Here is a 66,942-nt window from a genome sequence, read left to right as displayed (position 1 = left end):
AACTTGGGGCTTTCAGTCACCCAGCATTATCACCCAGGTAAGCCTTGCGTTTCCCAGCTTGCCTTTCGAGGAAACAAGGCTGGACTTCCCCTATACTGCTTCCAGGTCAGCGGGCTGCTTGGACACGTGCAACAAGCTGATTGGCCAGGAGCCCTTCCTACTGATGACCCTGCATGACTCACTGCGGAGGTTATAAAAGGCCAGGTCTCCGCTCGATAATCTTTTTTGCGAATGAGTCAGACACGCTGCACACGCCCTTGTTCTGTAACAATTCAATTATGTTCAGTATCAAACATTGGGTCCTGGAATTAGCGGTGGAAATTGTAGCTACCTATGTCCTGGATCAAGTAAGAATTTCTGTTCCCGAATTGTTCATGACATTACCGGAGAACCCATGGGACTTCACGGATTGGTTTAAAAAAGCGTTCCAGTTTCTGTTGAGGAAGACCGTTTTTTATGTCCTGCGCAATCTTGCTTCCATTATACACAAACGGATTGTTGGAGAAGTCGTCATACGTATGCCATATGGTTTTCGACACAAGAGGACGTTTTCTAAACCCACCGCAGCGGTTGTGGTTTAGCTACTCTTACGTCTAAGCGATCTGTGTGCTCTGGGGAGTACTTAGCACCAGGAGGAGAAGAAAGTACTTTCCTAGCTTCTCTACGGCCAGAGGAGGCTTGTGTGTGTGCTCAGCTCTCCCTGAGGCTGGCCCCGTTGTACCAAACTCACCAAGAAGACTGGCTCACAACGAAACGGAAACACTGAATTTGAATCACTAATGTTAAGCAGTCCTAACATGGCGCCCGGAGTCCGCGCCCACCTCTGGACGTCCCATGAACTTCCAGCCTGTGCCTACCACCAACGGCTCCATTCTGCCCCGGTTCTCTGAAGGAAGCTCATTCTGCTGAACTTCCCCCAGCGACTACCATCTATATACAGTACAGCGGACTATTTATGCTGCGCCAGTCATCATTCTGTCCCAAGAACTTACAGGAGCCTGTGGTTTTACCTTCATCCCCTTTCGCCTCCCCCGCCACCACCCCCCCCCCAGAGCCCATTTCCAGTTCCTCTTGAATCTGTGTCTCCCAGATTTCAAAAAAGTTCTGTTTTGCTTTGCAGCCTCAATTTCTTGTCTTGGAACAGATAAACTTAATTTCAACAAATGGAGTGTCTTGGAGTCTTACTGCCCCACTCGAGGCTGACTTCTTTCTCCTGTGTGGTTCAGGGTCTGTGGCCAGGATCCGAGGAGGAGTAGGAAAAAAAACCATGGCCATGAGAATGAGAGCTCCATGCCATGGGTGGGGTGGGGTGGGGTGGGGTGGGGGAGGGAGGGTGGGGGAGGGGGGGGTGGGCTGTGAGGAACGGGTCCATAGACTGGGTGAGATTTGCTGCGTGGTGGATTGGGGTAAGGGACTGGTTTCTGAGGCTGATGCACTGGGGCTCAGTCTTGGTGGGGAGGAGGGGAGAGTTGAAGATGTCTCCTCTCCCCAGGAGAAGTTCACAGTGAGAGAAGTGCCAACCATGAACTGGTTAAAGGAGCTGTGGGCATGTATCCCAAATGTGGCTCAAGTAGAGGCAGCTGCGTCAAGGACTGAGCTGAGGAAGGAATAGGGCTCCGAAAACTCATTTTCCAGGGGGGCCAACGCTGGGATGTGGGGGGTGCTGAAACTCCGAAGGCTCACAAGAATGCCACCCTTGGGTCAGGAGAGACCCTGTGGAGGGAGAGAGGGAATGAGAGGAACAACCCTCCCCGGGGAACCCTGGAGGTCCTGGGGCTGACCTGGAAATGTGGAGCCTGCCTGCATCAGGCTTCCTGCTCAGCATGGAGTCTACTTCTCCCTCTCCCTCTGCCCCTTCCACCACTTGTGCCTGCCCCCTCTCTCACACACATATAAACACGTAAAATCTTAAAAAAAAAAAAAAAAAAAAAGAAGAAGAAGAAGAAGTTCATACCCACAAACTGATGTACACATTCCATGTAATCCACCTTAAAATCCTAATGGCATTTTGGGCAGGAGGTAGAAAAAATTCATCCTTCCAATCATACGGTATCTCCACACAGACCCCAAGGAGCCAGAGCAATCTAGAAACGGACAAAGTAGGAGGCTTGCACATCCCAATTTCGAAACCTATTACTGAGCCACAGGAAACAATAGAGTGAGGTCCCGGCACAGACACAGAGACACAAACATAGAAGGAACAGAACAGAGAGCCCTCAGGTAAAACTTTCCACACGTGGCCAAATGATCTTCTGCAGGGTGCCGCTCCCACTTGAATGAGAAAGGACAGTCCCTTTAATGAAAAGGCTTGGGAAGACAGGGTATCCACATACAAAGAAGGAAACCGGACCCTTCCCTTGTACCGCACACAAAGATCAATTGAAAATAGAGAATGCCTCTCCACAGAAGACCTAAGATCATGAAGCTGAGAGAGGGAAACAGGAGAAAAACTGCACGACCTTGGATTTGGCAATGAGGTCTAGGACATGACACCAAAAAACACAGGCAGCAAAAGCCAACTAGAAAAACAGGGCCATTTCAAGCTTACAAACTTACAAGCTTACAAACATTTCAATCAACGGAGTGAAAAGGGGGCCTACAGAATGGGAAAAGGATTCGCAATTCCTATGTCTCTTAGAGGATTCATATGCAGAAGATGTAAAAAACTCTAAAAGTCACAACAACAAGAAAAACAAACTAGACAATTAGACAATGGACAGAAGTCTTGAAAAGACGTTTCTCCAAAGATAGACAAAGGCCACCAAGCTTCTGAGAACATGCTCAGCACCAGTACTCATTACAGAAAACAAATCAAATGACAAAGACATATCATGGGATACCTGTGAGGATGGCCGCTAGCAACAACAGTAGCCCAAAGATCCCAAAACCAAACACCATAGGACAGCTTGTGTTGGCGAGGATCTGGAGGAACTGGAACCCTGGCACGGTCTTGGTGAAAATGTGAAATGGCCCATCTGCCCCGGAACACAGTGCAGAGTTTCCTCCCAATGAGGAAACAGACTTACCCCGTGACGCAGCCATCGCACTCCTGACTTGACATCCATAAGAACTGGAAGCAACGTTACGAAGGGCTACTCGCACATCCCCGTTCACTGCAGGGCTCTTCTCCAGAGTCAAGAGGTAGAAGCACCCACATGTCCACACACGGAGGAATGCAGAAAGAACGCCTGGCATCTACATACAATGGGACGCTATTCCATCTTAGAAAGGAAGGCCATTCTGGACTTTCTGCGAAGTGAAATGAGCAAATCACAGACAACGATCCTGTGATCCCACTTATGCGTGGTATCTAAAGTAGTCAAATCTACAGAAACAGAAAGAACTGTGGGGCCAGTGGGGGCGAGGAGGAGGAAACACGGAGCTGTGGGTACCGCATCTTCAGTCACCAAATGAATACGTTACAATGCATTGTACGACAAGGAGAATATCTACGCTGCTGAACTATACACTGGCTAATGGTTTAAAAGTAGTAAAAGTAATGTACTTGTGTTTTAGTATAATTTTTAACAGATTTCTTGAAGGGAGAAATTGGGGTGAAGAATCTTGGGGCCTTTGACACCTTCCCGCCTTCAAAGAGGAAGCTCTGGGTGTGAGAAATACAGTGTGTTGGTCAGTGAGTTTCGTTTCCTGTTCCCAGTCAGCCCATTTTACTCCCGATGGTTTCATGTTGGGTCTGAGCCCCTCAAGAGCCCACAGTGGGGAGGAGGCTTGAACTCCTATGATAATCAGGAGATGAGGGGCCAAAGTGGGAGGGGAAGGGGCAGGCAGGGATGGAAACATGGATAGAGGAGGGAGCAGTGTGGAAGGGGGCAGAAGAAAGGATTCAGAGAGCTGAAGAGTCCAAGATGTCACATTCAAAAATAAAAAGAAGGAAAGAAAAGGAAAAAAGGGGTTCCTGGCGAGCTCAGTCCATAGAACATGAGACTGTTGTGTCTGTGCATGGGTTCAATCCCCACACAGACCTTTCTTTACAAGAAAAAAGGGGGGGTTTCCTGGTTGGCTCAGTTGGTTAAGGGTCCAACTCTTGATCTCAGCTTAGGTCTTGATCTCTGGGTTGTGTGCTTGAGCCCCGTATTCTGCTCCACACTGGGCATGGAGCCTACTTTAAAATTTTTTTAATTAAAAATAAAATACAGGGACGCCTGGGTGGCTCAGTTGGTTAAGCCGCTGCCTTCAGCTCAGGTCATGATCCCAGGGTCCTGGGATCGAGCCCCGAATCGGGCTCATTGCTCAGTTGGGAGCCTGCTTCTCTCTCTGCCTCTGCCTGCCGCTCTGCTTGCTTGTGTTCTCTCTCTCTCTCTCTCTCTTACAAATAAATAAATAAATAAAATCTTAAAAAAAAAAAAGAAAGAAAGAAAGAATGAACTTTAAAAAAAAATACAAATTAACAGAGGATGGTGAGGAGAGAGAAACCTTAGGTGAACAGGTTGGGAAGCTCCTGAGTCAGCTTCTATGTAGCCTTTGAAGTTCCGTTGTGTTCAAGAAAATATTTGCCTTTTCTGAAGACACTAAATGGAATTAGCACCCTAAAGGTGAAGTGTCTAGCAGGCAGCAAAGAGGAGAGAAGAGGAGAGTCACTCATGGTGTTGACAGATGGTTAGAGCAAAGAGGACACTTTGCAAAAGAAAACGTGTCTCTTGATGACGTTCCTCACACTCATGAGCTCCAGGATAGGCATCAAGGGAACCCCTCTAAGTGGGTAGAGCTGCCATGTCATGGGAAAGGGACCAGAGCAACTACTTCTTGGAATATCAATCATCCTCACCCAAGAGAGCCAGATGGTGCCCTGGGGCCTGTCCTCATTCTGCACTCAGGAGTACCATTGGGCTTCATGTTAAGAGACGGGATTTCTTACCATGGTTTATTGACTCCCACACCATGGTAGCCACACTGGTGAGCCCTGGGCTTGTTGAATGGACCTTCCCTTTTTCTAGGAGCCTTTGCATCTTAGGACCACGAACCCCCAGCCTCCCTGCCTGCTGATGGCCTGAGAGAGCTTCCCTACAGGGGCTGCCCTCACGGGTACACATGGGCTGGGATGAAGGCACGTGATGAACCTGAAGACCCAGAGGAAGGATCCTGGCTCCAGAGAGACCATGGAGGGGAAAGGAATAAGCACCCAGTGGGGAGAGACATCTGTCCCGGGGCTCCCTGGAAATACACAGCCCGCCATGTTCTGGTTCTTTCACCTCATCATTCTAAACAATGTATTTAACCATCAGCATCTTTTACAGCTACAAGAAGCCCTGTTACTTTCACACAAAAGACATGGACGCAGTCCTGATGGCGCTTTTGCTCTCTTGAATCCACCGCTCCCATGTGGCTGACACTTTGACAGGTAGTTGTAATAGGAGGCTGCCGTTGAGGGTGAAAAGTCTGTACAACCGCACTACTGTGAGCACATCCACTTCATACAGATTCTGAATCTGAGTAGTTTCACATCAAACCCACTGATGACGGGAGACATAGGCCCTCAATGGCCAAGTCTGGTTTAGTGTTTGAAGTAGCACACACACTCTGAGAGCGCTTAGCAGATAAGGAAGGAAAACGGTATGGGAACAGGTCTGATGCTCTGAGAGGTGCCCCTTCTCGGAGTTTCTCCCTCATCCTCTGGAGTGGCCACCTTTTCTCCCTTTGGGGGACTCCACACACTCATCAGGCCCTCAGTCCCCACCCCACCCTCCCATTCTTGAATGGATCAATGGATCAGTGAAGCAGAATAGCCCAGAAATAAACCCACAGATCGACGGCCAAATAACTGACAGGAAAGGAGCCAAGAATATACAGTGGAGAAAGGGTCGGTCTCTCCAATAAGCATTATTAGGAAAACCAGACAACCATATGCAAGAGAATGAAACTGGACCACTATTTTGCACCATATTCACTCACTCACATGGAATTCAAGGCTGGAATGTAAGATCTGAAACCACAACACTATCAGAAGAATGCACAAGCAGTGAGTTCCTTGACATCAGACACAGTGATGATTTTTTGGATGTCACAAGAAAAGTAAAAGCAATAAAAGTAAAGAATCAACAAGTGGGACAACTTCAAACTAAAAACCTTCTGCACAGTGAAGGAAACTGTGAGCAAAATGAAAAGGCAATCTACCCAATGGGAGAAAAATTTTAAATCATCTGTCTAATAAGAGATTGATATCCAAAATATAGAAAGCAGGGCACCTGGGGGGGTTGCTTGGATGGCACAGTCAGTTGGTCATCTGACTCTTGATTTTGGCTCAGGGTCATGATCTCGGGGTCATGGGATTGAACCCCGTGTTGGGCTCTGCACTGAGCGTAGAGTCTGCTTGGGATTCTCTCTCTCCCCCTTTCCCTTGTCCCTCCCCCCCAACTCATGTGTTCTCTGTCTCTTAAAAATAAATAAACGAACAAATAAATGGCACTCCCAGTGTCCCCAGCGTAGGACCTGTGGGCTGTGGGGAGGACTTTGGATTTGGGTGTGACTGAGATGTGAGTAAACAGGAGGGTTTTGAGCAAAAGAAGAATGACCTTGGGTTTGAGAGGAACTGCTCTCTGAGGATCCGAGATCTTACAGTGAGGAGACTGTTGTACGGGCAGGTGGGGACAATGAGGCAGTGGGGAGACCACTCAGGAAACTGTCACAATACCCTCATTTGGCCGTTTGGATGAGGGTTTGCACTCTATTTATAGGTTGTAGGCAACTTGCAGGGTTTGTTGATGGAGCAGAAGCCTCCCAGATAAAGCCAAGTTTCCTGGACTGAGGCCCCGTAGGATGCACTTGACTCTCTACCTGAGAAGAGGCAGACTCAGGGAGCATCAGGTTGGGAGGTGGTAGGTATAAAGGTCTCGGCTGTGGAGATGCCCTGATGAGGTCTAGGAGAGATGCCCCAGCTTGCCTTAACTCATTCTCCTCCAATCCCCTTGGAAAGTACATGCTGACAAGCCACACACAGCAGTTTCTGGGCTCACTAACCGCAGAGTCACACATGTGGAGTGTGGATCTATGACATGCTTGTTATGCCTCCCGGGCACTCAAGGCCATGAGGCCAGTGGATCCCAACCTTGTTGCTACCAAGAGGCTGCAGAGGTCTGTGGCACAAAGCCAACACAGTGTCTTGATTTCCTAGTGTTTCCCCTCCAGGAAGTAGTGACAGTTTTCTTACCAAGCCATCTCTCCAATCCCACCTTGGTCATTCTGAAAGCTACAACTTGAGCCTGTGTCCAAGTATATAAGTAAAAAATAAAAAATTCAGTTAAAGAAGCGATATTTCTCTTAAAAAAAAAAAAAAAAAAAAAAAAGGAGGACAGGCCATCTGCCGACTGGTGATGATCCTGCGTCATGAATCAACTGAAGAGTACAAGTTTTTAATTCCAACCTTCTGATGGCAAGATAAAGACAGAGAGAGAAGTCAGCCCCCATCATATGTCCCGTGGACAAAGACTGAAGAAGTTTGGGTTTCTTGAATGAATTTTAATCAGGTGTACAAGGCTGGTCCAGAGCAGACATCTCATTTTGATTGGGATCACCCACCACCCCAGGGAGATGTGCCCTTGTGGTCACGCAGCCCGACTACGGGTCCAGTGGTGAAATGTACTCCAGTCCCGGTACTCACACTGTGAGCAAAACCCATCTGGCTCACTCCCGTCGGACATTCCCTTTCTTATATTGGTGACCACACTGGACGTTGCTGTGTGTTGTGTCTCAGATGATCCCAGGAAAGCCCCAGCTTCTCCGTCGGGGGCCACACTGGGTGGGGAGGTCTGCCGGGGGCCGCACCAGCGCCCTTGGATCGAGCCCGGATCATCTCTGCTCCACAGGCTTTGAGGCTCCTTAGTGAAGTTTCACCTTTCAGCGCTAATCTTCCCTCTTGGAAAACGGGGACTCGGACGGATCTCCCCATCCCCACGACATCGCCCAATCCCTGTCTCTGCAGGATTTTCCTGAGACCAACATTATGTGTAGACGTTATTACGTCTGTTTAATGCCGTTCGTATTTGAGCCAAATAGTTGTGATCATCCGGCCCCCGACCTTGGATTGTGGAGTCAAAAATGTGTATCCCTCCCCCCCCAAAAAAAAATGTGTATCCCCGAAGTACATCAGGGCCGAGCATATTCCCTCTATGAGCTGGGGAGAGAGAGAAGGGAAGGGGTGGAGACAGAGACCTTTGAGGACCCAAAGATGTGAAAAAAGCCAAACTGCTGGTGCTCATCGCCAGCCCTCCAGGCTACCCTGCGGTGGTGCCGCCCTCTGGTGGCTAAAGTATGCATTGCAGCCCCTAAGCGGCCTCATAACCTTTCTTTTTCCAAGAGGAGACTTAACAGTCCACTGTCACTGCTGGGGCAACCAGCTACATTAACAGCAGGATCCCATGTAAAGTGAAAATGCAGCGCTCCTTGCTCAAAAATCGTTAAGAATTTCACGATGGCAAAAGCACAGCATTGCACCTGGCCACAGGCCCTTGTAAGTGCTTTGAGTGGTTGCACAGATCGCCAGCCCAGGAAGCCAGCCCTGCCTCACAGGGCAGATGGATATGTTCGTCCTCCATGTGAATTCCACACCAGCTCAAGCCACCAAAAACCTACAGAAATGCTGAGCCTTGAGTGCCTTTAATTCCACAGCAGGAGAGTTTTCTTTCTTTTCAAGAATTTCTCCTGGTATTTTGCTCTGGCCAAATCAATGACCAAATTAGAGATGATTCTAGCATCCAAAAAAATTAGTGAAACACATGATTATATGAAGATCTATAAGTTCCCTCAGAAAAGATGGAGCAAGGGGCGCCTGGGTGGCTCAGTTGTTAAGCCTCTGCCTTCGGCTCAGGTCATGATCCCAGGGTCCTGGGATCGAGCCCCACATCGGGCTCTCTGCCCGGCGGATGGGATGTCTGCTTCTCCCTCTCCCACTCCCCTGCTTGTATTCCCTCTCTCGCTGTGTCTCTCTCTGTCAGATAAATTTTAAAAAATCTTTTAAAAAAGAGGGTGCAAAAACCATCCTCTAACCTGTCCCACACTGGAGGTGCCAAGAAGCAACTCTTCACCCTGAAAGCCTGGGTCCTGTCCTTCCAGCAGAGACCAGGGTCCAGGGATGAGGGAAGCCCCTTTGCACAGAAGGTGCCTGTGTCTGAACCCAGGAGGGATCACAGTTAGTGACTGTCCTTGTGCACCGTGGGCTCAGGCCAAGAACAGGATGGAGGATCCGGGTAGGGGGTATGGGGGCAGGGGTCTGGGGAAGTGACATGCACAGGCATTAGGTGTCCCCTCAGGGCCCTGCAGAATCAGAGAGATTAGGGAGATAATGATGAGGAGACAGATCTCCCTGTTCCTGGGGGGATTGTTTTCTCGCCCTCGAGGGGGACGGTGCATCAGTTTCTTGTGGCTGCCATAAGAAATTACCATACCCTGGGTAGCTTAATACAAGAAAACGTTTGTTCTACCACCGTTCTGGCAGCCAGAAATCCAAAATAAAGTATCGGCAGGACCACATTCCCTCCGGAGACTCTGGGAGAGATTCTGTTCCTTTCCTCTTCTGGCATTTGGTGGCGGACGGCATTCCTTGGCTTGTAGCTGAGTCACTCCAAACTCTGCCTCTGTCTTCATGTGGCCTTTTCCTCTGCGTGTCCTTTGTGTGTCTTCTTTTTCATTTCTTATAAGGACACTTTTTTTTTATTTTATTCATTTATTCGACAGGCAGAGATCACAAGTAGGCAGAGAGGCAGGGAGAGAGAGAGGAGGAAGCAGGCTCCCCGCTGAGCAGAGAGCCCGATGCGGGGCTCGATCCCAGGACCCTGGGATCATGACCCAAGCCGAAGGCAGAGGCTTTAACCCACTGAGCCACCCAGGAGCCCCATATAAGGACACTTCTTATCGAATTGAGGACTCACACAGATACCCTGGGATGATTTCATCCCAAGATTCATTGTATCATCAAAGAAACTTTTTCCAAATAAGGTCGCATTCACGGGTTCTGGGGTTTAGGACATGAACATATCTTTGTGGGGGGCAGATTCAGCATTCAATCCACTACAGCCAGCCTGACCCTCTGGTCCAGTCCCATATGGGAGTAGGGGTGCTGTTCAGAGCTGCATACATGCGGCTTCCCCTAAACTGCAATGAGTCCCCCTGAGTCTAGGCTTCCCCTGCAGTCTAAAGGGCAGGGGGTAGTTGGAGAGGCAAGAGGGAGGTCCCAGGAGAAATCTGCCACACAGACTCAGACATGGACCCCCAAAGACCACCAGCCAACCCACATAAAGTCAAACTTTTAGAAAAAGAAGGACTTTCTAAATATCACATGCAGTGTGGGACCCTTGTGTAAATCCTGACCAGAGAAAAATGACGTGAAATATTCCTGGGGTCAAGCAAGAAAAGTGAAAATCATAAACTTTGAGTCATCCAAAGTGAACACTTTTTTTTTTAAAGATTTTATTTATTTATTTGACAGAGATCACAAGTAGGCAGAGAGACAGGCCAAGAGAGAGGAGGAAGCAGGCTCCCCGCTGAGCAGAGAGCCCGATGTGGGGCTCAATCCCAGGACCCCGGGATCATGACCTGAGCCGAAGGCAGAGGCTTTAACCCACTAAGCCACCCAGACGCCCCAAAGTGAACACTTTTGTGCTTCAGAGGACTTCACATAAGTGAAAAAACCCGGCGAACAGGTGAAAAAATTTTGCCAACCACGTATCAGGTAAGGGAGTCGTATCTACAATACACAAAGAGCATACACAACTCAATTAAAAATTTTTTTCATATTAAAAATCAGCAAAGGAGGGGCACCTGGGTGGCTCAGTGGGTTAAAGCCTCTGCCTTCAGCTCAGGTCATGATCCCGGGGTCCTGGGATCAAGCCCCACATCGGGCTCTGCTCAGCGGGGAGCCTGCTTCCTCCTCTCTCTCGGCCTGTCTCTCTGCCTACTTGTGATCTCTGTCAAATAAATAAATAAAATCTTTTAAAAAATAAGAGTAAAACTGTTCATATATTTTAAACATACCCTTTCAGCAAGTCTGGGGCATATCCCTATTGCTCTATTACCAATGACCACAGACTTGTAGGGAAGTTTGAACATGGACAGGGTATTTGATGTTAGAGAATTATGATTCTGTCGGGTGTCGCCAGTGACATGAGGGGGACTCCTTGTCTTCGAAAAGAGGCAGCGGGGAGCATTCAGGACAAGGTGTGTTGACGTCTGTAATTAAGTTGTAAATGTTCCAGAAAAAAACTAACAGATGATAGATGGATAGAGACAGAGAGATGACAAATGAGACCCCAAAATCATGACAGTTTTATCTCTGCGTGGTTATGTGACTGATTTTCTTTCTGTTTGTATGTTACACATTTTTCAAAATTAAGATAAATATTTTCCCCTCTGTAAACAATGATATCAGGCAAATGTGTGTCTGTATCCTATTGAGAGAGGAAAACAGATTGAATGGGAATTCCCAATTTAAGTAAACTCTGGGGAGGGCGCCTGGGTGGTTCAGTCCATTGAGCATCCCACACTTCATCTCAGCTCAGGTCTCCAGCTCAGGGTCATTAGTTCAAGCCCTACACTGGGCTCCACGCTGGGCCAAAGGAAAAAACTCTGGGGGTATCAGATGCCAAACTCCTCACTCACGAAATGTAAGCTCTCCAAGAGCCAGAGTACCTGAGGCCCTGACTGCTGAGATCCACCCCAAGCCTGGCGGTGGCCCCTTCCCCAGGCAGTTGCCCCGGCCTCTCCGAGGGCAGCGGGCAGCCAGGGCAGGCCTGGCACAGGGCACTGGAGCCCAGGGGGAGGCCGGCTCGGGGCTGCACTGCGTGCTCCAGAGACCCACGGTCAGGTGCAGCCTCTCTCCATCAGCCCTCACCCCTGCTGATTTCATTGCCCTGAGCTGTCGGTGTGGGCGCCCGGGTGGCCCACTGTGCAAGGATCTGCCTATCCACTAGAGCTGTTGTGTTTTACGACAGAATGTCTCCTGAAGTCAGTGTGATTTCCCTCCTTGAGGGGGAAGTGAAAACATCTGTGCATTTGAAAACTGTTGGAGTTGGGGCCCCTGGGGCTGGCGTCCCTCCAGGTCTCTAGGAAGTCCTGTGCATAAGCTCACGCTGCTTCTCATATCCTGGGGACAAAGGCCAGCTACAAGGCCACCTGAGGCCGTCTGAAGGGTCTGGGCCATCAGGCCCCCTCCTGCTTTGGACGCCAACTCAGGAGGGAGGCAAATTGGAAACGTGGCTTTGGAGGATGGAGCCAGATAAGGGAAGAGATTGGAAGATTTGAAAAGATGGCCAAGATGGACAGCGAGTGCAACAAGACAGCTCAGCTACCGACAGGCAGGTCATCTCAGTAAAATCTGTACCGAAAAAGCAAAGAGGCGAGGAGGACTTTGATTCAAGGCCAATGCAACAGGTGAGGACGACCGAACTCAGCCCTCCTAAAGCACAGCTGGAGAGATTTTAGATTAGGGAGAGGGACTTAGAGGCCATCTGCTGGCTGATCAGCCTCATTTGAAAGAGCAGTGGAAAGTTCTCATAAAATCCTGGCAGAAGGTAGTTTTACGTCTCCGCCTGAAAGGTGACCCTCGGAAGTTAGGCTCCTGCTTTCCTTCAGAGCCTGGGAGGTAAGGGTGCTGTCTGCGGGAGGATTACATTTTGGAGGGATGGACTCCAGAGCCATTCCCTGGATCCTAAGACTGACATGAGGCTTTTTAAAAATTTTTTTAAAGATTTTATTTATTTGAGAGAGAGAGAGAGAGAGAGAGAGAGAGAAAGAGCATGGGGGGAGGGGCTGAGGGAGAGGGAGAAACAGACTCTCTGCTGAGCAGGGGGCTCGACTGGGGGGCTCAACTTGGGGCTCCATCCCAGAACCCCAGGATCATGACCTGGGCTGAGGGCAGTTGCTTAACGGAGGGAGCCACCCAGGAGCCCCTTTTCAGGAGGCATAGATAACATCTCAAAAGGGACAGAGAAAGAAAACTGCAATTAGAAATGGTGATTCCGGGGACCAGGGGGTGCTGGGTGGCCTCTAGCTTGTAACCTCTTGAAACTGCTTTCTGCACAGCAGGAGGGAAACTCAGCTCCGTCTCTGGTTAAGACCTGGTTTGCTTTGCTTCCCCACGGTCTCTCTGGTCTCCCCGCAGTAGAAGAACCGCACGACAGGCAAGAAAAAGCCAGTGGCCTGAGCCTCTCAGAACACTGTGCTTGCTGGCATTTTCCGTGGAGACACAGTTTCTCTCGATAGACACTTTCCTTTGCTCAAAGCTTACCCACAAGGCAGACTGTTCTTTTGTTTGAAGATTTATCTATTTGAGAGAGAGAGCAGGGTGGGGGTACGTGTGCACAGGGAGAAGGAAAAAGAACTTCCAGCAGACTCCCCACTCCCCACCGAGCGTGGAGCCCAACCTCGTGGGGCTTGATCCCACGACCCCGAGATCATGACCTGAGCCGAAATCAAGAGTTGGATACTTACCCAACTGAGCCCTTCCGGGAGCCCCCCCACCCTGGGGAAACTATTCTTGATCCTAAAGCATGGCTGGTCTCACTGGCTTGGGCCTGATTATTTACGCAGGTATGGAAGGGCTGCTTACCCCCCACATAGATTGCCCTGAAGCAGGTTTTCTTAGGGACTCCCAACAGCCTCTTCCCTTTAAAAAGCCCCTCCCCTCAAATTTCGTCTGCATCTCTGTAACTCTTTTCTCCTGGTCCCCGAAATACCCATCCAGTTGACCTTAGCTCCTTAAAGGATGGGGCCATATCTGATCCAATGGGCGTCAGTCTCAACTGGGACCTTGGAATCAGAGCCCTGATGATCTCACCGATGTTTCCAGTTATGTCCTATTAACGAAGGAGAGTCTCACTGACCCCGCCATGCCGCTCGCAGAGTGAGCGTTCTCTCCCTAGTGCCCCCCAAGTCTCCCCTCAGTGTCCCAACTCCCGTCTCTTTCCGCCCAAGAGCAACCCAGACCCTGTAGCAACGAAGCCACCCCCTCAGCCCTCATGGCGCCCGCAGCCTGGACATAGCTGCAGAGAGAGCCTGGAGTGCACCCGGCTTCTTTCTAGAGTGCCTCACGAGGGAGAGGCACGCTCTGCGGTGTCTTTCTCCTTCCCTGGATGCTGGGGTCTGACTTCCAACACCCTCCCGCACCCCCACAGTGGATCTCCCAGGGGCTGCAAACCTGGCTAAAGTTGGCAGAGGAAGGCCAGTTTGGGATGGAGCCTGAACCCCGTAATTCCCCTGCACCCCTTCCCTAGTATTAGAGGACTCCCCTGGGCAGAAAGCAGCAGGTTGTTTTTTGTTGTTGTTGTTGTTGTTGTTGTGTTTTTTTAAGATTTCATTTATTTATTTGACAGAGATCACAAGTAGGCAAAGAGGAAGGCAGAGAGAGAGGAGGAAGCAGGCTCCCTGCTGAGCTTGATCCTATGACCCTGGGACCATGACCTGAGCTGAAGGCATAGGCTTAACCCACTGAGCCACCCAGGCGCCCTTAAGGAGGAAATGCTCACAGATAGGGACTCAGCACGTCTTCCACCAACATCTCCTATCTCTGGGAACACCCTCACTCCCAACTAGAAAGTGTTTTCTGTGTGGGGGTTTTTTGTTTGGTTGGTTGGTTTTTTTAATGGACCTTGAGAGCTTGATTGGAGGTTCCAGGGGGAGAACACAGCTACTGCTGTATACCCTTGACTGTAGAACAGTCCTCCTCTTTTGGGGAAGGCCATCCTCTTGGACCGAGTGCAAAGCTTCGGGAAGGAGGCACACAGAGTGGTAAGGGAGGAAGGGGACACCTGTGTAGCCAGCCAGCTCAGCCGAATCAACCCTGGTGATCAATGGGGTGACAGATGTCGCAGCTAGATCACCTCCACATCCTTTTTTTTTTTTTTTTTTTTTAAACTAAAAAGTGTTTTGGGAGCCTTGGTGGCTCAGTCCTTAAGCCTCTGCCTTCAGCTCAGGTTGTGATCTCAGGGTCCTGGGATCAAGCTCCGCATCAGGCTCCCTGCTTGGTGGGGAGTCTGCTTCTCCCTCTCTCACCCTCCCTGCTTGTGTTCCTTCCCTCTCTGTATCTCTCTCTGTCAAATAAGTAAATAAATTTTTAAATAAAAAAGTTTTGATGACGAATGGCAAACATGTAAGCGTGTGTTTGTCTTCCCCAGGAGTAATGATTCTACGAATATCCAATTGTCTGCCCTGAAGAGATGTTTCCCCTCAGGCTGGCGCCCTCTGCCTGTTGACATCGGCCTCTTTTCTGCAAATGTAGACCCCGAGAATGGTTGCAGGTGGGGCGGGCTTCTCCTCAGCCGCCATCCTCAGATACAACACATTTGCAACACATCTGGGAACAGCTGGGAACCCCCACCACCCCTCTGCTCACACCCACATTCCATTTTCAAACCTCTCAAATAGTGCTTTGCAGAAATACAGCGGGAGATCCGTACGTAATTTTAAATTTTCTAGCAGTCCTATTTGAAAATGGAAAAAGGGGCGCCTGGCCAGCTCAGTTGGTTAAGTGTCTGACTCTTGATTTTGGCTCTGATCATGGTCTCAGGGTCCTGGGATTGAGCCCCACGTGAGACTCCCTGCTCAGCAGGGGGTCTGCTTGTCCCTCTCCCTCTGCCTCCCACCCCACCCCCCCTTGCTCTCCTTCACTCACTCCAGCTCTCAAGTGCGCGCTCTTTCTCTCTCTCTCTCTCTCTCTCTCTCTAAGAAAGGGGACTGGGGAGTTGTTTAATGGGTCCAGTTTCAGGGTTATAAGATGAAGAGTTCCAGAGATGGACGGTGGTGATGGTTGTGCACAGTGTGGATGGGTCTAATACCACTGAACTGTACACTTATAAATGGCAAAAATGGTAAATTTTATTATATATACTTTACCATGTTAAAAATTTTTCAGATACTCAGGTGAAATTCATTTTAGTAATATTTTTATTTACCCCATTATGCAGGAAATACTAGCATTCCAACAAAAGTTTTAGATTATCAAACCGTTCTATATTCTTTTTATCACACTAAGCCTTTGGAATGTGCTCTGTGGTTCCACCCAAGGCACAGGCCACCATGCTGGGTGGCCTTGGTCACCTATAGGTGACCCTCTCTGCAAAGACCCACAGGTCCCCTGCAACTCACTTGCAGTTCCTTGGCAAGTACACCTGTAGACGGCCCACACGGGCTGCGGAGCCCCAGAGCTCACCAGCCAGCCCCTCCATCTGGATGGGGACAGAGGGCTTCCCAGGGTGCATCTGCTCAGGTTGATTCCTGAGCCCCCTGGCAGGTCAGGTGGATCTAACTGCAAATGCTCTGTCCTTTGCATAAATTTGCATCTCATTCATGTGTCACTCAGAAGCTGTGGCAGGGCGGTAGGGCCTCAGATGGTCATCTCGAAGTCAGGGGGGTGGTGGTACAGGGCTGAGCCGAAGGTCCCCAGGTGTCCCTCCTCCTGCTTCCCCTCAGGCTCTTCCTCCTCCTCCTCTTCTTCCTCCTCTTCCTCGATGAGGCTCTCCTCCTCCAGGAAGGTGAACAGTTCCTCCCGCAGCACCCCCAACTCCAGCCCCAGACTGCACAGCCGGCCCAGCAGCTGGAGGTCCACTTGGCGGAGGTGCTCCTGCCCGTGGGAAGGTGGAGTCATGGGCATCCCACCCCGCAGGGGGCGGGGGTGGTACATGGCGTCAAGGTGCCCCCCACTCCCAACGCGCTCAAGTTCTGGCCAAGATTCTTTGCTTGACCAAACTTCAGCTAAGCTCCTAAACCTTCTCCTGGGCCCATCTGTGCGCTTCCTTGTAAAATCCCATTTTACCAACAATCTTCCATCCTCCATGTCTGATCACCCCTGATATCTGATCTGTTTCCTCACCCCCCTCCACGCCCCCACCCCGGCCCCATCTCTGACCAGGCCCCACCTCATGTCTCTGGCCTGCCTCCAGCAACAGCCCTGAGCGTCCGTTAAGCCAGATGCCCTGCTTAGTGATTTCCCATCTGCTGACCCCTGCCCTCTCCTTCCATAGAAATCCCCACTTGCCCCTGCTGTGCTCAGAGCTGAGCCCATCTCTCTGTGCCAGCCCCTGACCCCGCTGCAGTGGCCCTTACACCTACAGTGTCACTAGCTACGTGCCGTAGGTAAGCTTCTCTTTAACAATCCGGGCCTGCAGCACAGCGGGGTCCTCACCAGGCCCAGACCTTGACTGCCTCCAGCTTCTCCCAGATGGTCTCTATCTCTGCCTGTCTCTCCCTGACTTTGTCTCTCTGTTTCTAGTCCCTCACTGGCTCTGCATCTCTGTGCCTCTCTTACGGTGTCTCTCTCTCTGCCCTGCCTTGTCTGTCTCTGCTTCTGTCTGTCTTTCCATATCCCTTTCTGGCACTATTTCTCTGCCCCTGCCTTTGACTGTCTCTCTCTGTCTCAACCTCTTTCTATCTCTGTCTCCCCCCTGTGTATCTCTGTCCCTGCCTCTCTACTCCTTGCTCGTACTCTTGGATCTATGTCTCTGTCTCTCTCCGCTTCTCTTTTCTTGTCTCTGAATTTATGTCCTTCAGTCTCTGGCCCTTTGCAATTCTATTCGTTCCCATTCATGCACCCGCTCTCTCCCCCCCCCCCCACCTGAGCCCCATCTCTTGCCCATCTGAACCCCTTACTCACCAGCTCCTCCCAGATCCACAGCACACACTCCCTGGCACCTGCAGTGTCTTCCCCTGGGGACAGGAAGGTCTGGCCAGCTCTCCCCACCGGGGCGACCTCCCTCAGGGCCCGGGGAGGGGGGCCCAGCCCCGGGGGCACCAGGCCCGCCTGCCTCAGTTGCCCCCACAGCTCCATAGTCTCTGAGCAGTGGCAACCAGGAGCGGAAAATGGCAAGATCCAGAATGACCAGTCCCTGAGGAGCCCGTGAGCGAAGTGGGGAGCAAAGGGCGTGAGGGGGTACATGGGTCAGCATTTCAAAGTCCGTTCTCTGGTGAGAACTGACAGCCTCATGAGGATTTTCTTCCTTCTAAAGTCTAACTTCAACTCTGCTCGGAAGAGTCTAGCCACGGCCCCTCCCTTGACCCGTTCTTAGGCCTAACCCCTCTCGGGGACTGGGTGTCTGTGGATGCCTGGCCTCACCTGTCCCGCCCTCTCCTGGATCCCCCCACCCCCCCCTCAGCCTCCGTTCTTCCTTCCTCTGCACTCTAGCTGGCCCCAGCTTAAAGTTTGTTTGTTTTTTTAATTCATTTGAGAAAAAGAGCACAAGCAGGGGGAGCAGGAGAGGGAGAACCAGACTCCCCACTGAGCTAAGAGCCCGATGTGGGGCTTGACGTGGGGCTTGACGTGGGGCTTGACCCTAGGACTTGGGAGATCATGACCTGAGCTGAAGGCAGACACTTAACCATCTGAGCCACTCAGGCGCCCCACAGCTGGCCCAACTTAGACCTTGTCTTCTGCACTTGGGCCACCCAACAGCTTCCTGATTAGTGCGCCTGAGGAGCCACGATCCTCAGCTGTGGTACCTCAGGGTCCAGCTACTGGTGGCGCACAGTTGAGCAGCCATTTCTGCTGAGCCCTGACCTGCCCACAGATACCATCACTGTCAGCGCAAGGTCCTGCCACAGAAAAGACTGGGGCGTCGGCCTCCCTCCACATCCAGAAGCCACTACCGCCACAGGCCTTGGCTTATTGCCCCTTCCCTGTATCACTCCTGCACATACCATCACGTCTCCTACTGACTGACACCCTGCCTCCATCTAACAGGACCTTTGTCATGGCCCTGGGCCCATCCTGATCGCCCACAGCTATCTCCCCAGCTCCTGATTCTTCACTTGATCACCTCTTCCTTTTCTCATATAGAATAGCAAATTCGTAAGTTCCAAGGATCGGGGCATGAATTTTGTGTGTGTGTGTGTGTGTTGAGAGTGGGGGTGGTCCACTATTCAATCCACCACACCTGCCTTTCAAACCTATCACTTTCCTAGTCTCTGTCTCCCTAGTCTCCCTGTCTCCCTAAGTGGCATCCCCAACCTTTTAGTTTGTGGAGTTATTGGCTCAACCTTCAAAGTAGACTCAACTTGAGCACTTCTCCCCAGTTCCTATTACCCCATCTCTGCTCCTGTCTCCATTCATCTCTTGCCTGGACTGTTGCAGTAGCCTCTTTGCTGGTCCCCACTTCCACTCTCACTTCCTAAGGTCTGTTCTCCACCTGGCAGAAATGATTTTTTTTTTTTTTTAAGATATTACTGAATTGGGCACCTGGGTGGCTCAGTTGGTTGGGCGGTGGCCTTTGGCTCAGGTCATGATCCTGGAGTCCCAGGATCCAGTCACGCATCTGGCTCCCTGCTCGGCGGGTAGTCTGTTTCTCGCTCTGACCTATCCCCTCTCATGCTCTCTCTCTCGCTCTCTCAAATAAATAATCTTTTAAAGAAAAGATTTTATTTAATTGACAGAGAGAGAGACACGGGGAGCACAAGCAGGGGGAGAGGGAGAGGGAGAAACAGGCTCCCAACCAAGCAGAGAGCCCGATACTGGGCTCAAACCCAGGACACTGGGATCATAACGGGAGACAAAGGCAGACACTTAACTGAGCCACCCAGGCGCCCCAAAATGATCTTTAAAAAAACATAAATCAGAGGAGCCTGGGTGGCTCATTTTGTTAATCCCCTGACTCTTCAGGTCATAGTCTCAAGGTCGTGAGTATAGTGGGAGGGAGGGTACTCTAACAGGAAGGGCTGACCGCTCTCTCCCAGGGAAAGGCTGTAGAGTCTCACTGGGAATGGCACTCGGAGCAATCGCTCAACTAGTAAACAGTGCAGGTACCTTTAAGAGGAGAGTTGGAAAACGGACGGGGCGTGGCCATAGGGAAAGAACTCCCTAAGTGAACCGAGTGGGTGGACTAAAAAAACCGGCCCCTTCCGGTTATGTAATCCTAGCAAGATGGTGGCACCCAGGGCGGTAAGTGACCGGAGCTCCTAGAGCCCCAAAATTAAAGTCCGCTCTGCTGCCTCCGCCTTCAGAGCTTCTGTGAAGACCCAGGGAGCAAGGGGCAAAAGGGAGCAGGAGGCCTCCCCCGTGAGCTCATGCTGGAAACACAGACATGCGACCTTGGCGGGCGAGAACGATTGGGGGAGGTCGCAGACAGCCAGGGCTCTTTAGAGCGGACGCGGGGCGGGGAGTTGGCAGAGAGAAACCAATGGGGAAGCAGAGTGCGGGTTCCGAAGATGGCGCACCCAGCCAATCAGAGGGAGGGACCCAATTGGGGGCTCTGGGAGTGGGGGGCGGGGCGTGAAACAGAACCTGCGGGTGGAAGAGGGTTTTGGGTGAGTTTGGTGGAGAAGCTGGAGTTTGAGGTCCAAGGGTAGGAGACAAAAGGATATAGGTGAGAGGAGCTCATGGGAAAATTATTCATTTTTATGGAAAACCAAAGGGAAGTTGGAGGCGGGGGACAGGAACCAAAAGATGAATATGAGAGTTCCAAGGTAAAGACCTAAGGGGAATTAAGGGCAGAATTTGCGATATTCGTGGAGAGAATTTAGGAGGAAAGACCTAAAGTCAAGGAATAGATTTAGGGGAAGTTAGGGTGAGAGCTTGGGCAATTTTGAGGGGAAAGTAAGGATGTGGGCAAATTACCGAGAAAATTTGGTTGAAGCAGAAAAAGAAATTGGAGCAGGCTAAGAGAAGACTGAAAGGAGATTGAAGAAAGCATTTAGGGGCTTTAACGGGTAAATTAAGGCTGATTTGGAGATAAATTAAGATATTTGGGGGTTAAGACATGAGTCATTCAGGAAGACTCCAGGGAAACTTGGATAAAATTAAGGGGGTACCTTGTGGGAAATTAGGTCAGGTAATAGAGGTCTTGAAAATAAGGGTTTGGGAAAAGATCAGGGGAGAATTGGGAAGACCAAGAATGTTTGGCCAAAGCAAAGAGAATTTAGGGTTCATTAAGGGAAGGAACTTGGGGAAATTTGGGGGATCTCAAAAGCAGAATTTGGAAATCCAGAAAGAATTTTGTCAGCCAGGAAGAAGCATTGGGGAGGAGGGGAGGTTCATGAACCAGGAACAGGGGGATCTGGCTCTGACCCTCACAGCAGGCTCCAGGCTCAGCCTCTCCTTTCCTGTTATCCCCAGCCCCTGCACCTGATGGCGCCAGTATGGAACCGGGGTACCAGGGGCATCCGTGGCCTAAGTAAGGCAGTGGCCCCGGAGGGCAGTCAGAGGAAGGAGAGGTCCCTGCTCCAGTTCCTGGCTGACCACTTCTATGACGTGCAGGCTCTCAGGGAGTACCTGCTCCGAAAGCAGGTATTGAAGGTGCACCAGAAAAACCGGTGAGAACTCTTAGTGGGCAAGACCCTGCTGCTGGGGCCGTACCAGGCAGAGCTCAGATCCTGCGCCCGTGGCCTCTATACCAGGCCTGCGGAGTTGCATCTTCTCCAGCCATGCCCTTCCCAGGGGCTCCAGCTCATATAAGTAACCCGCTGTCCACCACCTTAGAGGGCACGCTGGTACCTCAAACCTAACATGGCTAATGGCTAATGGTAAAGCCTTGATTTCCTGAGAAAGTCTGCTCACCCCCGAGTCTTCCCCATCCCAGGAAACAGCAGCACTGTCCCCAGTTACTCAAGCCAAATTCTAAGGAGCCTTCCCTGATCTTCTTTTCTGTCTTCCACATCCAGTCCACTAACACCAGACCATCCCAGATGTGCCAAGTTGTTACCTCCTGTCTGTAGCCTGGTCTGACTGAGCCCCTTCATTTTATGGTTGGTTGAGCACAGTAATCTGGTCACCTTTTGCCCTCTCCAGTCTGTTACGGTCTATAAATCATCTAAAGGACTCAAAACAGGGGTGCCTGGGCGGCTCGGTCAGTTAAGTGTCTGCCTCCAGCTCAGGTCAGAATCCCAGGATCCTGGGATTGAGTCCCATGTCCAGCTTCTTGCTAAGTGGGGAGCCTGCTTCTCCCTCTCCCTCTGCCTGCCACTCCCCTTACTTGCGCTCTCTCTCCATCAAATGAATACATAAAACCTAAAAAAAAAAACCCCACTAAAATAGAGAAACACCACTTTGCTTAAAACCCTCAAATGGTTTCCCATTGCAGCCATTTGGTTGCTAGAATAAAAGCTAGACTCCAAAGCCTAAAAGCTGAGCTTTGAGATGCCTACCAGGGATTCCCCTTACCCCCACCAGCATGGCATCCTCAGTGCTGTTTGTCCTGCCATTCTAAGTTGAGCCTCTGAGTGTGTCCACCAGCTCTTCCCTTGGCCTGGCAGGCTCCTGCCGTGAGCTTTGAATTTCTTCCCACCAAAGCTCTGCTCAGGTGTCACCTCCTGCAAGAAGCTACTATTTTTTTTAATGTTTTTTCGACAGAAAAAGCACAAGTAGGCAGAGGGGCAGGCAGAGGCAGAGGCTCGATCCCAGAGTCATGACCTGAGCCGAAGGCAGGTGCTTGACTGAGCCACCCAGGCACCCCAAGAAGGTATTTCTTAACACCCAAACTGAAGTAGCCTTCTCCATCCCCACCCCTGCCCCAAGCCACTCCGGAGTCAGTCCCTCTGTTACTTCCAGCACGGAGCTGCTGCTGCAGTTTGCTCTTAACTTCCGGTTGGGCCACCTGGTTCCTTCCGTAACTTTAACCGCACAGAGCGTGGACTGCTGTCTGCCTTGGTGCTGGCCCTTAACAGACGCTTAGTAAATACACGCAGCCTGTCTCGGTCGGTCGGTCTGTCTGGCTCACTCCTCTTGCTGTGAACTCTGACCCTCGCGATGGGGCAGGGGCATGACAGCAGGACACCGGGGTGCAGTGCTCAACCTCAGCCACTGTTCTCTCCACAGGCCCTTCACCCACATCAAGGAGCACTTCGGTCCCCACGCCGCGGGTGCCTATTTCATCCTGAAGCAGGGCGGCGCAGTCAGGTATGAGGGCTAAAGTGTCAGCATGGGGTAGGGGAGGCTGTGGAGCACTGAGCCAGAGGCCCTTGGGACTTCTCATGAACCCTGGGCTCTATCCCTGCTGGCTCCCCTCGGACCTTGTTCCTGAGCTCCTGCTCTGTCATTTGTAAAACGGGGCGGTGGTTGTATGAACCTGCAAGGTTTGCTGGAAAGACTCAGAGACTTACTGCCATGAAGTGTGTGGCACGGGCCCAATACAGCCCAGGAGTTCAGTGAACATCGCTGTTCCTTTTCCTTCCTTTCTCCTCCTTCCCTCCCTCCTCCTCTGTTTTTTCCTCCCCTTTCTCCTCTTCTCTGGAAAATGTAGCTCATGCATCTACCTACCCCTTGCTTGGCTCCAGTTAAAATGTTCCCCTGGTCTGAGCACCTTCCTCTGGCACGTTCCTCAGAAAAGGTGCACACATCCGAGTGGGTCTCAACTTTTGACAGTCAGTGAAGATTCTGGCATTCTCACCCTTTTCTCTGATGTTAACCGAGTTTTTCTGACCCACAATAAAAATGGCCAAACAGGGGTGGCTCAGTCCATTGAGCGTTCAACTTTTAACCTCAGGGTTGTGAATTCAGGCCACGCGTCAGGCTCCATACTAGACGCGGTGCCTACTTAGAAAAAGTGGGGGAGGGGGAGGCCAAACATGCATCTCTCATCTCTCATCTCTCATGGGAATGTCCGGGGCCCAGGGAGACCCAACACAGAAGGCCTTTAGTGGAGGGCCTGCTGTGCAGCGAGCGCACCAGACGCTGTGTGACCAGGTCCTCACACGGGGCTGGGAGTGTCCTCCGGAAGCTGGAGGCCTGGGGAGGCGGGGTGCCCTGGTCACTGCCTGTCTCCTTCCAGGTTTCAGGGCAAGGAGTGGATCCGGCCAAATGCGCGTGGCCGCTTCTCTCTCGACTTCCTGACGTTCCCAGCGGTGCCTGTAGAGGCAGTCGATGCCAGTGGCAGTGCCATCAACTACCACGGCCTGGACAGCCTCCGTGAGTGGGCCGGAGACGGGCGGGCTGGTGCGTTTGCCCTTCCGTGCAGGGCTCCAGAAAGGATCTCAGTGGCCTCCCCTGCCTTGCAGTGACCCTGAAGGAGCTCCAGTCCCTGTGGCTACGGCACTGTCCCCACGTGGATGACTGGTGTCTCAGCCGCCTCCACCCGCTGGCCAACTCGTTGCAGGAGCTCTCGCTGGCCGGTTGTCCCCGAATCTCTGAAAGGGGCCTCGCCTGCCTCCACCACCTCCAGTGAGACCTCAGCTCAGGCCGGGCCCCAAGCTTGGGGGCGGCGGGGGGGAGGCACCTGACACAGATACGGGAGAGCGGGGAGCGGGCGGTCCCCGTAGCCCTGCCTCCACAACCAGCCTGGAGTGTGTGTGGGGTCCACACACGCGAGCCATCGCGGTGAATCTGGGGCGTGGGGGGAAGCACTCCTGGTTTTTCTTTTTAATGAAAACTCGATGACGTTGACACTGTTGTGAACAGGGAGAGCCAGAGTGTGGTCTGTAATTCCCAGGGGGGAGGTCTGTACTTGGCCAGCTCTATCATCTGGGTAGCTAAGGACTCTGATTTTTTGTTTATGTTTTTTTTTTGTTTATTTTTCGGGGGGAGAGATAGAGGGTGTGGGCATGGGAAGATAGAGGGGCAGGCAGAGGCAGAGGGAGAAGCAGGCTCCCCGCTGAGCAAGGAGCCCGATGCGGGACTCGATCCCAGGACTCCGGGATCATGACCCGAGCCGAAGGCAGCCGCCCAACCAACTGAGCCACCCAGGCGTCCCAGGACTCTGATTTTAAAGAGCTCAGGCTCCAAGGCTGAAGCCAGGGCTGGTGCACCCCCCTTCATGCCCTTCCCCCTGCAGAGGCCCGCCCTCCTCACGGAGGCCTCACCCCTTGCTGCCTCCTCTCAGGAACCTCCGCAGGCTGGACATCTCCGACCTCCCCGCCGTGTCCAACCCAGGCCTCACGCAGATCCTGGTGGAAGAGATGTTGCCCAACTGCGAGGTTCTGGGGACTGACTGGACCCAGGGCCTCGGGTTGGGGCCGGAGGAGCAGTCTCAGGACACAGCCAGCCCCGTCCCTGCCTAGCCCTCGGCCTGCTTCCCGTCGAGCTGGGCATCAGCGGGGCCCCGTGGAGGGGCTGACAGTTCTCGGTCCTGTGGCTTCCACTGGGATCACTCCACACGGAGGTGGGGCGCGGGGTGGGGAGACTGGCCCTGCCAGCAGGTCAGAGGAGAGCGTGCGGCTGGCGTACTTACTCCCCATCTCGGGGACTCTGGCTCGCTCGTTCCACAGGCTTCACTTTGGGTTCCAGCAGCCTCCCAGGCCCAGGAGAGATGAGCAGCCCCGGGGGAGCCACACTCTACGCCTCCCCCGGCCCCGTGACTTCCCCACACCTCCTCTCTTGATTCCCCCACACCCAGTTCCTGCCATGTCAGGAAACCCTGCTCTTGACTTGTCCCGAGCGTCTTCTCAGCATAGCCTTGTTTGAAGACGTTGCTGCTCCCTGCCGGGATCCCCTCTGACACAGGGGCGCCACCGGCCTGGTTCCCTGTGGGACACCACTCAGCTCTCCGCCAGCTCGCCATCCCTGGACTCACTCGCTGACGCCCGGCGTGCCCCACGGCCCCCGGTGTTCCCGCTTATCCACTCACTGACTCCGCTCCAAATCCAGCTTTCCTGTTTGCTCCGTGAAAACAGACCATGGGCCTTTGAAACCGTTTTCCTCGGCTGAATGACGTGCTGAAGTTTGTCGGTAGAGGGCGCCTGACAGAGGACAGGAGAAAAGCCTTTGCTTCCATGTGGGAGGCTCTGTGTGCTCTGGGCTGAGCCCTCAGGCCTCCCCAGCAGGTGGTTCCTGAGGTGCCACCCCCAGCAGTCTCAGAGAGCCCCCCCGCCACCGAGGCACCTCCCTGCGAAGGGCTCTCCCTGCGACCCAGAACAGGGACCTTCAGTTCGCTGTTCAACGTCAACAAATTGACATTAAACTTGACCTGTTCGAGTCACTGTGCGGTTTTTCTCTCCTGACGGGATCCACACGGATCCAGCACTGGCCTCCGGAGTGTTCCAGGAGACAGACTCACAAAGACAGGATTGGGGTCGGTCCAGCTCTGACCAGGGGTTGGCCGTTGGCTGGGATGCCCGCTGAGGCACGTGCCTGGGAGCCCCGCAGCCGCTGCACCTGACCACTGTGCCAGTAACGCCAGTTCTAAAGATAGGTGCTGGAAGCTTCCTCGGAGTGCCCTTGAGCACCCACAGACAAGGACAGGGTCAGGGCTGTTGGCTCAGCTCGGGCTGCCTTCTTCAAGGGGGAGAGCTTCTGTGCTGCTCCCAAGATCTTTGAAGCGCTGAAAACGAGGCATTTAAGTTTGCAGGTTGCTGAGTGGCAGTGGTTGAATCCACAGTCTTGATAAGTTTCTCACGTGCCGGTGAGGGTGCCGCCTGGTACAGAGGGACCCTGAAATTTGGGATGGGGTACCCTGGTTGGACCTTGTGGAAACATGATCTTGGACCCCCTGGTCACTCGAGTGTTTGTGCCCAGTGACTGAGGAGGGCAGGAGCCTGCCTGTGCTGGGACCGCTGTGCTCCCCTCCCCCAGGCCAATGCCCTTCCTCAGACTCACAAGCGCCCCTGCTCTCACCAGACTCCCGGAGGCCCGGGCTTCCATCTCTGCAGGCTCTAGGGCACAGCCGCCCACGAGGACCCAGGGGACAGCCTCTACACCAGAGCAATGGCAAGATTTGCAAACCCCGGGGGAGGTGGGGGAGCTCCAGTCTAAGGGATTTAGACCAGTGAGGGCCGAGTTCACGGTCCAGGGCACTTACGTGAGGGAACGAGGGAGCTAGCCAGTGCGGCTGGACGGCTCTAGTGGATTTTTCAGGTTGCTGACTAGAACGTGGACTCAGGCGTGGCTTCCGGTTCCTAAGACAAGGAGCTGAGCCTCCCTGGCAGAATCCAGAGGGGGCACCCAGAGCTCAGCGAGGTCAGTGCTGGACCGAGTGGCTCCCAAGGGAGCTATACTTCCACCCCCAACTGTTCCACAGAAGGCACCTCTCGGGTCCTTCGCAATGATGGGCTGTCCCTGTTCCAGTTGCCCAGTGGTTTCACCTCCTGATTGGACCCAGGCTGATGCCCGTAGCAACCCAACCCGCACCCTGAGATTTCCAACCACCCCCAGGAGGAGCAGTGTTGGCACCCCTGGGAGAAGTAAGAGGAGCCGGGGGAGCTCCAGGGTGGAAGCGGGAGGGGGAGGCTGGGAGACCCCTCCCGGGTGCTGAGGGTCCCGCCCCGGGCCCCTAGCCAGCCCTGCCCCTTCACTTCTGGTGCATTAACACCCGACACACACTCTGCACGCTCTTCCTCCAGCTGCTCCCACGGGCTCCATCACTCAGACTCGGGTTGGAAGTCATCTCTGGACAGATAAATCAGCCACTGCTGACAGACAAGGTGCCAAGGATGAGATGGTCCAGACAGTCCTTCCAACCCAGGATGGAGCGAAGTGGGTCAGGCCCGGCTCAGTGGGGCCCCTGGTCCCACCCCAAGGTTCCAAGAGGTCAGGGATAAGGAGGCCCCGCCTGCCCACCTCCCCAAACAGCTGACACCACCCCAGCAGGAGGGGACCCAGGGGCAGGGACGCAAACACAGGCGGACACCGGACACCCTCTCCTGTCCCAGAGGTCCAGATGGGCTGGGGTTGGGGGAGGCCGGGGAAGGGATGGATCCCCACCCCCACAAGGCAAACACCAGGCACCAAAGGGGGCAGAGGAGGTGGGGGGGGTCATCTCAGCTTGAGGCACCCCCCCACGCCCCCCCCCGGCCCCCCCCCCCCCACCTTCCGTCTTGTCCCCTCCCGCTCTACCCTGGCTCTGCTCCGCAGACGCCCTTCTCAGTCCCACCCCACAGGTCGCCCATCTGCCTCTAACTTCTCTCTCCTCCTGCATGGGGCATGGGGCACGGGCATTGCCCCAACTCCACACCACTCCTCTCCCTCTCTTCCTGCAGCCATCTCCTCCTCCTCCGTCCCTCCTCTCCCTTCCCCTGCCTGCCCCAGAGGTCTCCCCCAACCCTCCTCTCCCCCCCCCGCACCCACCCAGTCCGTCTCTCCTCTCCACCAGCCCCTTCCCCACCCCCACCCTGACTCCGGCGGCCACGACACAGCCCAGCTCTGGCACTGCCCACCCATCCCCTCAGCACATTCACCACTGCCTCCTCGGCCCAGTGCCAGCCCGCACCCCCCCCCAACCTCCCTACCCAGCTCTGCCACTTTGGGACTCTGCCTGTCCCTGGGCCGCCTGGCCATACTGCCCACCCAGGACTCGGGCCTGGCCCCTCAGCCTCACCCTCCCTCAGACTCTCCCAGGCCCCTGGCTCTCCCTGCCACGCCTCACTGGGTCCCGTCTGTCTCTGGCCACCCCTGCACCTTTCCGCTGTCTCACCAAAAAACCAGCCCCAACACGCCAGAGCCCCATCCCTCAGGTCGGCCTCTTGGCCTCTCCCATCCCCTCCCGTCCCTTCTCCCTCCTCCCTCGGCCCCGCCCCAGCCCCTCCCGGCCCCTGGGGCCCTGGCGGCCTCCCTCTCCGCCCCTCCCCGCCCCTCCGGACTGGCTGGGCAGGGCTCCGACTACAGCACCGCCACTCGGGCTGGGGCAGAAGGGAGGGAGCGAGGGAGGGCCTGACCCGAGCCCCCGGACGCCGCGCGGGCGGGAGCTGGACCCAGAGGTAAAGAGGAGGGAGCAGGTCCCTGGCCCCCTTTCCCTGGGGTGAGGATTGTGGGGAGGAGGGAGGCTGGGCTCTAGAAGGTGAAAGGACGGACCCCACGATTCTGACTCCCGGTGAGGGGATGAAGGGGGGCTGGAATGGCCAAGGCCCGGGTCCCTGGGGTGGGGCTGCGGAATAGGTCCATGGAATGGGCTGGGCCGGGCAGAAAGAGCAGCGAGTCAGAAGAACTGAACAGTGTTCCGAGCTCCAGGAATAGGGAAGAGCTGGGTCCTGGGCAGGGAGCCGGTTTAAGGGCTGGGGCTGAGAGAAGCGGTTACAGGGGCCGGCAGGGACTGCTGGAGCCCATCCCTGCACCCCAAAGGCCTCTGTGGCTCCTTTGCAGCTCCCGTGGCCACACCTTCCCTGGGCTGGGTCATGCGCTGCCCCAAGTGCCTTCTCTGCCTGTCAGCGCTGCTCACGCTCCTAGGCCTCAAGGTGTACATCGAGTGGACATCTGAGTCTCAGCTCAGCAAAGCCTACCAGGGACCCCAAGACACCCCACCAGGCCCCACACCCGCCAGCCCCGAGCCCACCCTGCCGGCTAACCTCTCTGCCCGTCTGGGCCACACCGGCCCGCTGCCCTCGGCTTACTGGAACCAGCAGCAGTGGCGGCTGGGGTCCCTGCCCGGTGGGGACAGTGCAGAGGCAGGGGGCTGCCAGGCTTGGGGGGCCGCCGCGGCCGCCGAAATCCCAGACTTCAAGTCCTACCCTAAGGGCCTCCGCCGCTTCCTGCTGTCAGCGGCCTGCCGGAGCTTCCCGCCCTGGCAGCCTGGGAGTGGCAGTGGCCAAGTGGCTGGCTGCTCAGGCACCGACGTCCCCTACCTGCTGCTGGCTGTGAAGTCGGAACCGGGGCGCTTTGCGGAACGGCAGGCCGTGAGGGAGACGTGGGGCGGCCCGGCTCTGGGAGTCCGGCTGCTCTTCCTGCTGGGGTCTCCCGAGGGTGAGGGGGGGCCTGACCTGAGCTCGCTGGTGGCCTGGGAGAGCCGCCGCTACGGTGACCTGCTGCTCTGGGACTTCCTCGACGTCCCCTTCAATCGGACACTCAAAGACTTGCTGCTGCTGGCCTGGCTGGGCGAGCACTGCCCGGGCGTGAGCTTCGTGCTGCAGGCTCCAGATGACGCCTTCGTGCGCACACCCGCCCTCCTGGAGCACCTGCGGGGACTGCCGCCCAGCTGGGCCCGAGGCCTCTACATGGGGGAGGTCTTCACCCAGGCCAAGCCCCTCCGGAAGCCTAGAGGGCCCTTCTATGTGCCCCAGTCCTTCTTTAAAGGTCACTACCCAGCCTACGCAAGTGGGGGTGGCTATGTCATCGCCGGGCGCCTGGCCCCCTGGCTGCTGCAGGCGGCGGCCCGTGTGGCCCCCTTCCCCTTCGACGACGTCTACACTGGCCTGTGCTTCCGTGCCCTGGGCCTGGCCCCCAGGGATCACAAAGGCTTTCGCACAGCCTGGCCAGCAGACCAAAGAGCCGACCCCTGCACCTTCCGGGACTTGCTGCTGGTGCAGCCCCTCAGCCCCCAGAACAGCATTCGGCTCTGGAAGCAGCTGCAGGACCCCCAGTTCCAGTGCTGAGCTGTGGGGGAGCTGGGGAGAGGGAGGAGGGCAGACCTGGACATCACCTCTCCCAGGCCTCCGTGGGAGGGAGAAACCCTAGAATTGTAACTGCCTGAGCCCCTCCTTGGTCCTCCCAGGCGAGGGGGCTGGGCAGCAGGAGGTGACAGACTGTTTTTATCTACTTCTTGTTTTTGAAAAATATGCACCCCACCCCCCACTCTGAGACCCGGAGTCATCTTTGTGCCTGTGGGGCCCCAGAGGAGTTGACAGAGTGAGCGCAGCTGCACCCTGGCCTTCACAGTGGATACCCTCCCCCCACTTACTGGGCAGGGCCAGCTCTGGTGACCTCCTGGTCACTTTGCTGAACAGCAGCCTTGTCCCACCTAAGGGAGAACAGGAGACTGACTTGGGAGGACAACCCCCCCACCATCCTCCAGCTTGCTAGAGTTTCCCGGGGAAGTACATGTCTCAATGGCCTGGACTTCTTTATTGCGGGGGGGGGTGTGAAACAAGGGGTGATCCCAAACCAGCCAGGCCAGGCTCTCCTCCCACCTCCCGAAGTCCAGGAAACAGACCAGCGGGGGGTACAAGCCAAGAGAGTTTATTGGCCACCTGCTGACCCCTTCTCACTGAGGGAGTGACTTCACAGGCTGACCCACCACGCCCACCCAGAGGGGCTTCTAGTCCTGGAGGCGCCCCGGCCCAGCTCCCTGGGAGAAGGCACTGTAACAGGCGAGGAGGGGTTGACCAAGCCCCACCAGGTAACAGCCTGGAGGAGTGGGGATGGGGGCTGGAGCCCTGGCCCCAGTAGTGTGGAGGGAGCAGACTGCGGGAGGGTGGTGCCCCACTGCTCCCTGGGCCCCTGAGTGGGGCTGCCCCTCGGGGTGGTTGAGGTGGGGGTCGGGGATGAGCAGGCCTCACTTCTCAAAGTGGTCCAGAGGGTAGTGCTCCCCGTAGGTCTGGAGGTGCCGGGCCAGGGCCTCCTGCTGCTTGCGGAGCTGGGCGGGCATCTCCTGGTACACGTCGGAGAAGAGCAGGCTGGGGCTGGGCTTTGGCTTCCGCTCCGCCTGCTCGAAGGCCTCCATCACCTGGGGGAGGGGGGACAGTAGGCACGCAGCTGGCCCCCGACCCCGCACCTGTGGGACCCCGGCCGGGGTTCCCATCTGGGCACAGAAGAGAGGATGGGCAGGAGTGAGAGGATCCACGTCGTCAGCACCCCCAGCCAGGCCCCTCGTGCCCCACGCGGTCTGGCACTGCACTAAATGCAGGGATCAGTGGGGCGGGACCAGGCAGCAGCCATTCAGACGTGAGGAAACGGAGGCCAGAGGGAGGGCCCGGGCCAGGGCAGCTCTTCCCACCGGGCTCACTGCCCCAGCTCCAGGCTGAGAAGAGTGGGACACTCACTGCACATGGACTAGGGCACCTACCCCTCGCACAGCCCCCGACGAGGATCCCGGCATGTCCCTGCCGAGGACACAGCTAGGACCCCGCAAAGGCTCGTGCCCAGGCAGCCTGGCACCGCGGGCTGCAGCGAGACCCTGCTGGGCTATGCCCAGGTCTCCGAGCTCCGTGTGCCCCCAGTCCTTCCAGGCTTTTCCACCACACACTGCGCCGGACCACGCCCCCTGGGGCATGGCCTTCCAGCAGAGAGAGGCCCCCACCTTCTTGCGGGACTGCTTCCTCCAGGCCTTCTCCTGTTCGTCATCCCACCAGCCCCGGCTCTGCAGGTAGTGGCGCAGCCGGGAGATGGGGTGGTCCTGCTTGTCCCAGTAGTTGACCTCATCTACCGAGCGGTAGGCCGAGCTGTCATCACTAGTGCTGTGGTGCCCGATCCTGCAGGCGGAGGGGGCCCACAGTCAGGCAGGAGCCCCCTGCGGTGGGTTAGGAGGGAGGGCAAGGACTAGGGGAGAAAGGGTGGCAATGGAATAGAGGCCACGAAGGGGATCCAATGTGAGTATCCAATAAAAGGGACGGGGTCGTATTCTGGGGGTCATATTCTGGGGACAGTGACCCATGCAGGGAAGATGGGGTCAAGGCCACAGGGGGAATGGGGGAGGCAAGCACCTGTAGGTCATGGCCTCGATGAGGAAGGGCTGGTTCTCAGCCACAGCCCGCCGCCGGGCCTCCTTGGTGGCGTTGTACACAGCAAACACATCATTGCCGTCCACACGGATGGACAGGATGCCATAGCCCGGGCCTCGGGCAGCTGTGGGGAGAGGCAGGTCAGGGACAGAGAGGCAGGTTGGGTGTGAGGCGGGCGGGCGGGGAGCTCAGATGAGGACAATGAGCAGAGAAAGGGGAGGGGGGAGAGGGAGCAGGCAAGGCAGTGTTCCTGCGACCCCCTGCTACAGACATGGCAGGGAAAGGACTGCGGGGGGGGGGGGGGCAAGCACGCAGACTGGGGAGCAGCCCACTGGGCCCCTACCAATGCCATCCCCGCGGTACTGCTCTGAGGTGGGCGTGGAGATGGCATAGCCATTGTTCCGGCAGAAGAAGATGATTGGGCACTCGAGGGTAGCAGCAAAGTTGAAGCCGGCGTGTGCGTCCCCCTCACTGGCGGCCCCTTCCCCAAAGTAGCAGATGACAACCCTGTTGGCGTTGGCCCGCTTGGCCGCATAGGCCGCCCCCACCGCTGTGGGGGGGAGGAGGGGGTGAGCAGGAGCAAAACTGCATGCTCCCCCCACCCGGCTCTGTCCTCTCGCTCCAGCGCCCCCGCCCCGCTCTCACCCCCCATCCCCTGGCCGATGGTGACTCCCCTGACTCCAGCTGCTCCCCTCGCCTCTTCCACCCTCAAAACTCTGCCAGAATCTGACCCCGTGTCCCCTGGCCTCCTTCCCGTAGGTCTGCTCACCCGGTCACCTTGCCTGAGCTCCCAGCAGCCTCCTCACTGGCCTCCTGTTCCTCCCCCCCCCACCCGTTGCCAGGGACAGCCAAAGGCCAGTTAAAATGGTTAAAATGTGAACCAGGCTGCCATTCCGGCCCGACACCTCTCTCCCCCACAGCTCCCACTGCCCTCAGCCTCCTCTAGATCCACAGCCTTCCCCGCCACCGCCGAGCCCCTCCTGGCCTCCCGCCCTGGTTCCACGCCTGCCACAGGCTCCTGACCCTCAAGCTGTCTAGCACGCACTTGCCTCAAGACCCCACGTGGCACCCTCCCCGGCTCCTTCTGATCTGTAAGAAATGTCACCTGTGACACAACCCCCTACCTTCCTCCATCACTGCAACTCCCTCTCCGTCCCTGCAGGGCTGCTCCCGCCTCATCTGCTCCCCGTGCTCCCCCCGCGTGCTTCCTGCCTGTGTCCTCCACACAGAGGAGGACTAAGGCGTCTGTCTCTTGCTCACTGCGCCCAGCACGGCACCCACATAGCAGGGATTCCAATGTCTGCCGGCCAAGAGGCCTAACAGTCACTCAAACGGAGGGTAAGGGACCAGGGCCCAGCCTTCTGGAAATCCCACCTACCCTCAGGGAACATGCCACCTCCTCTCACAAAGCTGCCCTGCCCGCCTCCCACCTCAGAGGTGCCAACGGCGCCTTATTCCAGGCACCTGGAGTAAGCGAGCTAAGGCACACGGATGGGCCAGTGACCAGCCCGCTGCTCAGCCCCACGGACACGGCAATGCATGACTCTCGGCCACCCAGGGTTAGAGACAGCCAGAGCCCGGCTGGCCCATGACTGGACCGCAGGCCCGGAGGGCAGGGAGTGAGGGCAGGTTCCGGGGTCTCTGTGCCGTGTGGGTGTGGGCCTGGCCCAAGGGCTCTGCTCCCTAAGCGGTCACTTTTGAGCAAAGTGACTCAGTGCTCTAGGGACTGGGCTTCCAGAGTAAGCTTCAGTGGAGTCAGACTCCGAGGACTGAGGGAGAGCAGGGTTGGGGGCAGGAACCCAGCTCTGCCCAGGGACCCTTTGCAAGAAGCTGGTTCCCGCTCAGTCGCGCGCAGTTGCCGTGTCGGTGAGTGGACTGACGGGACCGGCAGGTCAGGAAACCAGAGCATGGTCATGCCAGCCCCAGCCTGCCAAACCAGAGCCCTCCTCTGGAGACTCCCAGACGAGAAGTGTCAGTGCTTGGAAAGTCTCGAGCCCGGCCCCCCCTCCCCCAGGAGCCCCCAGAAGGGCAAGGACGGAGAAGGGCTGGGCCGCGCCAGGGAGGACGCTGGTGTGCGAGTCCCGAGCCCCTGATGAGTCCTCACCCTGCGGGATCTGCGTGGCCAGTGGAGACGAGATGGTGACGAAGTGGCGCTCCCTGCAGCCGTAGTGCACGGGCATCTGGCGACCCTTGCCCAGGTCGCTCACGTTGCCGTAGCACTGGGCCATGAACAGCTCCAGGGGGTAGTCCCGGTACATGAGCACACCTGCAGGCCGGGGGAGGCGGGGTGCCCGTGAGCCTGCGGCTGGCGCAGGGTCAGAGCGACCCCTGGCCATCCCAGGGCAAGGCCCCTGCTGCCTGGGCTCCATGTCCCCGTGGGTCCAAATGGGAACTGGAGTCGGGAAGGGGAGGCAGATTCAGAGGCTCACGCGCGGGGGGGGGGGGGGGGGGGGGGGGGACACAGAACTCGGGCCTGTCCCGAAAGGGAGGCCTTGTTCCAAACACCCCGGCTGCTCGGAGACACCCGATGGTTCATGGCTCGGTTCTTCAAAAGGCGGCAAAATCTGGCTTTTTTTTTTTTTTTTTTTTTAATGAGAAACTATCGATGTTTCAACTCATACATTACTTCCAAAATCGTTACAGGAACCAAATAAAAGTACAGGCCGCTCGCCCACAACTTCTGAACTAGAGAGATGATATTTGAACCTGCTTACGGCTGTACTACCCTTTCTTCCAACCAAACCTTGCCACCACACGGAAGTGCTCTGGGTGAAGGGAGCCTGGCCTGCTGGGTCGGACAGGACGGGGTCAAGGTGGTCCTGGGATGAGCAACGACCTGCTCTCGTTGGGGGATGATTGTCACGCCCACAGCCGAGGGGCTGCACTGGGGGTTCAAAGATGCCTGTGGAAGCACCCAGAACCTGAGCACTGCAGGGCAGCAGCTGGCTGGTGCAGGCATTTCCAGACCTCCTCCTCCACTGGGGAGCTCTTCCTTCACGTGATTATGTAACCAGGGTCCCACTGCACACCAGCCACCTTTTGTGTGCCCACGCTCCCTGAAGGACTGCAATACGGATACGACGCTTGGGGCCGGGCGCCTTTCTTTGGAGCACCTTCCAGAGATTAACTTAATCCTCACGACCCCTGAGGGAGCTTATTCTCCCCATTTACAGATGGGGAAACTGAGGTGGGAGAGCTCCCAGAGCCGGCTCGAGGTCACACCGTAAGGTGGTGGGTGGGGTGCAGGGGGCCACACAGAGCTCACCCTTCATGACTGGGGCTACAGCGGGGCTGGGGGGGTGTTTACCAGCTAACGGGGTGCCACCGCCAAGACACCCCACCCACGGTGAGCACTGCCCGGACAGTCGGGTCCCAAGCACGCACCTAAGTGGCAATCGGGGTGAGGGGTGCTGGACGGGACGGCAGCCTTCGCCTTCCACAGAACTAGACGTGGGGTTTCCTGTCACCCACACATACTCACAGGGTGGCCACGCGGTACATAACACAAAGACAGAGTGCCCAGGTTGATGCGGGATGGAGGGCCGTGGCGGGGGGGGGGGGGCTTCTTCACAGCGCAAGAAGCCACGGGCAGAGCCAGGAGTCCTGGGCCCAGGCGGGCCTGACGCCCCGGAAAACCGCAGGCCCCGTGGCAACTACTGCTCTAGGTGGGAACGTGCTGCCCGTGAGCTCCCTGATGAGGGTCCCTTCCTGCCGGTGCCAGGGCCAGCAGGCCACGTACACCCTTGGTTTACACCGAATGGCCCCGCGTGGGCAGCACCACAGAGGGCTCCACCCCTCAGGAGGCTCATGGCCTGCACCCTGGGCCAGAACCTGCTGGGCTGCCTGCCGCCCGGCTCAGACAGGAAACGTGGCTGTTGGGAGGCTCCTTCCCGTGGATCAGGGCAGGCAAAAGCAGGTATCGAGCACTTAGCACAGCACCAGGGCCTGGAAGAGCTCGGCTGGGAGGGGGGCTGGCTACTGCTCAGAGCGCCCTTGTTCTCCGCACCCCAAAGACGGGGACTGAGAGAGGGGAGCAGCCGCCTCAGCGAGGCCGGCCACAGGTCTCCGTGGCTCCCACCCCTCGCGGCTGCCCAGACGCAGGCTGCCTTCTGCAGGGGCCTTGGCGCGGTAGGGCTCCCTCCTGCAGGGCACCCAGGGCCAGCCCCCCACCCCCACTGTGTGGAGAGCCCAGCGGCTGCCCACGGCTCCACCCCCCTCGCTCGCCCACCCCGGAGTCCTCACCAGAGGCCCCTTCCACAAAAACAAGCGGGAGGTGGGAGGTGCTCAGCAAATCCGGCGGGGGCCCACAGCTCAGTGTCTGGGGACACCCAATACACAGGACATCTGTCCCCAGACAGCATGGGGGACAGGGACGGGAGCAGACAGGAATGCCAAGCTGCCTGCCCAGCCAGCCTGCCCGCTGCTGAAGAGCTGTCCCAGGTAAGAGCCACCACCACCAGCCGCCCCCCCCCACGCCGGGGCATATGCCTCCAACTTGGAGCACTTACCCAGTGCCAGACCCTGTGCTGCGGGCTTTGTGTCCCCTGCCCTGTGACTCCCCTCCACAGCCCTTACCCAGTCACTCCTCCATGCTCATCGACCTGCTTCACACCTTCCGTCCTGTCACTCCCTCACTCAGAAGGGGCCAGCCCCGGCTGCACTGCCAGGGCCTCCTGTTTGCTCTGCTCCCTGAAGGACACAGAGCCCAGAGAGGCCAGGGGAGCCCCACACTCTGGATGGGGTCCCCATGTGGGGCCCCTGAGGCCAGGCCTGCCCTGACTGCATGCCGCAGTGCCACAGGGGTCATAGTGCCGGGGTCACGGTGCCATCAGCAGCTCTGTGTTGGCGATCACAGAGCAGAGGCTCACAGAAGGGAAGCAATTTGACCCGAACTTGGTGAGTGGCAGCCGGCAGAGCACGGAGCGGCCCGAGCACAGGCTCTTCTCTGTGAGCCTGCCTGCCTGGCCTCCAGACGGAGGAAGCCTGCCGCCACACACCCCTGGACCTGACTTGGCCCTTTTTTGCTCAGAAAGCTCCCTCTGCAGTTCCTTAATCCTCCCTGGCATCACGCTGCTCCTAGAAGAGCATCCGGAGTAGCTAACACGGGCCTCCCCTAACCACCCAGAGGGACCCGGCCTGATCTGCCTCCACGGGGACCACAGACGCAGGCCAACACAGCAGACATACCTGCCTCCCGGTACTGGCCAAACACCAGATCCGTGTTGTCTAGCGCCGCTGCGCTCCCCACATGCGTCCCCTCCTCGCCATAGTTGGTCATGTAGAAGGAGATCCGGCCCTGGGGGTGCAGGAGGGCCCAGGGGCCCGGGCTCCGTTATGCTGGGCAATGACAGGCAACCATCCAGATAACTGTCCAGCTTCTGGAGACTTCACTCATCCCAGACACACTTCCTGGGCCAGGCCAGGCCAGGGTTCCCACCTTCCCGGAGGAACTGCTAGATCGGTGAGAGGCAGAGCGCCAGGGCTGTGTGGCGGGAGGCCGACGTGTGTTTGCAGCCCACCACAGAGGGGTAGCAGGGAGAAACGCCTGAGCCGGGCAAAGCTGGGGGAGATGCAGGTTTCCAAGGAGAGAGAACAGTCAAGGCCAGAATGGCTGGGGCAGAAAGTGGGAGGGGTGGGGACAGACCAGGTGGAGAGGTGATACCCAGTAAGGCCGTGAACGACGCAACAGGACTTTACCTTGAGAACTACGCCCACAGCTGTTCCCAGAGCGACAGTTCAGGAACAGCTCTCTGGCTGTCATGTGGGAAATGGATGGTGGCGGCAGGACTGAGTGCAGCCCACCAGGCAAGAGGGGTGGTAGCTGGGCTTTGTCACGGCAGGAGGCAGGCAGAGAAGCGGAGGGGAGAGGCTTAAGGAGAGTCAAAGTGCCAAGGAGCGGCAGACCCTGGCCACACCGACGCCCTGGCCGACTCCCTTCTCCTGAGCCCCCCAACTCTAGAGCCTGAAAAAGCCAAACATTCTCCCAATCTCCCTTATAGCCAGAGGTGGCCACAGACACAGTTCCAGCCAGAGACTTAAGTGGAAATCTGCTCTGGCTTTCCTGATAAAAGAGATGAGTGTAGCTGGCCCCAGCCCTTCTTCCGCCTGGCACACCACTGGGAGGCTGGACCTGTGGCAGCCATCTTGCGAAAATGAGGCAACACGTGTGGGATGAAAGCCAACTCGCCCACGATGGTGAAGCAGAAATGCAGGAAATCTAGGCTCCTGGCATGGTGCTGAGCAGCAGAATGGATTTCTAACTAAACAGGGAGGGACAAAGTAAAGTAGACGGGAGAAAGTGATGCGAGGGGTAGAACGGAGACAGGGAGGAGATATAGGTCTCCAGCTTGGGCAGATGGGTGAATGGTGGCACCCTCCGCTGAGAAATGGCCCGAGAGAGGAAGATACCGAGGTCAAGTCTGGACAGGCTGAACTTGGTGTGGGACAGCCAAGGCAAGAAGCCAAGTAGATCTAGGGCTAAGAGGTGAAGTCTGGCCGGGTATCTGCGGCACCCCTGGCACACAGCCAGAACTAAGCTCCCCGGCACCATGCGTAAAGTGAGAGAGCAGTCAGTATCTGAGGGATGCCCCCTGCCCAGTCCTCATGTGTTCTGCAGCCCAGGCTGTCATGGTGGGAGAACTAGATGAATAAAGCTTTCTTCTAAGTTGGGAGACAATTAAAAGTTAATTGACCTCCCACAGCCACATGGGCTGATGCTGGGCGCTGGAGGCCTGGGAGGGCTGTCGAGGGGGTGTGGGGAGGAGCTGGAGAGGCCTCCTACCCAGGAAACAGGACTCGGCTCAAGGCAGAGGTCATTGGTCGCCTACCCAGTATCCTACCCCTCTTTGTGCTTGCTAACCGAGATCGCATTCCACAGGCACCAGCTGCCCGCGTGGAAAGACCACATTTCGGCCTCCTTGCAGCTGGGAGCACCGCATGCAGTGTCTCAGACGCTACTGGGTGGGACTGCCTGCAAAGCTCTAGAACGGTGGGCATGAGGAGATAGCTGGGACATGCCATGTCTGACCTGCCACCTTCCTTCCACTTTCCGCCTGGAATGCGGCATGATGGAGGTAGCTCCGGTGGCCATTTGGCTCATGAAGGACACTCGAAGCTAGAAGCCGAAGATGGGTATCCAGTGACATCATGGGGCCACCATGCTAGCCCACACCCCATTTTCAGATTTCCTCTATGCAAGATTAAAAGCCCTCCTAATCTGTTTATGCAACTGCATTGGTTTCTGTTAGGATTTGGGGGGGCACCTGGGGGAGGTCTGTTACTTACAGCTGGGCAGAAGCCTGGCTAATATAAGCTGAGCCTTGACACAGGAGTGGCTCTTACTGAGGTCTGCTCTGATCCTACTGGCCTCCTCAGCCAGAGGACAAGGCGCTTTGTGAGCTGGACCTCACAGAATTCCTACCCCTACCGTGCTATCCCCACTTTTTAGCATACCAAAGAAACTGAGGCAAAGCCAGGCGAAATCGTTGTCCGATGGCCACTGATGCCAGGTCGATTTGAGAGAGAGTGAGACTATCGGGTTAGACTGTACTGTTATCATTCCTTAAAGTGTACTGGGGATAAAATCAATGAGGCCACGTGGTACCAAACCATGTAGAGAAATATCCAAGTCCTCAGAGAGGAAACTATCTCTGAGACCCCCACCATTAGCACAAGGGACCAAAAGTTGAGAGCAGCTCTGTCTCAGATCCTTCCATTCCAAAGCCTCCACTGCACCCTAATTCAGTTTGAACTGGTTCGAGAAGGCAGACCTCTGCCCATGTTCCATAGAAATGGAATGAAGGTTGACCACGGGAAATTATAACAGGGGAAAACATAGCATGTCTGACTCCCTGTTGTTTCTATTCCTTTTAATCTACAGGTTAAAAACCTCTGTTTAGCCCTGCATATAGGCATGTTACAGCTAAGATGTACAGATATTTCTTTACCATAAACCTACCTCCCCTGAGGAAATAAAAGAATAGCCACAGCATAACTTGGCTGGGACCAGACCTGCTTCTCTGGGATTCCAAAGCTCCCGTCAGCACAGTCAACTCTGGCAGGGAGGAGCCCAGGCATGTCAAGAGCGGGGGAGGGGTGGCCCGGCCTTGGCGGTAAGGCTGCAGAGAGGGGAGCAGAGAGCCCAGAGAGCCCAGGCCACAGGGGAATGGGGGATAGGGGAAGAGGAAAGGCCAGGCCTGCCCCTGTGGGGTGCGGGGGCCAAGGGAAGTTTCTGGGCAAGTTTCGGGGTAGAGGTACAACCCTAAGTTGGAAAACCCAGAGGTAGTATCCTGTGCGTGGGAGTCTGCTCAGTACTGTCTCATAGGCCAGGGGGCTTCATGCTTTAGTCCACAGGATGGCCTGGGGGCTTGATTCTCAGGCCCATCCCTACTCCTGACCCAGCAGGTGCCGTAGGCACCCAAGGGCCCGTTGCCCAACATTCATCCCACCTTTCCCACAGGAACCCTGGGCCCTGGGAGGAATGGATTCCACTGCTCTCTTGGATCCTGGGGATGGCAAATGGTTCTCCTGGCCAGGGGCTGGCTGAAGGCAGGGTCTGTGACCAAAGCCCAGACCGAGAGCATTAGCCCTGGCCTTTGCTGGAACCTCAGGGAGCAGACATTCTCCTTCCGCTGCTAAGCAAAAAGGTTGTGAGCCCGGCAGGATTATGATAGCTAGTATTTACCGCATGCTGGCTAAACACCAGTGTCGTTCTTCCTAAGGCCATGACATATGCCACTGGCAGTCCTTAAGGCAACCAGAAAACCTGACAAATGAAGCAACTCCCCCAGGGCACAGCTACAAAATGGCAGAATGAAGACTTGGGTTGTAAAGTCCTGCCCTGGAGCCTGTGCCCTGATCCTCTCTCCGCCACCTATCCTGGAGCCTAGACCTGCCAGATGCAGGAAGCTGAGAGCATGGAAAAGACACCCGGTGAGAGAAACAGGTCTGATAACACTGAGCTCCTGGGATCCGGCCACACCTGAAACAGGACCCTCTGAAAGTGAAGTTACCCGAGTCCATAAATTGCCTCTTTGTTGACATTGCTCTGACCAGGTCTCTGTCCGCCGCCACAAACACGGCTGAGGCTCACAGTCCGTGTGATACAGGCGCCCAGGAAGCACAGAGGGGCACCCTGGTTTCTCGGGACTGGGAGCTCCCCAGGGGAAAGCCCGTCAGGTCTTCCTGCCGGATAGCCCCCAGTACAGACACGCCCCCGGCCAGGAGCACGGGAGGATCTGGTCCATGCTTCCGCCCTCAGGCAGCACCCGTCCCACACTTCTCCTCCAACGTTCTCTATCCTTGAGAACCTCAAGGACTCTGAGGACCCCAAGACAAAGGACCTCCACCACCCCCCGCTCAGGAGTCATCTTCTGGCTCGAACACAGGCAGGGCGACCTAAGGAACCCCCTTCCCCAGGCCGAGCGCACGCACCTGGCGCTGGGACTCGTAGAGGATGCGGTCCATGGTGTTGAGCAGAGTCATGCTCCTGTACAGCTTGAGCACCTTCTCCTGGGGCAGCTGCGGGCAGAGCAGACAGACGCGGGGCAGTTGGGACCAGAGAGGAGACAGACAAGGAGCCCAGGCATGGGAGACACAGTGGGGGAAGGAGAGGGCCTCTCACGTGGGGATCCTCGCTGGGGTTGATGATCTGGCCCTGCCGGTCCATGACGCGGTAGACGGGGATCCCAGAGATGACATTGGGCTGGATGAATTCTAGCTTGTCTATGAACTCCGCCGAGGCCCCCGGGAACTGAGGCTTGTCATCCAGGGACGGGAAGTGCTGCTGCTCCTGTCTCTGGGGGAGCTAGGGAGAGAGGAGTGTGGGGGCGGGGGTGCTCATGTCAGGAGCAGCAGAGGCTTTCCTGGCTTGACCTCAGGGCGGCAGGCAGTATGGCCTGGTAGTTATGCCCCCCGGACCCCAGTGGGCCCTGTGGCCTGACACACTGAGTACAGATCGCAGCTCCACCGCTTTCTTCATGTGTGACCTTGGGCAAGTCACCAGAACTCCTCTGCGTCTCCGTTCCTCATCTGTAAAACTGGGGGGCAGATACCATCTATCGCACAAGGCGGCTGTAAAGATTAAACACCCTGCGGAGCAGCGGTCCGTTGGCTCAAGAACCAGGAGCTGTTCTGTCAGAGGCCCCGATGCCTCACCCTGGCATTCAAAGCCTCTCCAGTCTGACCAGATACCCCCATTCACGATCACCCACTGCCACCGCAGGCTCACCCGCCCTCAGTACCCTCCAGCTGGCTGGATGGGCTCTTCACTGCCCCCACACAAACAGGGTGGCCACCCAGGTATCAAGGAAGTCTCTGGGGTCATAGGTGTCAGCCTGCCTGGGTTCAAATCCCTTGCTAGGTGACCAGAGGAGAGTGACTTCCCCTCTGCCAGCTGCCCCTTTCTCGTCTGTAAAAGGGAAACCACCTTGTGGAAGTGTCGTGAGGCTTGAACAACATCCTGCACACAAAACTGGTTAACAGAGTACTTGGAAGTCATAGGACAAACGCTCAGGAAATGTCAACGGTCACTTCTGCCACCACCACACGGCTGCGCCCATCTCTTTATTGACCGTCTGTTCCCCTCTCCCCGCAGCAAACTTCCATGCTTTGATAGCCTCTGTGCTCCTGTCCCAACCCCCACCCCTCCAGGCCCAGAGACTCCTTCAACAAATATTTGAGCACCTGCTTTGTTCCGAGCCCCTAGCCGGGTTCTGGGGACCTAAGAGAAGCAAGACGTCTGTCACTGCTGCCCACTGAGGAAGCTGGCGGCCAAGCAAGTGCGGCTGAGGCTGGGGCTGATCCATCCTTGCCCAAGAGAAGCCTTGAGCATGGGCGAATGGGAAGGAGCCGGCCTTCCCAAGGAAGCAAGCTGAGAGCAAGAGGGAAGCTGGGGGTCAGGGAAGGAGCCCTGGAGGCCGGGGTCACAAGAACACACCAAAGACAGAAAGCGAGGGATGGGATGTCACTTGTGGAAACTGGAAGACGTTGGATGGCCAGAGGAGCCCTGGGGGTTGGCAGGCATGGCACCCCCTCTGCTGGCAGGGAAAACCCGGGGAAAAGTCCACTGGGCAGCCTCTGGGTGCCAACCCCATTTCTCAACCTTGACCTGGTAGCACTGCCAGTGCTCCCCTTAAGCAAGCCCTGTCCAGCTGCCGGCGGAGCTCTGCACCCACGATATCACTGGGTCCTCAGCCTGCCTGCTCGGCCTGAAGAGGGAGGAAGCAGAGATACTGGGGGTAACATCACCTGCACCACAGCTACAAACACGTCAGTCAGCTTTCAAAGCAGGCCAGGCTGACAAGCAGACCCCAAAGCCCTGCTCGTCCCCCCAGCTGCCATGGCTGACCCAGCTTCTGCCCGCCCATCTACGGGGATCACGGCTTTGCCTCCAGGAGGAACTCAACAAGCAACGGGCTGGCTCCCCAACACCCCTCAGGTGCTCGGTGTGCACCCCACTCCCCCTCCTTGAATTGCCTGGCAGAGCAGCCAAGCATCCAGGGGGAAGCGTGAGCACGGGGGCGTTTATCTGCGTCTGTGGCTGTGAGGAAATAAAGGAAACGACACTCCCCACGGCAGGGCAGGTCCAGGCGTGACCACAGCGGCAGACTTCCCCTGCTTGTGAGGGAAGCCACTGAACTTGGGCCGCCCACACACCCCCCTCCTGAGCACCCACACCGGCCGGACCTTTCTGTCCCCCACCCCCAGGATCGGCAGTCTGTGTCTGCCTCCCACACAGATCACAAGCTCGGGGAGGGCAGGGAGCACGCTGGGCTCGATTCTCACAGCAGGCACTTGGCAGGCCATTACCAAAGGGACGGAGGGATGAGTGCGTGGGGTTGCTGGCCTTGGAAGCCGACTGATGTGGGTGCCGACTGAGCTCACCACATGGCTCTTTGCAAAACGCCCTGAGCCCGCAAATTTCCTCATGTGTAGAAAGGCTGCACAGGGCTGAGACAGAAAGTTCCTGCCACGAGGGACACAAAGCACATGGATGGGATGCATTCATGAGCTCAAAACTTGGTAGAAAGGAAAACCACCCCAAAACCTTGGAAGGGTGTGAAACGGGAAACAGAAAATGGCTGGCCCTTCGGGAAGAGGACAAGGAAGAGCTGGGGAGAAGGTCTGGCAGCAGGGCACCCTGGACAGTAACAGCAGGCGGTGGAACAGGCCGGCTGGGGGTTCGGGGCTGGCAGGGGGCAGAGGACGAGGTCACAGGGCTGAGAACAGACTAGGCTGTCAGGACAGGGCTCTGCCTGCCTCTGGAGGCTGAGCAGCGGCCATCGGGGCACCCTGGCACACCTCACATTGGCCTTGCCTTGTGGGGCGGAGGGGGAGGACTTCCTTCCTGGGCCTGTGATGCTGGGGTGCAGACCCCAAGGCTACTGTGCTGACTGGGTGAGTGGCCAGCCCAGAGGAAATGCCCCCCCGCCCCGCGGGAGGAGTGTAGAATGGTCTAAGGAAGGATGCAACTCCACCCTCTTTTTCTTCCGACTAGGGGGAGGAGGGGGATAGGTTTGCGGTGGTGGCCCCGTAACTTACAATGGTCGCACAAAGCCTGGCTCCAGCCACACAGGAAACAGAGGCCTGCTCTGGAGGGTTGCATGGCCCAGCAGGTACTCGGTGCCTGGCCCCCTGTGGAGCCACTCCCTCTGGCCACAAGGTTAATTAAGACTCCCCTCAGAGTGGACTCCAGCAGGTAGCTACTGAATGGCACCCCACCGGGCCCTAAACTGGCTGAAGATGAGAGGGGAGGCCAGGTGACCAACAACGAACACGCGGGTTACAGGCTGCAGCAGGCGCCAGGTGGGCGCCCACTAGGCGGGGGAGGAGAAGGGACTCCCACTAAAAGGCTTGGTCGGGGCTCTGTCCCTATCCAGCAACGCCACCAGGTCTCCCTGAACCAGTGTCCCCTTGTGGAAAGGACGAGAACTGCTACTCCACAGGCCCAGGGTGAGATGGCTTTAGGGGGATCTTCTGCGACCAGCATCAGAGGGAACAGGAGGGAAAGCTTTCTGGAGAAAGGGGAGTTACACCGAAGCCTGCTGAACCAGCAGGGGCGAGGCAGGCAGAGGCTGGGGGAGGAAGGCACCAGTCCCCAGCAACCAGCAAGGCCAAGGTGAGAGGAGAGAGCAGAGAACAAATAAGGCTGCAACACGTTAGGAAGGAGAGCTGATACCATGCGCTTCCCCACCTTCTCTGAACCCATGGAGACTGCAGGACCATCTCACTTCAGGCCTGGGGGCTGGGGCGGGGGAGTGACTTGTACAGAGCTGCCCAAGGAGGCTGGAGAGAAAGGGGTGGTCTGGCCGTGGACGGTTCTGTGGATGCTGCCAACGGGCTGAGTCCTCTGTATCGTGAAGGCCACGGAACACGGGCGCTCTGGCAAGCACGATGCGGCCCGGGGCACCGCTAGCAGGAAGTCCTGAGGGAGGACACCCTTTCTGACCATCCCAGACTTACTGTCCTGGGAGAAAAACTGTATGTAGCCTCCCCACTTCTTGAGATCCTACCGAGTACTCTGGACAAGTGCCTCCTAAGGACTATTTGCTTTCATCCTCACGTCTCTCTGAGGGAAGTGCCATCGCTGTCCCCGTTTTACAGATGGACACTGGTCAGGAATGCTTCTCCCAGGAAGCGGCCGGTCAGCTGACACCTAAAGGATCATATTCCCACAAATGCCTCCAGGTAGGAGGGAGGGCAAAGGGGCCCACGGGGCTGAAGGGCAGGAAGGGAAGGGCGTGGTGGGGGCTGGGGCGCGCCCCCCCCCCAGCTTCTCATCAGCCCCTAAGGCCCCAAGCAGAAGCTGCTAATACACGCCAGGATCAGACCGCCAAGACCAGACCAAGCACGATGTTGCAAGACTTGAACTGAAGCCCTATTGCTTCTCCTAGCAGCCTGGTACTATGGAGAGACACTGGGCTTTACGGTCCAGAAGTCCCAGTTCAGACCTCACCTCCCCAGGCCTCAGTTTCCCCACTCATGATAGGAGAAAACTGCCAGTACCTTGCAGTGTGGCTGTATTAGACAGAATAATGGAGTGAGTTGGTGACGTAACTCCTAAGTGCTTCCTGATGTGAAAAATGAGGCCTTGGACCTCAAGCCACCAGCCAAGAGGGCAATGGACCCATATGGTGAGGAGATAAGCAATGCCCATCTCCATTCGTGCCTCCACGCACACTGGGCACCGCCGCCTGGAGACGGCACATGGGGCCCTGGGACCCCGACAGTCAGAAAAACATCGCTGATGATCCACACAGAACGAGCTCTAGGTGTTTCCTCCCTCCCAGAGGAGGGACTCAAGTCACCCCACCTGCTAGGCTCACAGAAGTGAAGTGACTTGGCTGGGGTCCCTCTTGCTTCTTGAGGTGGTGGCTGAGAAACCAGCTCAGGACTCCCTGACAGTTAAGTTTCCTTTCTCCTCTTCTCCCTGAGCAGTAAAATGTCTGCTATCACCTGCCCGGAGGCAGGGGAATCAGACAAACACCTCCTGAGCAACAGGAACACGGTGAAAAGAGAGGCAGGCAGGCAGAGATGAAGTCAGGCAGCCCGAGCCTTTCCCCCAACCACCCACCTGTCAGGTGCAACACAGCCCCTCCACCCTCCCCCAAAGCAGATCTCTGCACTTGGCCCTGCACCACCATGTGGCAGCCACCAGCCACCTGCGGCTATCTAAACTGATTAAAATTAAATAAAATGAAAACTTCAGTTCCTGGGCCATACTGATCACACTGAGAGCTCAGTAACCAAGTGTACTCAAGTGGCTACTGTGCTGGGCAGCACAGACCTAGCACACCATCACTACTGCAGAATGTTCTAGCGGACAGATCCTGGTCTGTAATCTTCTTTGACTAGAAGGCGCCTGGGTGGCTCAATCAATTAAGTGTCTGCCTTCAGCTCAGGTCATGATCCCAGAGTCCTGGGATCAAGCCCCCGAATCAGGCTCCCTGCTCAGCAGGAAGCCTGCTTCTTCCTTTCCCACTCCCCCTGCTTGTGTTCCCTCTCTCTCTCTGTCTCTCTCTCTCTCTCTGTCAAATAAACAACAGAAAAAATTGTTTAAAATATTGTTTGACTAAATCCCACTACTCTTTCCCTTCTCTCAAAAATGGTCTCCTTTTTAATCTTAGAAAATACAAGTGGGAGAGGGACGCCAGGCTGTTCAGTGGATAGAGCATTCAACTCATGATTTCTGGGTTGTGAGTTCAAGAGCCACATTAGGTATAGAGATTACTTTAAAAATTAAAAAAATAAAAAAATAAAACAAGTGAGAGTAATAAAAGTGGGGAAAAGTAAGCAAGGACTATACAAATACATAAACTTAAAAATACACAAATAGGGACTCCTGAGCTGCTCAGTTAATTAAGAAGCTGCCTTCAGGGACGCCTGGGTGGCTCAGTTGGTTAAGCAGCTGCCTTCAGCTCGGGTCATGGTCCCGGCGTCCTGGGATCGAGTCCCGCATCGGGCTCCTTGTTCTGTGGGGAGCCTGCTTCTCCCTCTGCCTCTGCCTGCCACTCTGTCTGCCTGTGCTCGCTCGCTCTCTCTCTCTCTCTCTCTCTGACAAATAAATAAATAAAATCTTTAAAAAAAAAAAAAAAAAAAGAAGCTGCCTTCAGGGAGCCCCTGGGTGGCTCAGTGGATTAAAGCCTCTGCCTTCGACTCGGGTCATGATCCTAGGGTTCTGGGATTGAGCCCCAAATCGGGCTCCCTGCTCACCAGGGAGCCTGCTTCCTCCTCTATCTCTGCCTGCCTCTCTGCCTACTTGTGATATCTGTCTGTCAAATAAATAAATAAATAAAATCTTAAAAAAAAAAAAAAAAAGAGAGAGAGAGAGAGAGAAGCTGCCTTTGGCTCAGGTCATGGTCCCAGGGTCCTAGGACTGAGCCTTGCATCAGGCTCCCTGCTCAGTGGAGAGCCTGCTGTTCCCTCTGCTTGTGTCCTCTCTCTGTCAAATAAATAAATACATAAACTTTTAAATGCACAGATAAAACATAAATACTATGAAAGACTCCCTCCAAAAAAATCTCCCTTTCACATCACATCACACCAAAAAAATGAAGGAGGAGAATCAAGAGGGAAAAGCAGCAGGGAGTCTGAGCCTGGAATGAGGCAGATTTAATCAGCCATAAATGACCTTTCCCCGGCTTTCTGCCCTACCCACCTCCCGCCCCACAGGCCCAGCCAATGGACTCTTGGGACTAGGATCAGCCGCCTAGGATCTGATTGCTCCAAAAACAGCCACAAAGAACAGCCCAAACACAGGAAGCTGCCCCACCCCCAGCCTCCTCCAGAAATCTTTCCAGAATTACCTGCTTCAAGTGTCTCCTTTTCCTATCTATGTCCCCTCTCCTTATGCCGGGCCCACCCTCTTCACCCTCCTCCCCTGCTTCTCTCCTTACATAGAGTGTCCTCCTACAGATTCTATCTTTCTTTCCTAAAGGATTAGGGATCGGAGGGCCAGACTCAACCCCAGAAGATCTGGACAGTTTTCCTTCCAAGGGCCTTCACCAATCCAGGTCCTGCCAAGGTCACCTCCTTTTTTCTTCTGATCTCCAAGGTCAGTTTCTGTCCCTTCCCTCCACCCTCACTTTCAACAGTGACCAACATTCCTATTGCTCTTATTGAATATCAGGTCCAGTTCTCACTTTACATTTTTTAATTTTACTACAACCTACAAGGTAGTCAGTTAGCATTTTAAAAAGAGGAAAATGCACCCCTCTGTAGAGGTCCAGAGGAGCAGTCCTTTGCCCAAGGCCACATAGCTGGAAAGCAGCCGGGATATGAACTCACCTTCCGAAACACCATTCTCTCTGGGCTGTGAAATTTAAGTTCATGGCTCTTCCACAGCCCAGTGCCTCTCTCCCTCTAATCAAACTTCCAGCTAGACTTCTGCTGTGTGAACTTACTGTTAGCAGCATCAACCCAAGAGGATTCCGACCCTTTTGATAAGAATTAAGCATTTCTTGGGGGCACCTGGGTGTCTCATTCAGTTAAGCATCTGCCTTCGCTTAAGCGGCTGCCTTCCAATCAGGTCAGGACGGAGTCCTAGGATCAAGCCCCAAACCCGGCTCCTTGCTCAGCAGGGAGTCTGCTTCTCTCCCTCTGCCACTCAACCCAGCTCATGCTCCCTCAACCTCCCTATCTCGCTCGCTCTCAAATAAATAAGTAAAATCTTAAAAAAAAAAAAAAAAAGAAAGAATTAGGCATTTCTCAAATGTTACTCAGAAATGTGGGCAGGGTGCTTCTCCGCCTGGACCTCTCTAGCTCTTTTCCCCAGCAAATTTTTATACCTTATCTCCTCTGTTCAGTGACCGAAACAGACAAGGTCCTTTTTGTGACATTCGATCCAGGACACAAGATCAAACGACTTTGTTACGCCTTCATTTTAAAATCAGAACAGCAGCAAAGGAACAAAGAAATGCAGGACATTTTAAAAGCCCGCGCCGGAGAACCCTTTCTCTTTTTTTCTCCTTTTTGAAGGGGCAGAGGGAATCTTTACCAAGAAGAAAGTCTCTCCCTTGGACAGTTTCACTCTCCAATGCCTGCGAGGAAATGTTTCGCCTTCCTCCCGTGTCCCGGGTCCACGCAGCCTCCCGTGGGGATGAGTAGCAACTAAAAAGGAATCCCTTCCCTCTCCCCAAATTGTCTCCCTCCCTCCGGGCCCACGAAGGAGCTGCCTCACTTCTCTCCTGAGGAAGTGGAAGTCCTTCCCGAGTGTCTTCTCCGAGTAGTCCTCTCAGCCCCTGTCCCTTCTGCGACCGCCCCCTCTTCACTCCCTGCACAGACCCCCATATGGGAAGACGGTGTTGACATCCCTATTTTCCCTCAGGGAAAACTTCCCCAGGTACTCACAGATCTAGCCAGGCCCCGAGCCGCAGACCGCCGCAGGAGCAGGCCAGCCTGGCCCAAGCCTCGACTTGAGCCCCAGACTCTCGCTGCCGCAGCCGCCACCGCCACCGCCACCGCCACCGCCATTTTGGCTAACAACCCCACAGCGCTCCGCCCCTCTCCTCAACTAGGCTGGGGACTGCCCCTTTATGAACCTGATTCAACTGCTAGCACCGCCCTGCCAAGAAACCACAAGCTACTAATCCTGCGGTCTCTAGGGCACAGGTATGGGAGGGCCAAAAAATCTAGCTTTCCAAAATCACTCTGACCGCCTCATCTTAGTTGTTTCTGGAACAGGCAAAGAGGAGGACAACCTGACCGGAGCCCCAGAGCTTTAGGGCCCGGGGCCTCGGGTAGGATGAGCCCACGCCAATGCCCGCCCCATCTTCTTTACTCTCCAATGGCATTCCTGGACTTGCGGGGCGGGAGTAGGAGGAGCCAGATTGTTAGTAAACGCGGAGCCACGTGCGCGCGCGGGTCCTGGCAACCGGAGCGGCGCGTGCGCAGTGGATACGCAGCCTGTACGCAAAGGCGCGCTTTAGGGCGGAAGCGGGAGTCCGCGGCTGCACGTGGGCTTTGGGGCGGTGGAAGGGGAGATGCAGGCTGACGCCAAGATCCGCACCGAGTCCGGGACAGAGTCCGGCCCACGGGGCCCGAACTGTAGCCTCCGGCACTTTGCTTGTGAACAGAACCTATTGTCTCGGCCTGATGGCTCTGCCTCTTTTCTGCAAGGTAAGAACTTAACCTAGGTTAAGTAGTGCCCGAGCCAGGTTCGCCACGTTGTATTTGTTCTAGAAGGTCACAGTGCATCATGGAAAGGAGTGCCACCAGCTGATAAATGTCCCTCCTAGACTGGTGGAGTTCCTTTTACCTCGGGAGATACTACCGGATATGCCGGAATAATGTTCTCTCTCCCTCCCGACTACAAGAGAGACAGTCGGTATCTCCACCCTCGCAAATACTCGGTTTGAAGAGGGGCAGATCACCACTACCGGCCTCATTACTCTCTGGACGGTAGGATGTCTTCTCCCCAAGTAAATACTTTCAGATTTGAGAGTGATGTCCCCCTTCCTCCCGACCGGTGGGGTAAATATCCCTTTGACTGTGATACACATCTCTCCGTATGAGCCTCTCATATGGAGTTTGGGGCAGGTCTTACCTGCTGGGTAAATATCCCCTTCCCCTAGCCATATACATCTCAAATTAGACTCAACTCCCTGACCCAGGTAAGTATTCCTCTGGAGATAGGCCTAATGCTTGTCCCCATAAATGCTTCCGTTTCCTCACTAGGGGTATTGTCTTTTACCCAGGTACAAAACCTGTTTTCATTCGTTTCTTCATTGAACACACATGTATTTGTGCTAAGTACTGTTCTGGGCACTGGGAATACATTGATAAAAATATATGTATATTTTAATTCCTGATCTGACATTTTATGTTCTGGTCAGGGAGACAGACCAAAGATAACTAAGTAAAATATACAGGAAAACGCTATGGAGAAAAACATAGTAGGGAAGGGAAATAGGGCCTGCCAGAAAGGGTTGACCATCAGCAGGATGGTCAGGAAAAGCCTTGATGAGATGGTAAAGATAAGGGAGCAACCTGAAGATTCCAGGAGGAAAAACATACCAAGGATGGAGAACAGCGAGGACAAAGGCCCTGAAGGAAGGACCCTCCTGGTGTGTTTGAGGGATAGTCTGGAGACTGTGGCTGGAGCAATGAGGAGGCTGGGGAGAACCAAGGGCGATGGCATGTCATTTGAGGCCTGGTGAATGAGCTATGGGCCACTGCTCCCAAGTTTTGCTCAGAGTGGTGGCATGATCTTAATATATTTTAACAAACTCTCTCTGGCTGCAGTGTTGACTATAGAGGTAGGAGAAAGAAGGGGAGATGGTGGTAGCTCAGACCAGAGTAGAAGCAGTGGAGATGGTGAGATTAAGGGTGTATATTGAAAGTAAAACTGATATGGGGTGCCTTGGTGGCTCAGTGGGTTAAAGCCTCTGCCTTTGGCTCAGGTCATGATCCCAGGGTCCTGGGATCGAGCCCTGCATCAGGCTTTCTGCTCAGCAGGGAGCCTGCTTCCTCCTCTCTCTCTGCCTGCTTCTCTGCCTACTTGTGATCTCTGTCAAATAAATAAATAAAATCTTAAAAAAAAAAAAAAGAAATTAAAACTGGTAAAAATCTGCAGATGGTTCAGTGTTGGCGTGTAAGAAAGAGAGGGATAACACCAAGGTGTTTTTTCCCAATCAGCTGTACTGAGAGACTCTGAGGAGTTTATTTTGGAACAGTAAGTTTGCAGGGCCTGGTAGACATCACAGCGACCATATGGAAAGGGCAGTAGGACCTACAAGTCTGCAATTCAGAAGAGAGACCCCATCTGGACATACAATTTGGAATTCTCCGACTATAGATGGTATTTCATTGGATGAAATCACTTGATGAAAATAAGAAAACGAGCATAGACGGAAAAGAGAAGTCGTCACAGGACTCGACCTTGGCCCTCTAACCTGTGAGAAGCTAGGAGAAGAGAGAAGAGAGGTCAGGAAGGTAGGAGGAAAACCAAGAGAGGCCACTGACCTGGGGCCTGGAGAAGTGTTGTAAGGGCCCACCAGCTGCATCCGTCCTCCAGAGCTGTGGCTGGATGGTCTGGACGTATGTCATCCATGATGCTGTCAAGAGCTGCTCCGGTGGGGGCGGAGAAGAAAAAGCAAATTAGAGGTGTGTCTTTAGGAGCTTTGCTGCACGGGGCTCAGATACATGGGGGAGGAGTTGAAGATGGATGTGGGTCCAGAGAAGAGAGAATTGCAGGAGCCACGTCCGTGAGAACGTGACAGGGAGGGTCTGCCTAGGTTCATGGGGGCCACAGGCAGGTCCTCCAGCGTAACAAGAATGAAGACCACAATGTGGATCTCATTCTGTGTGGTTAAGTTCCCCTCTGAGGGCAGATTCCCCGGGAGCTGAAGAGAATCCCTGCAGCCTCCTCCTCCTCCCCAACCCAGGAAATGTGCCCGGATGCTGGGGACTTTCCCAGGCCCTCCCTGAGACTTAGCTCTGCTGCTTGATTCACATGCTTGGAGTTTCTTCCACATCAGAATTATTGAGGAGGGTAGCCCCTCCTGTGCTCTAAAACTCCCAAACCCCCAGGACCCGTGCAGACCGTGGAGAGTGTGTCCCACCCACTTATGTCCTCCACGGTTGTTAAATAGGTAGAGTCCCAGAATGCACCTTGCACCTGCCAAGGCTGTCATCACGTGTCTCCCCGCCACCCCTCCCCCTCCCACCCCACCCCACCCCAGGCATCTGTAACCACTGTGCGGATTCCGTGTTCTGTGTTTAGAAGCCTATGCTCCCACTCTGTGTTGCCCACTGCAGATTGTGGGCCCAGCTGCACGCTGGAATGACCCGTGGAACTCGGATACTCCCAGTGCCCGCGCCCCACCCCAGCAGTTGAGTTAGGATCCCTGGGGGAGGGGGTGGGTGTCAGGATCTTCTCATGCTCCCTGGTGATTCCAGTGTGCAGCCCGAGTTGAGAACCTCTAGGTTCATGGGGGCCACATGATGTTCCATAAGAACTACGTGTTCCGTAGTCTTTTCTTTTTTAATGGAATAGAGTAGGGCGCCGGGCTGGCTCTGTCAGTCCGAGGTGCGTGCGACTTTATTCCAGGGTGGTGAATTCGAGCCTCACGTGGGGTTTGGAGATCATTTAAAGATAAAATCTTAAAAATAAATAAGTAAAAAGTAAATTAACTGGAATAAAGTAGAAAGCGTCAGAGTGTGTCAGCAGCAACGGTAAGAGTTGTTTAGTGAGGCCTTTGTTGTGTTTAACATACAGACGTTTGCATGAGTTTGGAGTGGTGCCCATGAAATGTATTTTTATCTTGGGACTTACAGCGAGAAAGGTTTGGAAGCCACGGGTGTAGTCCAGCCTCTTCATTTTGCAGATGGCAAAACGGAGGCCCGGAGAAGTGAGCACCATCAGCCAAGTTTACAGGGCCAGCAGGAGGCAGACAGGACTAGAAGCCAGGCTTTTTTTTTTTTTTTTAGATTTTTTTTATTTATTTGACAGAGAGAGAGAGAGAAAGAGCACAAGCAGGGGGAGCACTAGGCAGAGGGAGGGGGAGAAGCAGACTCCCCGATGAGCAGGGAGCCCAATGCGGGACTTGATCCCAGGACTCTGAGATCATGACCTGAGCTGAAGGCCAACTGGGCCCCCCAGGCATCCCAGAAGCCAGGCCTTTACTCCCAGGTCTTACCTCCCTGGCCACTGTTCATGCCACTCAGGACCACTCCCAGGTTATGTCTCACTTTCTCAGAGGTCCCGACTGCTGCAGAGCTGGGGGACATGAGCCTGAGGGAGGACAGGTTGGAGGAAGCTTTGGAAGGAGTTGAGACCAAATGCAGTAAGGGGGAAGAAGGTTAGCTCATGGGAAGAACTTCCTGATCAAGTCAACAATAGCTAAAGTTGGTCATGCGCTGGGCATATGCCAGTGTCCGCAGTGGCTTACGTGGATTACCTCACCTAATCCTCACGATGCCGTGAAAGAGGCACCATTATCATCCCCATTTCATGTAAGGAAGCACAGCAAATGCTCAGAGAATCACTGCCGGCAAGTGATGGGCTGGACCGGGAGTGACAGGGGGCTTGGCGCTTCACTGGGACCCCCAAGGAAAGCAGGATGTGCCTGAGGCCTCCTCTGCTGTCTCCCCAGGGGATACATCGGTCCTGGCAGGCGTGTACGGGCCAGCCGAGGTGAAGGTCAGCAAAGAGATCTTCAACAAGGCCACCTTGGAGGTGATCCTGAGGCCAAAGATCGGGCTGCCTGGTAATCGGGCCCAGCAGGATCTCTAGCTTCTTCCTCGCCACTGTCCCGGGTGTCCTCCTCTCCCTTCTCCCCCCAACCCCAGCTCTTGGTGTCTCCCCCCAGCCTTTGTCTGTCCTACCTCCTCTTTCCTGGCTCCGTCTCCCCTCCTTTCCACTAACCTATTGTTCCACCAGGTTACTCACCCCCTCACTCCTGGGGCTGGGTTCACGGGGATGGGAGTGGGCAGCAGCAGGGGACAAGGGAAATCTGGGGTTTTCCTCCCCCAAGAGGCTGCCTTGCTGGATGCTGGAGGGGGCAGGGGTGAAGTGGGTATCAGTCAGGCCCTACCCCCTTCCCACTGGGGATCCTCTGTCATTCATGCAGGGTCCTGCACCAACCCTGGCGGACACAGGCAGGCCCTTTCCAGAGGGCTTGGGTGGGGCACATGGAGGAAGGTGAGCCAGGTGGAAGGGAAGAGGCTGACAGCCCCACCCCACCCCACCCCTGATTTCCCCAGGCATCTCGGAGAAGAGCCGGGAGCGGCTGATCAGGAACACGTGTGAAGCCGTGGTCTTGGGAACACTTCACCCCCGCACCTCCATCACTGTGGTGCTGCAGGTTGTCAGCGATGCTGGCTCTGTATCCTTTCCCCCAGGGCTGCCGCCTCCAGGAAGTCCTCCCTTGCTCTGTTACCCTTAAGGCCTCAAAACACTTGACAGTCACCCACTTGTTGAAGAACAGCAGACACAGTTTGAGCGCTTACCCTGTGTCGGGCACTGCTCTGAGTGCCTGACTTGTATTAACTCACTTAAATCCTCACAGCACAACGAACAGGTGCCACTATAATCCCCATGTTCCAAATGGGGAAACTAAGGCACAGCTAGGTCAATTCCTTTGAGCCCAAGCCATCTGCTCCCAGAGCCCAAAGGCTCCTGGCAGATGGGTGTTGTTGTGCTCCCATGTTGGAGGTGAGGAAGCAGGCCCCGAGAGGGAACGTCGCTTGCCCAGGGTCACACAGCTGGAAGGCAGCATTGGCAGAACTGCAGCCCAGGCCTGACTGCCTGCAGAGCCTGTGCCATTGGCCTCCGCTCTGACCAGGGGCGATGCTAGGGCCGTCCTGAGCAGGCAGAGTAGTTAGGTCAGCAGCCTGGCCTAGAAAGATCCCAGTGATTTGGTGAGAGGTTGGGGCCAAGGACCAGAATTGGGCATTTCTAGAGGGGCTTCCTAGAAGAGAAGTAATAGAGGGACAGTGGCGGAGCTGGGACTGACTGACCCTGAAGCTGGACCCTTAGCCGCTGTGATGGGGCTGGGGACAGAGACTAGAGGAAACTGAAGCAGGACTGGCTGTCTGGCTCCTGGCCCGGGCTTGCCTCCGCCATGCTACAGCCAATCCTCTCCGCTAAAGATGACTGCTCCTCCCTCTGTCACCTCGTGGTGGCTACCTCCAGGTCCCCAGGCTTCAGGCCTGGCCCTTCCACTACCTCCTCATGTGATTGTGGGAGGTTCCTCCCCTCCTGCCCTCAGTTTCCTGAAGGTGCTTGGCACGTGCTTCAGGACAAATCTGTTGAGTATCATTAGGACCCCCGATTGAGGCTCAGAGAGAGTAAGTCACTTGCTCAAGCTCACACAGCTGAGAGGTGCCAAGAGCAGGTCAGGAGCCCAAGGCTGCTTGGTCCCAAAACCCCTCAGAAGCACTGTGCCCTGCTCCCTCACTGTGATCAGTCAGTGGAATCGGCCACAGGCACTGGCAGGGTGCTCTGCAGGCCACCCCCATCACGGGAATGCTTCTTAACCCTGCCCTGTGGCACCCAGCTCCTGGCCTGTTGCCTGAACGCCGCCTGCATGGCATTGGTGGACGCGGGGGTGCCCATGCGGGCCCTCTTCTGTGGCGTCACCTGCGCTCTGAATGCGGACGGGACCCTTGTGCTGGATCCCACGGCCAAACAAGAGAAGGTAGGTCTGAAGGCCGGGGCGGTGAACGGCTGTGAGCAGACACTCCTCCTCTCGGCCTCGCTTCCCTGAAGCACTTGGCTCTTATCACGTCGGTCCGGTTGGCAAGCCCTGGTCTGTTCATCAGCACAGGTGCTAGAACCCCAGCTCAGACCCAATATAACAGTGGTCCAGCTGGAGCCAGGGTCTCAGACACTGTAAGGATTTCCTCATCTGGCTTCTCATTCTCTGCAGTCTTATGCGTTTTGGTTCTGTTCGGTTCCATTCGCTAGCCAGCATCTTGCCCGAGGCTGGGACCAGCCCCTAGAACTCCATACTTTCCTCACCAGCTCAAGTTCACAGCGCCCAGGGTTCTGGCTCTTCCCAGATACTCACCCTGTACTGTGATGGGTGCGTCCCATCAGGAAAGCCGAACACGCCTGAAGTATTTCAGACAGAATTTCCTGCAGGAAATGGGTCAGAATCTTGTTGGAAGAGCCAAAGGGGCAAACAGGAGAGAGGGCCATACCCAGAGGCTAGCGGCCTATAGGGTGCTCGCCCTCTGCACTGTTGGGAGAGGCTGTCCACAGTTGGGTCTGGGCACTCACAAGGCGTCCTGGCTTGGCCCTGGCAGAGGAAGTCTGGAGACAGCCTCCTCCCCTCCCTGCCAGCCTCCTCCCCTCCACAGCTACTGCGGGAACTGCCACAGCCCCTGCTTCTGTCAAGAGTGAGGACAGGACGCAGCCCTCCCTCCCTCAGCCTCTCCCCCAGATTATCGGGGGCACCTAAACAGGAGAGTCCAGGGAGTGTGGGAAACAGTCTGCCAGCTTCCAGCCCTGGTGGGACAGAGGTGGGAAGGGGTGCGGGGAGCCGAGAAGTACCCACCGATGACTGGCTGTGCAGCTGTCCCCCGTTGGAAGCCCCTGTTGGAAACATGCGGGTGACATCCGGGGGTGGGAAGCAGTTCCGCAGAAGGAAGGCCCAAGGGCACTGCCCCGGGAAGCAGATGGTGCACAGACAAAACACCTCCACCTGATACCCTAGAGACTGCAGGCTGGGGGAGGGGCACGTTCCCTCCTTGGGGCCCGCTGAGACTGCCCAATGCGAGAGTCTAGGCATCCTACCTCTCATCCCTAGGAGGCCCGGGCTGTCCTGACCTTGGCGCTTGACAGCGTGGAACGGAAGCTGCTGATGTCCACCACCAAGGGGCTCTACTCCGATGCTGAGGTACTGAGGGTAACCAGATCCCTCCCTCCTGGATGTGAGGTCTTGTCGGGACCCTGGGAGGTGGAAGGAGAGCCCCTTCCTTATATCCCTTCTATGTGTAGAAGGCGTTTTCAAACGTTGTAGGCACAGAAACCCTTGTGGGAATTTGAAAGGGAAGCCCCAGTCACGAGAGCAGAGGAGGAGAGCACCTCAGGTTGAGATCGGGAGGTGAGGCATCTCCTGCTCAGAGCCGCACACTCCCAGAATCCCGGCGCTCTGCTCTCCCAGACCACTTCGACCTGTTCCTCCTGTGAGCCTAGGAATGTGTGGTGCATCCCAGATTCCACAGCTTCCAAGATGATCTGGCATCACAGGGCCGGTGGCTCAAAAATTCTGTATCTCCAGCTGGAGCTGGGCCAGGCTGAGGCCTCTCACAGGGGTCAAGATGCCTGATCCCACCTGTCCACACTCCCAGAGCTACCAGAATTCGACCCCTGAAGTCCTCCCCTTTTTCTCAGTTCCGCCTCCCAGAAAGAGCCCACCAAGTGGGGAAGAAAGAAAGGCCTTGGAAACAATCCCCTGGCCACTTGCCTCACTGCAGGGGAAGCAGGAGGTCTGGGGGCTCTGGGAAACAGCCGGGGTCAGGGCAGGCTGTGGGGTCGGTTGGGGGGGTGTGCGGGAGCAGGGAGGTCCCAGTACCACCAGCTCTCTCCCCGTCTCCAGCTCCAGCAGTCCCTGGCTGCGGCCCAGGCTGCCTCGCAACACGTGTTCCGCTTCTACCGGGAATCGCTGCAGAGGCGTTACTCCAAGAGCTGAGACAAGCCAGGGCAGGGCGCCCTTCCCGCCACCGCTGCCGCCACCCACTACCTCCATGGAAAATAAACCAGCAGCCGGCCTCGCCTCTCAGTCCCTGTGCACCTGGATGAGCTTGTGGACCTTGGGGCACGGACCCACCCTGGCCCCCCAGGAAAGCATTTCTGACCTGGGAACCCCTCCCATCCCCACCTGCCAGTCCAACAGATACCTGTGGGGTGCCCGCTGTGTGCAGTCCTGCTGGGTGCAAGACTCCGGGGTGAATGACGCCCCCCCCCCCAAGTCCCAGGTTCAAGGAGCAGTAGGGTGAAGGGGAAAGAAAATCGGTGTTGGTCGGGTGGTGGTGAATGCTAAGAAGAAAGCAAAAAGCAGGGAGGAGGGGTTTGGGGAAGACGTCTGCCGGGGGTGGGGTGGGGTGAGGTGGGGGTGCATGTAAGGGAAGTCCTGGGAGGAGGCCTACAGGACATGCAGCACCAGCAAGGCTCCCCTGGGGCTCCCGTGATGGCGGCTGGAGCAGCGAGATGGGTCAGGGGCAGAACAGGCACAGTGGTGAGGCCTTGTGGGTCTTGGCATCCCTGTCCTAACCTGAAGAAACAAACTCAGAAGCCAGTGAGCTGCCCCATGTCACCAGCTAGTCCGTAATGGGGCAGGGTGGCCTCAACCCTGGAGTCTGGGGAGACACCAGCACCATCCTGACTGCAGTTCCCCACTTGTAACCGGAAGTGGCTGGGGCCCATTTCTCAGTGGGTGGTAGCACTCTCCAGGATGTATGGAAATATGGGGGGGGTTAGTTGCCCTTTGACCACTGGGTTCCCCCACCCCTGTATTTAGCGGGAAGGAGCCAAAAACATGAGCACATCGCCTGAGGAGTAAGTGTCCCACAGCTGGGCCACATGGTCGCCAGATTCTGTGGGGCACTGACATTTGGGGGTTTACGGTGAAAATTCTATGGCAGGCCCTCTGCTGCGTGCTTCACATGCTTGAACTAGTTCACACAGTTCCCACAATTGCCCCTTGGAGCCTGTGTCATTTTCGTCCCCAGTAACCAAGAAGGAGAAGCATCAGAGTCTTTAGCTTGAAACTCTGCTCCATGAGACTCAGGAGAACACCCAATGAGAAAGTGTTTTCTTCTAGTTAAGATCCACTGGAGTGGTATTAAACTGAGAGAGCTAAGCCGCCTGTCACGCCATTACTTGGTCATCTCTCAGGCCCACTCTGTGAGCACTCCTGTACCTCTGGGGAGCGCTCAGGGTCCGTCTGGGGGGGGCTAGCACCCCAGTACCTTAAAGCTCCAGCATTCCTGGTCTCCGGCCAGCCGTGTGATTCCCATGGAGTCCCTCAGCTCCTGGGGCCATCTTTCTCCCCCAGAAGCCTGCACAGAATGAGGCCGACAGGAGAGGAGAGCCAAGAGATGGAGACCAGGCTGCTTATTTCATCCGAGCCTGAGTCCGGTTTCTGCTGCCGGCCGTGGGAAGAGCTCAGAGGGATACTGCCCTTCACAGGTGTCACCCATCTGGTCCTCCCCAGGGGTGGAGAAAGGCCCCTTTTGGAGAAGGGAAAATAGAAGGCTCAAAGAGAAGTCACTTGGGCCAAGGTTGCAGAGCTAAGGAGAAGTAAACCCTTGGAACCTGGGGTAATTCTCCACAGGCCACGGTGCAAGGAGAACATTCTGCAATTTGGGAACCCTCTGCCCCATGGATTCGCCCTTTTCCAGCTCCAAGGTCTCTGGGGATAGCCTGTCGTCACTGGCCTCATGTCCCTTCCTGGTCTCCCCAAGCTCCCTCCTTCCCCTCCGCCCCCCTGCCCCAATACACACACACAGGTTTGGCTGCGAGAGTGGCTGGAGTTTAATCTCACGCTGCGGTGGCCAGGAAGGAGGGTTCTGCCGCTGCCGCCGCCTCATCCACCCAGATTCTCCACGTTGCCAGCGGCGCGCCTGGATCCCGGCCCCTGATTCACAGTGGGGGCGGCAGGGGCAACTAGGGCGGCTCTCGGGAGGCCAGGTAGGCGGCCAGGGTCACCAAGGCAGCCGCATATGTGCACACGCCCAGCCCGACTGCGAGGACCCCCAGCAGGAAGGCTCGGCGGGAGGCAGCCCCTGCCCCCTGGACGTCCCCCTTGGCCCAAGCCTTGTTGGTCTGTGGAGGCGTTGGGCAGCGGTGACTCAGGCATCCCCGCTGCCCACAGCCCCAGACCCTTGTCCTGAACCTGCCCCCACCGGCACACCCACAGGCTCATTCAGAGATTCCAAAAACAGGGAGCAGCCACTGTGGGCCACGCACAGGGGTGCCCGGGTGGCTAATAAAAATAGACCTCTCTCTCGGTGCCACCGTTCGAACTCATCTGAACCTCACGATGACCCAGAGGTAGGAATTATTCCCGTTTCACAGGTGAGGAAAATGAGGCCCAGGGAGGTTAAGTGGCTTGCCCAAAAGTCTTAACGGAGTGTGTCAGGCCTAGGAATTTGAGCCCAGATTCCTAACCACCGCTCTGGGCTTCCACTCTGAAACACTCGTTTTACCTTTCCATGTTTCTATGCAGGTCCTTCTCTCCACTTTTGCCCCCCACCAACGCATAGCACTTCTGTTTTGTTCTGAATACACTTTCCCCTTAGATCCAGCCCTACCTACCCACAGACTGACCTTCTGGGCCAGGCAGAAGGCTGCGATGCCCACGGGCCAGAAACAGCAGAGCATGGAGAAGACAGCCAGCCCGAGGTGGTCGTGGGGTAGGAGCGGGGAGAGAAGGCTGCCCCTGTCCCAGTCCGAGTCGCTGTCACTGGATGATGGGTCCTGTGGGCAGGAAAGGGCCTGAGTGGGCTTCTCCATCCACCTTCCCTGCCCCACCACTCTGCTCCCCATTACCCCCAAGGACCAATACCAGGGCCTCCCCAGAAACACCAAAAAGAAGAAAACATTCCAGGAGATAGGCTCTTAACTTTCTACAGCCTGGATCCCCTTGAGGGGAAGCAGTATATCCTCTCTCCAGAGAAGAACCCCCATCCACACCCAAAGTTTTATGTTCAATTTCAAAGACTTCACAGGTCCCATCATGATAGTACAATTTCAGAGTTACGAGTGGAGGCAGATGGGATGCCTGGGTGGCTCAGTGGGTTGAGCCTCTGCCTTCACCTCAGGTCATGATCTCAGGATCCTGGAATCAAATCCCGCATCGGGCTCTCTGCTTGGCATAGGGCCTACTTCCCCCTCTCTCTCTGCCTGCCTCTCTGCCTACTTGTGATCTTTCTCTCTGTGTCAAATAAATGAATAAAATCTTTAAAAAAAAAAAAAAAAAGAGAGAGAGAGAGTGGAGGCAGACACCACCAGGGACAGGAACTGGCAAAAAGTTGGAGTCCAAGAGAGATGGCTTTGGGGGCCTATGTTTCTAGGAAAAACCTACCAGCTCAAAACTAATTCTAGATTTAAAAAAATTTTTTTAAATCTTGCATTAAACAGCTCATAAGATTTTAAGCAATTCTTAAAAGGCCCAAACTGCAATCAAAATCCAAGTTAGCAGAGAGGTCAAACAAACAGAAAAGGCCTCTTTTGCCCTGAAGCCAACTGCCAATCCCAGAAAAATAACCTCTCAACCCAACCGTGAACTAGATGAAAAGTGATCTCTACCGGTAGTGCCCACAGGCAGCTGGCAAGCAAACCAGCTCCTCTCAGAGAAAGGTACGTACCTTCAGTCTAGGCCTCAACAATTTTTCCTAAAATAGCTTTTCAACTGTGATGACCAGCATACAGTCTAAAGATAACCAGGCACACAAGAAACCCTAAAAGACCAGAAATAATAAGGCCCTCCCTCCAAATCTACAAAGAATGGAATTATCAGACACAGAACGATGTCAAAGTGACCCTGTCTCGCTGTGGCAGACGGTGTTTCCAAAAATGGCCACGACCATCTCTCATCCCACATGCTCCTCTCACAGTGTGACTGATATACTCTTGCCACCAAGGGGTGAGGTCTGTGTCCCCTCTCCCTGAGTCTGGGCAGGCTGTGACTCACTCATAATTGGTAGAATGTGGTGGAAGTAATGCCACATGACTTCCGAGCATAAGTCAGAAAAGGTGAGGCAGTTTCTGCCTCGCCAAAGCACTCGTGCTGGAGGCTGGAGGTACAGAAGGACGCAGACCATGTTGCAGCTGCCATGTTGTGAGGAGGCCCAAACCAGCCCATGAGGGGAGCCTCAGACAGAAGCCCCAAGACTACATTAAGAGAGAGACACCCACCCAGCCCCCAGCTCCTTCAGCCCCCGGACTGTTCCAGCTCCAGCCACCGGCTGACCCACAACCTCATGAAAGACCCTGAGGCAGAACCGCCCAACCCAGGCCCTCCCAGATTCCTGCCCCATGGAAACCATGAGCCATAATGATTGTTGCTGTTTTAAGCAACTGAGTTTTGGGGTGATTTTTTATGCAGGAATAGTAACCGGAAAACTACGTGTAAGAAATAAAAGATGAGTGGGTGGGGGGGGAGTCTGGCTGCCTCAGTCCATGGAGCGTGCAACTCGTGATCTCGGGGCCGTGAGTTCGAGCCCCACGCTGGGTGTAGAGATTACTTAGAACCTTTTTAAAAAATAAATACATAAGTATGACAAACTTCACAGTGTATACAAGGAACAAGAAATTATCCAAGTTAACACAATAATTTGGAAGAAAAAAAAAAGCAGGAGCAACACAGAGAGAGAGAGGTGGAAAGACAGAGAACAGAGGAGCCAGAAATCAGAGGGAAGACAGAAAGCCAAAGGTGCGGGAAGAAAGATGAGTGACAAATCTGGAGAGAAAAGAGTGAAGAAACCAGGGGAGGCACAGAACAGGCAAAACCACCACTGGACATCTAGGAAGTCCCCACACAGTTAGGAAGTGAGACTCCAGGCCGAAGGTAGACACCCCAGCCTCCAACCTACCTGGGGTTCACCAGAGCCCCATTCACTCACCTCCAATCCCTTCCCCCAGATCCCACTAAGGCCTGCTGCTCCTACCTCCAGGTCAGGGGTTCCCAGCTCCCCAAGACCAGCGCTCACAGAAGGAAGAGGTGGCGGTAGGAAGTGCCAATCCCCCAGGGACTCCGCAAAGGCTGTCTCTCGAAAGGGAGGCCCCAGCTGAGGTTCCCCAGGCTTCTGGATGGGGGGCCCACAGCCCACGCCCGCCAGCAGAGGCTGTTGGAGCTCTCGAAGACTGGGGCTGTCCATGGCTGGGGAGAGGCTCCCGGACGGGTTTCCTAAAGGTAGAGGAAAGAAAAAAGACATGTTCTAAAAGTCTCACCATCTTTCCCCTGACTCCTGACTCTAGAGAGATTGCTGGCAGAGGCTAGTTAGTTCACTGACCCTCAGACTCATTTGCCAGAGACTAAAACTGAGGCCCACGGAATAAAAGAGGGCCTAGCTATGAAGAGAATTCACCGGGTCTAGACATTCAATTCTGGGATTCTGTCTCCCGAGGCAAAACCACATACCTGTAGCGCACTTATTCCAAACCACACGTTGCACACTTACTTGCCCCATGAACTACACATCCCCTGTGTCAAGTCTGCACCCTGAATACCCACGTCCACGGCTGCACATAGTCAACCAGGCAAGCCCAACCCCCACCTCCAGGCACTCATTTCCCAAAGGGCTCCTTGCAAACTTGCCCTGAACAACATCAGCTCCCATTAAATACCTCTGGAGCCCCCAACCTTCTTACACACTCATTCTGAATGACTCCTTGCACACCCCGAATCCCCCCAGCATCAGATCCCCTATTTGCACACATAAGAACAGGCTTCCCACGCATGCATTCCACTCTCCCTTGTTCCCATCACTTACTTCCCTTGCACACCTGCCCCAAACACCCAGTCTACGCATCCCTCCCCTACCCCACCCACATGCACCCCGGTACACAACTGCCTGCACCCCCACCAGCTCCCCTATGCCTCCTGCTTTACCAGAACCCACCTCTGCTCCATTCCCCCATAACAGCCCCAACCCACCACACTCACACATGCTCAAACACAAGGAATGTTGCCACCCCACGATCCCCCCCTTCCCGTGGGGCCTCCCAAGCCTCCCGCCCTCATTCCAAACCTGGCTGGAGCCGATCTCCTTAACAAGGGTTTGCCTCCCCATCCCCAACACTAGGAGCCAGTGGAGGGGCCGTGCCGCCCACCTGTGCCCCTCACTCACCGCCCACAGCCATATGTCGGGACTTCCTGGGCCCCTGCACCGACACCCGCCCCGACCCTGCGGCCCGCTGGTGACACGGAACTCAGCTCCCCGGGATCCCGGGCCTGGGGGCGCGGGGTCTGCGTTTTCCGCTGAGCTCCCCTCTCCACGCCCCAGGCCCGCAGCGCGCGGGGGCGGGGATGGGGGCGGGGCGGCGGGCTCCCGACTCCGCCCTCCGCCGCTGCCCGGGTGGGGGCCTTGAAGGCCGACGTCAGTGCCCAGCGCTGAAACCCTGCTACCCCAGGTGTGCGGGAGCCATCGTGGGGCTCCGAGGACGGCGGACCCTGACCGTCCTCCCACCCCAGCCCAGGCGCAAGAGCAGCGCGGCGGAGGAGGGGGCGCCCCCGATTCTCCAGGGCCTTCCTGGCTCGGCCCCGCCTCCACACCCGCCACTCTGCTTGCCCAATACTAATAACAGCAACGGCGGCTAACTGCGTGCAGTGGTCTGAGCGCTGTGCATGGGCACGCACACGATTCCTCAGCACTGCCGAAGAGGCCCCGTCATGCACTGTCCTGTGTGGCTCGCAGCGGGGCAACAGGCGCAGAAATGCCGGGGACTTGCCGGCGCACACGCCGCCGGTTCACTGAGCGCGGACTAAGCCCGGACCCCTGGCCGCTGCCTGAGACGCTCTAAAGTCACCATCGCATCGATTCTTCTCGGCAGCTCTCTTTCTGTCTCTGTTTCACAGATAAAGTGAGGTTCAGAGGCGTGTGCTCGCTTGCCCGAGGTAAACGACTGGTGCTAAGACTGGCAGATTGCATCCCAGGGCTGCATTCGTTGCTGGCCCGAGGGAAGGGGAGGAGGCAGGAGTGGGGGAGGGGGGCGGGGCAGAAGGTGGGGTGGGAGCTTTGGAGGCGGAGGAGGGAGTGGACCGGGGATAGGGTGATGTGCTGGGTACAGGTGGTACGAGCCGCGGTCATCAGTCAGTGTTGGGACCCACACAGGCCCTACCTCTGGATAATGGCATCACCTCTCTGAACCCTCTTTCATCTGTCAAATGGGCGCCACGCTCCCAGCCTCTCGGATGTACATGTGATCACATACACAGAACAATAACCAATGTTCCACATTCCCCGAAGCCTGGCAAGGCAGGCGCCTGAAATATATTTGATGATGTTTGTGAATATCATTATTCACTGCTGGCTCCATCAGTCTGAATAGGGACCCTCCTCACCCTCTCCCTCAGGGAGCCCACCAGGTTTGCACAGGCTTCTCCCTCCCAGAGGCCCTCCATCTCACCCATCCCAGTCAGCCAAACTGGAGGATTCCCCTCCTGATGTGGGGCTGGCCAGGGTTCCCTTGCTCCGGGGCTCCAGGGCTCCAGGGCTCTGTGCCAAGAGTCCAGACGCTGGAGCTGGCACGGGCCCCACTCCTGGGGAGAACAGATGGTGTCTGTGAGTGCACTTGGCTCAGCCAGGGTTTCTGGCAGAAGACAGGCGGGGAAACCCACCGGAGGGCAGACGAGAGGGACCTGGAGCCAGGTTGCTTTATCTGGGAGAGATAACCTGTCACTAGCTCCTTAACTTGGCTCTGGTTCTTTTTTTCATACAGCTTATCACTACGAAACATATTCCATATTTCTGTCACTGGTAGTGTGAATCCTCTCCCCCATCAGTATCAGCTTCAGGAAGGCTGGGATTTGATCTGATCGCCTTTGTTCGCTGCTGTGCCTCAGGGCCTAGAACAGTGCCTGGCACAAAGTCGCCCTTCAATACATATTTGTAGGAAATACGGGCGGGGGAGCGTGAATTCCCACCAGCCTGTTTTCCACCAAATCTTGGAGCACTTTCTACTATCACTTGGCATATCCTACGGCCCAGAAATTCCACTCCAACCAGACGTGAATGTATGTCCACCACAAAGCAGATTTCCTGCGATGGATG

The 66,942-nt window shown here is 55.7% G+C and overlaps 6 protein-coding genes across 9 annotated transcripts; 3 read left to right on the top strand and 3 right to left on the bottom strand.

Annotated features, from left to right (window-relative positions):
- Positions 1-15,948: 15,948 nt before the first annotated feature.
- On the bottom strand, positions 15,949-17,986 carry LOC111161416 (glutamate rich 4). The gene is made up of 2 exons (XM_022525036.1): positions 17,594-17,986; positions 15,949-16,564 (listed from the first exon to the last, which is right to left on the bottom strand). Exons 1-2 carry the CDS (start codon positions 17,873-17,875, stop codon positions 16,328-16,330), a joined length of 519 nt encoding a protein of 172 aa, XP_022380744.1. The 5' UTR covers positions 17,876-17,986; the 3' UTR covers positions 15,949-16,327.
- Positions 17,987-19,843: 1,857 nt separating this feature from the next.
- Positions 19,844-24,980, top strand: LOC111161412 (distal membrane arm assembly complex 2). The gene is made up of 6 exons (XM_022525031.1): positions 19,844-19,870; positions 21,044-21,240; positions 22,742-22,822; positions 23,694-23,830; positions 23,920-24,082; positions 24,741-24,980. Exons 1-6 carry the CDS (start codon positions 19,853-19,855, stop codon positions 24,916-24,918), a joined length of 774 nt encoding a protein of 257 aa, XP_022380739.1. The 5' UTR covers positions 19,844-19,852; the 3' UTR covers positions 24,919-24,980.
- A 3,399-nt stretch (positions 24,981-28,379) lies between these two features.
- On the top strand, positions 28,380-30,361 carry LOC111161411 (UDP-GlcNAc:betaGal beta-1,3-N-acetylglucosaminyltransferase 8). The gene is made up of 2 exons (XM_022525030.1): positions 28,380-28,548; positions 28,931-30,361. The coding sequence occupies exon 2, from the start codon at positions 28,963-28,965 to the stop codon at positions 30,154-30,156; it is 1,194 nt and encodes a 397-aa protein (XP_022380738.1). The 5' UTR covers positions 28,380-28,548; positions 28,931-28,962; the 3' UTR covers positions 30,157-30,361.
- Positions 30,362-30,723: 362 nt separating this feature from the next.
- On the bottom strand, positions 30,724-52,860 carry LOC111161410 (branched chain keto acid dehydrogenase E1, alpha polypeptide). 3 transcript variants are annotated; one of them, XM_022525029.1, is made up of 9 exons: positions 52,681-52,860; positions 41,843-42,025; positions 41,653-41,739; positions 37,408-37,516; positions 34,325-34,486; positions 32,564-32,770; positions 32,203-32,344; positions 31,800-31,971; positions 30,724-31,226 (listed from the first exon to the last, which is right to left on the bottom strand). In XM_022525029.1, the coding sequence occupies exons 1-9, from the start codon at positions 52,762-52,764 to the stop codon at positions 31,056-31,058; spliced, it is 1,317 nt and encodes a 438-aa protein (XP_022380737.1). In that variant the 5' UTR covers positions 52,765-52,860; the 3' UTR covers positions 30,724-31,055. The 3 variants fall into 3 exon arrangements, with proteins under 3 accessions (XP_022380737.1, XP_022380736.1, XP_022380735.1); XM_022525028.1 differs by lacking the exon at positions 52,681-52,860 and adding an exon at positions 50,068-50,221 and having other exon boundaries at positions 32,203-32,335; positions 32,558-32,770; XM_022525027.1 differs by lacking the exon at positions 52,681-52,860 and adding an exon at positions 50,068-50,217.
- LOC111161415 (exosome component 5) lies at positions 50,627-58,947 on the top strand. The gene is made up of 6 exons (XM_022525035.1): positions 50,627-50,835; positions 54,813-54,926; positions 55,423-55,544; positions 56,718-56,858; positions 57,972-58,061; positions 58,764-58,947. Exons 1-6 carry the CDS (start codon positions 50,700-50,702, stop codon positions 58,854-58,856), a joined length of 696 nt encoding a protein of 231 aa, XP_022380743.1. The 5' UTR covers positions 50,627-50,699; the 3' UTR covers positions 58,857-58,947.
- A 1,830-nt stretch (positions 58,948-60,777) lies between these two features.
- On the bottom strand, positions 60,778-65,067 carry LOC111161413 (transmembrane protein 91). 2 transcript variants are annotated; one of them, XM_022525034.1, is made up of 4 exons: positions 65,020-65,067; positions 63,838-64,076; positions 61,496-61,645; positions 60,778-60,991 (listed from the first exon to the last, which is right to left on the bottom strand). In XM_022525034.1, exons 1-4 carry the CDS (start codon positions 65,030-65,032, stop codon positions 60,833-60,835), a joined length of 561 nt encoding a protein of 186 aa, XP_022380742.1. In that variant the 5' UTR covers positions 65,033-65,067; the 3' UTR covers positions 60,778-60,832. The 2 variants fall into 2 exon arrangements, with proteins under 2 accessions (XP_022380742.1, XP_022380740.1); XM_022525032.1 differs by having other exon boundaries at positions 60,925-61,645.
- Positions 65,068-66,942: the final 1,875 nt, after the last annotated feature.

This window comes from Enhydra lutris, unplaced genomic scaffold (genome assembly GCF_002288905.1).
Source record: "Enhydra lutris kenyoni isolate GAN:26980312 unplaced genomic scaffold, ASM228890v2 scaffoldscaffold85, whole genome shotgun sequence".
NCBI classification, from domain to species: domain Eukaryota; kingdom Metazoa; phylum Chordata; class Mammalia; order Carnivora; family Mustelidae; genus Enhydra; species Enhydra lutris.
This window is presented reverse-complemented; position numbering and strand designations above follow the sequence as displayed.

What these genes read in the sequence shown, in the direction of transcription:
- LOC111161416 (XM_022525036.1), bottom strand. Translation starts at nt 17,875, where the DNA reads ATGTACCCCCTCACGCCCTTTGCTCCCCACTTCGCTCACGGGCTCCTC. An exon ending in TGTGGATCTGGGAGGAGCTG is followed by an intron (nt 16,565 to 17,593) that starts GTGAGTAAGGGG and finishes TCCCACGGGCAG; the next exon opens with GAGCACCTCCGCCAAGTGGA.
- LOC111161412 (XM_022525031.1), top strand. An exon ending in AAGCAGGGCGGCGCAGTCAG is followed by an intron (nt 22,823 to 23,693) that starts GTATGAGGGCTA and finishes GTCTCCTTCCAG; the next exon opens with GTTTCAGGGCAAGGAGTGGA. An exon ending in GCCTGCCTCCACCACCTCCA is followed by an intron (nt 24,083 to 24,740) that starts GTGAGACCTCAG and finishes GCCTCCTCTCAG; the next exon opens with GAACCTCCGCAGGCTGGACA.
- LOC111161411 (XM_022525030.1), top strand. Translation starts at nt 28,963, where the DNA reads ATGCGCTGCCCCAAGTGCCTTCTCTGCCTGTCAGCGCTGCTCACGCTC.
- LOC111161410 (XM_022525027.1), bottom strand. Translation starts at nt 50,190, where the DNA reads ATGGCGGTGGCGGTGGCGGTGGCGGTGGCGGCTGCGGCAGCGAGAGTC. An exon ending in GTACCGCGGGGATGGCATTG is followed by an intron (nt 32,345 to 32,563) that starts GTAGGGGCCCAG and finishes CTCTCCCCACAG; the next exon opens with CTGCCCGAGGCCCGGGCTAT. An exon ending in ATCGAGGCCATGACCTACAG is followed by an intron (nt 31,972 to 32,202) that starts GTGCTTGCCTCC and finishes CTCCGCCTGCAG; the next exon opens with GATCGGGCACCACAGCACTA.
- LOC111161415 (XM_022525035.1), top strand. Translation starts at nt 50,700, where the DNA reads ATGCAGGCTGACGCCAAGATCCGCACCGAGTCCGGGACAGAGTCCGGC. An exon ending in CTCTGCCTCTTTTCTGCAAG is followed by an intron (nt 50,836 to 54,812) that starts GTAAGAACTTAA and finishes CTGTCTCCCCAG; the next exon opens with GGGATACATCGGTCCTGGCA. An exon ending in TTGTCAGCGATGCTGGCTCT is followed by an intron (nt 55,545 to 56,717) that starts GTATCCTTTCCC and finishes TGTGGCACCCAG; the next exon opens with CTCCTGGCCTGTTGCCTGAA.
- LOC111161413 (XM_022525032.1), bottom strand. An exon ending in TGGGAACCCCTGACCTGGAG is followed by an intron (nt 61,646 to 63,837) that starts GTAGGAGCAGCA and finishes TCCTGCCCACAG; the next exon opens with GACCCATCATCCAGTGACAG.